General features: G+C 43.8%; 1 protein-coding gene across 1 annotated transcript; it reads right to left on the bottom strand.

Annotated features, from left to right (window-relative positions):
- Positions 1-3,760: 3,760 nt before the first annotated feature.
- Mep1a (meprin A subunit alpha) lies at positions 3,761-45,449 on the bottom strand. The gene is made up of 13 exons (XM_045157737.1): positions 45,377-45,449; positions 45,143-45,220; positions 38,409-38,449; positions 37,621-37,696; positions 30,512-30,629; positions 25,653-25,828; positions 20,172-20,393; positions 19,184-19,327; positions 15,501-15,716; positions 10,057-10,530; positions 8,533-8,706; positions 6,641-6,929; positions 3,761-3,917 (listed from the first exon to the last, which is right to left on the bottom strand). The coding sequence occupies exons 1-13, from the start codon at positions 45,447-45,449 to the stop codon at positions 3,761-3,763; spliced, it is 2,238 nt and encodes a 745-aa protein (XP_045013672.1).
- Positions 45,450-72,089: the final 26,640 nt, after the last annotated feature.

Here is a 72,089-nt window from a genome sequence, read left to right on the forward strand (position 1 = left end):
GGCTATATGGAAAGATCATGTCTCAAAAGAAAGAAAGAGAGAAAAGAATGAAGGAAAGAAAGAGAATCAGAGGAAGAAGAAGAAAGGAAGAAAGAGAAAGAAAAAGAAAGATAAATAACTCAATGACTTTTTAACTGTGTGTATTTGTATGTATGTACATGTGTGCATGATGTGTGTATGATGTGTGTATGAGCACACATGTGACACAGCATGTTTGTGGAGGTCAGAGGCCCTCAAAGGGTTGGTACTCTCCTCTCCTCTTGTTTTGAGGCAGGGTTTTTCTTACTGTTTGTTTTAATGCCACTGGGAAAGGCCACACTGGCTGGCCAATGGGCTTTGGGACTCTCCTGGCTCCGCTTCCCCAGCTGTAGGTGGATTAGAACCATAGACAAGTGTGCTACTTTGCACCTAGCTTTTGTGTGTGTGTGTGTGTTAATTTTATTTATTTTAATTGACAGCTTCCGTGATTGTGAACAATATCCTATGGTAATTCCCTCTCTCCTCCCACTTTCCCCTTCGAAACTCCACTCTCCATCATACCCCCTCCCCGTCTCAATCAGTCTCTCTTTTATTTTGATGTCATTACCTTTCCTCCTATTATGATGGTCTTGTGTAGGTAGTGTCAGGCACTGTGAGATCATGGACATCTAGACCATTTTATGTCTGGAAGAGCACGTTGTAAGGAGTCCTACCCTTGCTTTGGCTCTTACATTCTTTCTGCCACCTCTTCCGCAATGGACCCTGAGCCTTGGAAGGCATGATAGAGATGTTTCAGTGCTGAGCACTCCTTTGTCACTTCTTCTCAGCACCATGGTGCCTTCTGAGACATCCCAAGGTCACTGCCATCTGAAAAGAGAAGCTTCTCTAACAAAAAGTGAGAGTAGCATTAATATAAGGGTATGAACATTAAGAGAAGTGCTTACTGGGCAGTTTGGTGAACACAGTATATACATTTAGCCAGACAGCAGCAGATGTTACACCCCTAGGGCTCATGACTACCCCTGTTGTAGGTTTTCATTATCAGGGATGTATTCCCTCCCATGGAGCAGGCCTTATGTGGGTGTGGGGGATGGAAGCTCAGGTCAGCTGGCTTGTGTAGAAAATGCTGTTAACCACTGAACCATCTCTCTAACCCTAAGAAATAACTTTTAAATGTTTGATCTGAATCACATGCAAGAGGGTTTGTTACTAATTTTAAGGATACTAGAAATAAACTTTGCATTGATTAAATAGAATTGTCAAAATAGTTGAGTAGAAAACTCGAAAAAGCTGCCAGGCGTGGTGGCGCACGCCTTTCATCCCAGCACTGGAGAGGCTGAGGTAGGAAGATCCTTGTGAGTTCGAGGCCAGTCTGAGCCTACATAGTGAACTCCAGGTCAGCAAGACCCTATCTCGAAACCACCACCTGCCCCCCCCCCCCCAAAAAAATCCCCAAGCCCTCTAGAAAGCCTGTGTAGATTAGAGCACTATTTGGTCCTGGGTTTCCTTCATTCACTTATAAGAGGATTCCATTGGCTGATCTAACTAGATCCGTGGCCCCCAGCCTAGGATGGCTTTATTTGATTACTCTGCAACCCCTTGAGTGGTGAAGTTGAGTCACAATGACTATGTCCCCTGGGTAGATTAAGTACACCAAGACCAGGAACAATTGATGCAATTTCTCACTAAAATTCTACAGCTAGTTGATGGTTGGTCCAAGCCAACCTGAATTCCAGACTCGCTTCCTCTCTGCTAGAACAGGGCTCTTAAGGTGTGGCAAGGGGCCAGAAATCCCTGGGAACTTGTAAAAATGCAAATTCCAGACTTACCGAACTAGCGGCCCTGGGGTGGGCCCTCCAGCCAGGTAACTATTCCTGCAGGGGGCGCTCCTCCTGCTGCTCCAGTAGAGAGCCACTGTCCCCTGCTTACGCCGTTCTCAGGCCTTTTCATGGAAAGGACTCCTCTTGAGCTTCCGTGTTTGTTTCCAGTGCATTCTAACTCTATGAAAATGCTATAAACCCTGTCTGTAAGAAGTCTGGTCACATGAAGCCTGGGCCACTCAGGCTCCCGGGAATCTTTTCTGTTGTTTAATATAAAGTCCCAGCTCCTTGCTGATTGGGGGAGAAGGAGTTTTCCTTTGTACTAAGTTTATTCTGGAACTTTCTTTTTTTAAATTTAAAAATATTTCACTTATTTATGAGAGAGAGAGAACGGGTCCACTACGGCCTCTAGCCACTGCACACAAACTCCAGAAGTATGCGCCACCTTGTGCATCTGGCTTACGTGGGTCCTGGGGGATTGAACCTCGTTCCTTTGGCTTTGCAGGCAAGTGCCTTAACCACTGAGCAATCTCTCCAAGCCCTATTCTGGAACTTTCTTACTCCAAGTCTATTTTCTCTTCTGACCATCCATAGCTAAAAGATCTAATAAATCTAAAAAGTCTTGGATGGGGGGAGGAGGGAGGGAATTACCATGGGATATTTTTTTATAATCATGGAAAATGCTAATAAAAATTTAAAAAATAAAAAAAATAAAATAAAAAGTCCACAGCTACTTTAAAGCCTTTTTTTCATGATTTTGCTCTATCAATACATAACATTTTATACATAAATAGTCTGCAAAATAAACTATGAAAAAGGGGACTTACACATCTCCAACTCTCATATATATGCAATGCTGAGCACATAGAAAATATTATATATAAGTCTGGGCATGGTGGCACATGCCTTTAATCCCAACACTCAGATGGCAGAGGTAAAAGGATTGCTGTGAGTTTGAGATCAGCCTGAGATTACATAGTGAAATCCAGGTCAGCCCGGGCTAGAGTGAGACCCTACCTCAAAAAAACAAAACAAAACAAAAACAACAAAGAAAGAGAAAACATCATATATATGTATACAAACACACACACACATATACACATATGTGTGTGTGTATATGTGTGTGTGTGTATATATATATATATACATATATATATATATAATGTATGTATGTATATACATATATATATATGGTATTTTGAGGTAGGGTCTCACTCTAGCTCAGGCTGATCTGGAATTCACTATGTAGCCTCAGGGTGGCCTTGAACTCATGGCGATCCTACTACCTCTGCCTCCTGAGAGCTGGGATTAAAGGCGTGCGCCACCACGCCTGGCTTCATCATATATATTTTAGGATCTAAAATAGAAGCAAGAGGGCTGGGCAGATGGCTCAGAGGCTGAAGGCTTTTGCTTGCAAAATCTACTGGCCTGAGTTCACTTGCCCAGTACCCACATAAAGCCAGATGCACAAAGTGGCACATATGCCTCTCACTCTCTTCTCTTCTCACTCTCTCCTCTTGAATAAATAAGTAATATTAAAAAATAGAAACAAGAGAGTCTCTGAACAGTAGTTATTCATTCGTTTATTGGTTCATTCATCCCACATGTATTTAGTGCTCACCACACGCCAGCCAGGCACACTTGTAGGCACTGGGGCGCACGGGTTGGCAGAGGGTAACATGCCCTGCCTTATTGGAGCTTGCAACCCACGGGAGCAATGATCAGTTCAGCCAGTGATTTAAAATTAAGAGTGACGGTGTCGTCGCGGTCCACACTGAGTGCATCGGGAGCACGGGGAAGGGACCACGCAGGGGCAGGGAGCTGCTAAGGGCCACTCCCGAAGCCTTGTTCTCGGAGACACTTAGAGTCAAGGTGATAAAAATCCACCTGCTCTGTGCTGACCGTGGGAGGAACATCTGCGGGGCGGCGCTTGGGCAGTGTAACCAACTTCAGCGGGTGGCTCACTGCGCCCGCCTCTGGAACACCACGGAGTAGATGGCGAAGGTCAGGAAGATGGCACCCGCAGTGCCGCCGATCACCAGGCCCAGCACAGTGCCATGCACCTGCATGGCCTGGCAGCGCTCCCCGGTGTAGAAGAAGGCACGGCCAGAGACGCACCTGTGAGACAGGATACAGTGAGTGTGGAAACTTCCCGGGCTCTAAGTGTCTCCTAGCAACAAGGCCCGCCAACAACGGCACGGAACAATGACAGAGTACTTTCCCACGCCTGGCATCATCCCGCAGGCTTCACAGGAATCCATCCATATAACTGCATCCCCTGGCCGTCACATGCCTACTCTTTTTTTTTTAAATTATTTATTTATTTGAGAGTGACAGACACAGGGAGAAAGACAGATAGAGGGAGAGAGAGAGAGAATGGGCGCGCCAGGGCTTCCAGCCTCTGCAAACGAACTCCAGACACGTGCGCCCCCTTGTGCATCTGGCTAACGTGGGACCTGGGGAACCGAGCCTCGAACCGGGGTCCTTGGTCTTCACAGGCAAGCGCTTAACCGCTAAGCCACCTCTCCAGCCCACATGCCTACTCTTAAAACACACGGAGGAGCGTTATGGAAACCTTTTGTGCAAGCATAACAGCTGTTACCCTATACAGAGCAGTTCTAAGTACCCGCAAAGAATTCTCACACCCAGCCTGCTGACATTCGTGCCTAGGGTGGGCTGGAGGGGGTCCTCAAACTGTCCCTTGAGATTCCAGCTGAGCTTTCCCTCCTGTGTCACCTCCTAGCTATATGTCACTGGATCCCGGCTGCATGTGGTCTCAGAAGGTGCTAGAATACAGAGAGGTTGGAAGGCTAACAACCACAGGGAGGGTGCTATCTCTGTAGACATGGGGCAGTTGTTAACCAGGCTGGGTTGGGACTTTTCAGTGATGTAGTTGGTTGAGGTCACCCATGCTCCTGTAAGTAAGCCATCACCCATGCTCCTGGAAGTATGTTCAAGAAACTCATTGGGGGCTGGAGAGATGGCTTAGCGGTTAAGCGCTTGCCTGTGAAGCCTAAGGATCCCGGTTCGAGGCTCGGTTCCCCAGGACCCACGTTAGCCAGATGCACAAGGGGGCGCACGCATCTGGAGTTCGTTTGCAGAGGCTGGAGGCCCTGGCGCGCCCATTCTCTCTCTTTCTGCCTCTTTCTCTCTCTGTCTGTCGCTCTCAAATAAATAAATAAAAAAAAAAATTAAAAAAAAACTTCTTTGTAAAAAAAAAGAAATTCATTGGTTCACCAAGCTACATCTTTTTCTTCTTCTTCTTTTTTTTGGGGGGGGGCATGGGAGTTTGAGGTAGGGTCTCACTCACTAGCCCAAGCTGACCTGTATATAGTCAATATGTTGTCTCAGGGTGGCCTTGAACTCACAGTGATCCTCCTACCTCTGCTTCGTGAGTGCTTGGATTAAAGACATGGGCCACCACATCTGGCTTGGATTTTAATTTTTTATCTTTATTTATTTACTTGGCTTTTGAGGTAGGATCTCACTCTGGCCCAGGCTGACCTGGAATTAACTATGTAGTCTCAGGATGGCCTTGAACTCACTGCAATCCTCCTATCTCTGCCTCCTGAGTGCTGGGATTAAAGGCGTGCACCACCATGCCTGGCTATATTTTTATTTTTATTGATTTATTTGAGAGAGACAGAGAAGCAGAGAGAGAGAGAGAGAGAGAGAGAGAGAGAATGTGCATGCCAGGGCCTCCAGCCCCTGCAAGTGAACTCCAGATACTCATTCTCTTTATATATACATCTGCCTCTTTCTTTCCCTCTCTCTCAAATAAATAAAATAAATGTTCCCAAAAGAAAAGTGAAGATCTAGAAGAATTCAGAGGAAATCTAGATGTTTCCTGAGCCCAGCAGGATGGTTCTTACTTCTGTTACCCTTGAGTCCAAAGCAATTGATGCTCCTGTCCTTGTACACGGGACTTTATGAAGATTTTTTTTTTATTGTGTTTAAACTAACAATACAAATCACTGTCAGATTTGCTAAGTGTATGGACAGACATCCTTGTTTGCAAGTCCTGGCTCTAGCATTTCTTGTCTGGGAATTTGGGACAAGCTCACCTTGTAGGTTTAACTTTCTGACGTACAAAATGAAGATGAGAAGGACCCCACGTCTTAAGGAGAGGTGAGGGTACCTGTGACCACGTGTCTACAATGCTCATAACAGCATGTGCTTCACAGCCAGTAGGGTAAAAATCAGATCCTCCTATCACTATTACTGAGAACATGCTAGAACAGAGATGATGAAATGGAGAACTACGGTTACCAGGCTACGGGGCTGGCTCAGTGGTCGAAGGGGCTTGCTTGCAAAGCTTGCCAGCCTGGGTTGATTCCCCAAGTGCCCATGTAAAGCCAGATGCACGAAGTGGTGCGTGTACCAGGTATTTGCTTGCAGTGGCAAGAGGCTCTAGCATGCCCATTCTCTCTCTCTTTCTTTGCTTGCAAATAAAAATTAAAAAAAATCAAGAACTAGCATTCCTATACCAATAACCAGCTATACATCCCCATCAGTGAAGATTTATGTTTGATCTTGAGCCCACTACAGCCAGCCATGGAGAAGAAGGTTCCTAGGATGAAGCCCTTGGGTCATATGTGATCACTGTGGTTCAGTTAGTTAAAAAAAAAAAAAGATAGCCAGGCTCGTATTAAGAATGCCCCAGAGGTGGGAAAGAAAGTGCCACTCATGTTGGCAGCCTGTGTACACAGGCCCCGGGCACACGTTTCTAGAGTTAAGGTAAAGCACACCCTCTTTTTCATAGTCTCTGCCTTCTGAACAGCTCCTTCCCCAGGGCTGAGAAAACTTGGCTTGCACCTCCCTTGGCCACTGGACCAACCTACCTGCAGCTGGCCATGCCCTTCACATTCACACAGATGCCTTCGTTTTGACAAGGGTTGGGGTCACATGGGTCTCTGAAGTATGGTGGCCACTTATGGTCCTCTACTGGACCTGTGTTCTCCACTGACCGCTTCTGACGGCCGGGCTGCGCCTGGCCCGAGGTTTCCTCTGATACAGCCTTACTGGAGCCTTCTGCTGAGGCCTGCGGCTCCCGACCGTGGAGGACGAGGCCTTGAGGGCTCAGCCTGTTAGCTGGAGTGGGAACTTCAGTCTTGTTCAGGTGGGTGATATCTTCAGGAAGAAGAGAAGGGTGCCGTGTAAGCTCCGGGATCAGTAAGTGACTGTGATCAATACTCACTTCTGGACAAAGTTCCCAGAACCGCCTCTATCCCATGCCAATGTCATCCCAGTTATATGGGAAAGTGGCCTTGAACCCAGCTGATTCTCATAATGGTATTTTTAAAATACCATTTATTTATTTATTTATTTATTTATTTATTTTCAAGCAGAGAGTTTGATAGAGAGAGAATGGGCACACCAGGGTCTCTTATTGCTGCAAACATCTGACTTTATGTAGGTGCTTGGGATTTGAACCATGGCCCTCAAGCTTTATAAGCAAGTGCCTTTAACTGCTGAGCCACCTCTCCAGCCCCAGATGCCAGCTGTTTTGAAAGCTGTCCTGTCACGTTCCTACTTACAAAACTTGCAAATGGATGCTATCACCACAGATACGCAGATGGACACTAAGCTGCCATGAACACACTGCCATAGCTCATCAGTTAAAAAGATGCCACTTCAAAAAGATGAAACTTTTCTTTCTCCTGGGGGCAGATAAAGATGATATCTTTCACCACAAAGAAACATTACATGCTTGAAGAGATAGATGTGTTTGCCTTGGTGTCAATCATCATATAATAAGCGGATGCATCAAAAAGGCACATGGTGGGCTGGAGAGACGGCTTAGCAGTTAAGCACTTGCCTGTGAAGCCTAAGGACCCCGGTTCGAGGCTCGGTTCCCCAGGTCCCACGTTAGCCAGATGCACAAGGGGGCGCACGCGTCTGGAGTTCGTTTGCAGTGGCTGGAAGCCCTGGCGCGCCCATTCTCTCTTTTTCCCTCTATGTGTCTTTTTCTCTATGTCTGTCGCTCTCAAATAAATAAATAAAAAATGAACCAAAAAAAAATTTAAATAAAAAGGCACATGGTACACTCATGACCATTTATAAATACTATATGTTTATTAAATAACATTTTTAAAAATAAAATGAACATGTGAGTCCTTGACCAGACAAATAAAGTGTGGTTTTTATGACATATCCTTTTTTAAAAAAACCTTATTCTTAAAAAGCACCACCAGCTTTCATGACTTGCTTTAAAACTAATGTAAATCAGGGCTGAAGAGGTGGCTCAGTGGTTAAGGCACTTGCCTGCAAAGCCTAATGACCCTGGGTCAAAATCAGGTTCAATTCCCCAGTACCTGGCATAAAGCCAGTACACAAGGTGGCACATGCGTCTAGAGTTCGTTTGCAGTGGCTAGAGGCCCTGGCATGTTCCTTGTCATCTCTCTCTCTCACTCCTGGCAAATAAATAAATTAAAAATTAAAAAAAAATCTACTGTGCAGCTGGGCGTGGTGGTGCACGCCTTTAATCCCAGCACTCGGGAGGCAGAGGTAGGAGGATCGCTGTGAGTTCGAGGCCACCCTGAGACTCCATAATGAATTCCAGGTCAGCCTGGACTGGAGTGAAAGCCTCCTTTGAAAAGCCACCACCACCAATAATAATAATAATAATAATAATGATGATAATAATAATAATAATAATAAACTAAAAACTACTGTAAACCTATAAAGCCCAGAGACCCTAGGATGACTGACTCGGGTAGCTGAGCAAAGATACCTTCGAAGTCCACAAAAATGATGAGGTCGTCATTTTTCAGGTAACTCCTCCTTCTCAGCATGTGGTGGGAGATGGCCTGGCTCCAGCCCCAGTCGATGCTTCTGAAACAGTCACAGTCTGTATCATAGGTCCCCACCATGGATGGCCTGTCCCAGATGACAGAGTCGTTTATGGCTGCAATGCGACAGGTGAGATGCAGTCATATTAGATTTTACACCTCACTTTCTGATACGTCTTTCACAGACACATGGGGCTTTGTTTATGAGGAGTGTGTGTTTGTGTGTGTGTGTGTGTGTGTGTGTGTGTGTGTGTGTGTGTGTGTGTGTAGGCATGCACACAGTTGCTGTGTATAAATCCAAATCTCTACTGTTTCTGAGAAAACTCCAATTCAGAATTGGGAGATGTCAAAGGCTTCAGAGAACCACAGCTCTGGTCAACGGTTTTCTACTGAGTGACACCCTTAATGACGGAGGTAGGGTGGGCCTCACCTCCTTCAATTTTTTTTTTTAAGGTTTAATGCTCTTCTTTGGAAAAAAAATAGTTTGCCCATGTTTGATTGATGTAATATGCTGATAACCATCCTATTCAAGGAGTGAACACATCAGCTCTGCAGAAAGCTAAGTAAATTCTGAGTTTCTGGTATACAACATCTGTCTTCTCTTTGGGGCTGAGCTATGCGAGGCACGGGCCAGCTGCATTCCTGTGTTCCAAGTCCATAGCGCCCTGCCCGCCTTGCCACGGGACCTCCACCGACACCTGCGGAATGAACTGAGGAAAATGAAGGAGGGAAAGATGGAATTGGAAAAATAACCGGGTGGGGTGGCTCATGCCTTTAATCCCAGCACTCGGGAGGCAGAGGTAGGAAGACTGCTGTGAGTTCAAGGCCAGCCTGAGACTATATAGTGAATTCCAGGTCAGACTGGGCTAGAGTGAAACCCTACCTCAATTTAAAAATAAAATAAAAAAAAAAAAAACGGGCTGGAGAGATGGCTTGGCAGTTAAGCGCTTGCCTATGAAGCCTAAGGACCCCGGTTCGAGGCTTGGAATCCCCAGGACCCATGTTAGCCAGATGCACAAGGGGGCGCATGCATCTGGAGTTCCTTTGCAGTGGCTGGAGGCCCTGGCACGCACATTCTCTCTCTCTCTCTCTCTGCCTCTTTCTCTCTCTGTCACTTTCAAATAAATAAATAAAAATAAACAAAAAAAAATTTAAAAATAAAAAAAAGGAATCGGGAAAATATACCATAATAGTCTACTGTTACTAGGTTGTTGCTGTGTTCACAGCAGGAGAGGCATCATTCTTTTCTTTTGTTGTTTGTTTTTGCCAAGCAGGGTCTCCCTTTAGCCCAGACTGACCAGGAAATCACTCTGCAGACCCAGAACTCCCAGTGGTCCTCCTGCCTCTGCCTCCTGAGTGCTGGGATTAGAGGCGTGCTCCACCATGCTCGGATCATATCGTCCTTTTTTGCATAGACAAGAACCGCAGCTGCCTGCCCAGTTCCTAGGAGCATTCAAACCACCCACCTGCAGACGTGTGGTGCTCGGAGGTGGTGAACAACATGGTTAACGACATCCTGTCCCTGGCGTCGGGCTCCTGGTCAAGGACTGTCATTATCGCCTGCCTGTTTTCCACTGGCCATTCCAGGATGGCATCATTCTCCCCACTGCACAAGTGGAAGGCAAGCCCCATATAGCCAGAGTCCACGGACGTTATTCTGCCATGGGGGTACAAGGTCACCCCAAACCCATAGCCCTCTGAGTTGTAGAAACGAGGGCTGAGGAGTTTTTCTCCTTTCACCGTGTTCTGAAGGACCTGAGAGATGCCCCGTACTGTCCACACCCCTGTGGGGCACGGGGTCTCCGTCAGAGTAATGTCATCCAGGTAGATGCCCCCAGTGGAGTTCCGAGGGTCACCTTTTGTGCCCTGGAAAAGATAGCGAAATTTCTTTTCTTCTCTCAGCGTCACATGGGCAATTTTCCAATTATGGTCTGAATCTCCTGAGGACAGAGAATAAATCTGATAATGGTTGATGTCGACCAACGATTATCGAGCATTTCTAGTGAGTCTGGGATAATTAGATTATCCCATCAGTTTTGTAGCCACCCTTTAAAGTAAATGCTACTACAGAAAAATAACTTTGCCAAGTCACTTATCTAATTAGGGAAGTTTTATTTTTTAAAAAGGCATACTGTAGTTTTTTAAAGTCGGCCAGTTTTTTTTTTAAGTTATCATACAAAGTGATGGGTTTCATTTTGGTATTTAAAAATATGTTATTTATCTATTTGAAAGAGAAAGATGGAGAGAGAGAGAAAGAGAGGTAGAGAAAGAGAAAAAGAGAATGAGTGAACCAGGGCCTCCAGCCACTGCAAATGAATTCCAGACACATGTGCCACTTTGTGCATGTGGCTTATGTGGGTCCTGGGGAATCAAACCTCGGTCCTTAGGCTTAGCAGCAAGTGCCTTAACTGCTAAGCCATCTCTCTAGCCCTTATTGCAGCATTTTTCATACATATGTCATGATGCTTTGTTCTTTTTTTTTTAAAATATTTTTTGTTCATTTTTTATTTATTTATTTGAGAGTGACAGACACAGGGAGAAAGACAGATAGAGGGAGAGAGAGAGAATGGGCGCGCCAGGGCTTCCAGCCTCTGCAAACGAACTCCAGACACATGCGCCCCCTTGTGCATCTGGCTAACGTGGGACCTGGGGAACCGAGCCTCGGACCGGGGTCCTTAGGCTTCACAGGCAAGCGCTTAACCGCTAAGCCATCTCTCCAGCCCGATGCTTTGTTCTTATTCAGCCTCCTCCTTCACTCAACTGCCTAGCACTATGGTTTATTTTACTATTCAAAAAGCACTTTATTTATTTATTTTGAAGTAGAGAGATAAAGATAAGAAAGACAGAGAGTACAGGCATGCCAGAGCTTCCAGCTGTTGCAAACGAATGCATGCACCGCTTTGTGCATCTGGCTTTACATGGGTACTGGGTCATTAGGGTTTGCAGGCAAGTGCCTTAACTGCTGAGCCATCATTCCAGACCCTATTTTACAACTTGCATTCAAATCTTAATCATAAATTATTTTCTGCTCTTATTTACTTTCATAGGTTTTCTCCTGAGTTTTCCGATATCACTGCATCCCACCCCATAGGCATAACATGAAAAGATCCAAGTAGTCAGCTGAATCTGTAAAATAAATACCTTTTTTTTTGTTTTGTTTTTTTGAGGCAGGGTCTCACTCTAGCCCAGGCTAACCTGGAATTCACTATGTAGTCCCAGGGTGGCCTCAAATGCACGGTGGTCCTCCTACCTCTGCCTTCCAAGTGCTGGGATTAAAGGTATGAGCCACCACACCTGACTAAAATAAATATCTTGTAAGTCAAAAATCAAATAATGGTAAATCCGTTTGTTCCCACCTATGACTTATTGCCAATATCTATCCATATTTTGCTTTACTACATATTACCAAAAATTCCAGTACAGGGCTGGAGAGATAGCTTAGTAGTTCAGGTGTATACCTGCAAAGCCCAAGAACCTAGGTTCAATTCCCCAGTACCCATGTAAACCCAGATGCACACATCTAGAGTTTGTTCCTTGCAGTGACCAAAAGCCCTGGCACACCAGTTCTCTCTCTATCTGCCTTCTCCTCCTCCTCTCTCTCTCAAATAAATAAATAAACAAATACATTTTTTAATCCAGTACAGAGGACTTCTGGTTAGCCCTGAGTTACTGTTGTGCAGGGAGCCACACTACAGTGTCAGCTAGGCCTCCTTGCTGTTTTCCTGAGATGAAACTAGAAGTGGGAATTTATATAAGGTGCTGTGGTAGAAGGGTGAGGAAACAGAATACAAGCTCTTGAGCTGGGCAGCATAACAAACCAGACAAAAGCCTGGGGTCAGCAGGAGAGGAGGCAGCCGGGCTAGAGCCACTCAGAATTCCTCAGAGGTGCGAATAGAAATTCAATCTGAAAACAAAGTGGAGATAAGAGCCTTGCGTTGTCTTTTCCCTTCCTGTGTCTTCTGAGAAATCCACTTGCGGAGCTCTGGTGTCCTCACAAGTGAAGAGCCTGCTTGTTTCTACGTAGATAGGGTGGAACTGGCCATGACCTATGTGGTCACGACGCATGGACATGTGAGAGAAGGCGTATGGCTCACACGAGTTACGTGCAGATCTATGTAACTGTCCTCCCCTAGGGACAGCCCTGAAGGTGAAGACATGGGGACTGGAAATGCAATGGGTGACATAAAGCCTAGAACAGGGATGGGGACAGATGAGATCTGTGTACCCAGGAGGTTGTAGATCGTGGGAATTATGACAAGACGCTAAAAGTTCCTTTCTTGCTGATGAGCAACTGGCTTGACTCTTCTTACTATAGACTGTAATGGTGAAGTTGAGATGTGGGGATGGGCTAATAGATAATAGGGAGCCTAGAGGCTGTACCACATGGGCAGGACTAACTATGACAGTTCTGAGGCTTCAAAGTCAGAGACTTCCCTGAATCAGTCAGTGATCATCCCAAGGTTGTTTGACACACATGTCACCCTTTCCAGTTCAGAACTGTTATCTGTGAGGGGGGTCATGGGCACAGCGAAATCAGTTGTTTGTGTTTATGCATATTCATATTTGTAAGTGAATATTTATGTATAAGTCCATGCACAAGTCTTATAGATGTTATGTTATATCTACATATATTATACTTCGATATACAGACACAGTTTAAATGTAAGCATGAGGTTCAAGAAAGCATTTTTGCTAAAAGTAAAAGGTACTAGAAGGCAATTGTAACTTTCTTATGTTGAATACTCCTGAAACCCCACACAATATTCAATTGACCTTTTAGAAAAGTTTCATGGACAAGCTGATATTGACATGGACTACTTTAAACATATACTTGAGTTGTTTCCAGGAAATTTTTACAGATGAATTCATTGGAGCTCAAAGCAGTGTAAGGAACAAAACTCCACATTGGTAGCTGATTTTGTGCTTCCTAGGATAAATTCCAAGTTGAATACAAATGATTAACCATTCTGTCAATATCATTCAGATTATAAGAGATTTTGTTATTAAATAGTTTGGTATTATAACAAAGTCAACTTTTAAGGGGTATCTTACTGCCATCCTTCCATCATATCAGCTTTGATGAACAGTGAACCCCTGATTCCGTGACCACCATGCACTTTAAGAGTTCTCAGGCAGCTGATTGGGTAGCTATTCTTATGAAGAGTCTTGAAGGAAATTTCCTCCCCTCAAGAATAGCAGCCTCTTCTAGTAGAATGAATATAGTATTTTCTTTCTCTGGCTTATGTTTAACTATTTTTAATATTCATTTATGAAAGAGAAAGACAGAGACACATACATACAAAGGGAGAGGGAGAGAGAGAAAGAGAGAGAGGAAGGGAGAGAGGGATCCCACCAGGACCTCTTGCCACTGCAAATGAATGCCAGACACATGTATGTGCATCTGGCTTTATATGGGTACTGGCAAATTAATCTCAGGAAGTCAGGCTTTGCAAGCAAGTGTGCTTAACCCGCTGAGCCACCTCCTCAGCCCTGTCTGGCTTATTTGAATTAAGGAGTTCTTTGCTGGATGGGAAAAATAGGACAGCGTATCTCCCTTCCAAGTTCTGAATACATCACTGCCACCAGAGCATAACGTAAATGTAAATATTTAGCTTGATAACATTGGGTCTTGATTTGCAGTCTGATGGTCTTTGCATCCTACTGCCTAATAGTTCAAGGTTCTCATCCTGACACTCATAGAAACACGCAGAGTAAAACCCAGCAGTATGTAATGACCATAGTGAGGTTGATATATACGAGGCTTATTTCTCATCAGCTTCATAAACAGACACCAGGGTGCTTCTTCAGTATATGAAATCATGTCATTCAGTTTCCTGTAGCAGGCACCAAAGCAGTTATGGTCAGTCATTCACCTCTCGGCCTCTCTGACAGTGCCGCTCCTGCAGCTCCTGCTTTCCCATCTTCACTTCCCCATCTCCTAGTTTTTCTCTCTCCCTCCTCTGACTTTCTCTAACATGTTAGTGCAAATTGGATTCAGGGTTGGAGAGGTGGTTTAGCGGTTAAGGAGCTTGCTGCAAAGTCTAAGGACCCGTGCTTTGACTCTCCAGATCCCACCTTAGCCAGACACACAAAGGTGAGATGGTTGCACATGTCCACTAGGTGGTGCAAATGCCTGGCATTCGATTGCAGTGGCTGAGGCCCTGGCACACCGTTTTTCTCTCTCTCTCTTAAAAGAAAGAAAGAAGGAAAGGAAAGGAAAGGAAAGGAAAGGAAAGGAAAGGAAAGGAAAGGAAAGGAAAGGAAAGGAAAGGAAAGGAAAGGAAAGGAAAGGAAAGGAAAGGAAAGGAAAGGAAAGGAAAGGAAAGGAGGAAGGAAGGAAGGAAAGAAGAAAGAAAGAAAGAAAGAAAGAAAGAAAGAAAGAAAGAAAGAAAGAAAGAAAGAAAGAAAGAAAATTGGATTCATATGTTCATTCTGATCTCTTACTAACTGTATTTAAGTCTTACCCAAACCTTCCACACTGCTTTGAATTTTGAGTGCTTAAAACATTCCCAGGTTGGAGAGATGGCTTAGCGGTTAAGCGCTTGCCTGTGAAGCCTAAGGACCCTGGTTCGAGGCTCGATTCCCCAGGTCCCACGTTAGCCAGATGCACAAGGGGGCGCACGCATCTGGAGTTCGTTTGCAGTGGCTGGAGACCCTGGCGCGCCCATTCTCTCCCTCCCCCCTTTCTCTCTCCCCCCCCTCTTTCTCTTTGTCACTCTCAAATAAATAAGTAAATAAATGAATGAATGAATAAATAAATAAAAACTCCAGTAAAAAAAATAAATTATCAGACATTCTGGTAGATTCTTACAAAAAGGTTGAGGTTAGGGTGGAAGAAAGGGTTAGGAGGTAAGAGAAGAGGGAGAAAGAAGAACGAGGTGCCAGGTTCTATCTAAGCCAATCTAGGTACCTCGGAACGTCTCCACTTTGACCAGCTTGCGCACGTTGCCCGTGCCGTCATCGCGCCTGACCCAGACCACCAGCCTGTCGGTGGGACTTCCCGTCATCCTGTAGAAGAACTGCAGGCACTGCTGCTTCCTCCGTGGGTAAAGGACCCGGGACTCCAGGAGGGCCGCCTCTTCTGCTGCCCCCGAACTGGTGTTGAAGTGCATGAAGTAGCCCGCGCCTGTGAAGAGAGCAAGCCAGCACCCCGTCGTGCCTTCCCACTCCACCCAGGCGAAGTGAACCCCGGAACCACTCCCATCATCCAGGCACCAAAAGCAAGCACGCTGCCGAGGCACAGTGAAAGAAATCGGTTCCCCCATCTTCTGCCTCCATGGATATAGCCACTCCATGGACATAGCCACCACTCTGCACATCTTTTCGGTTTTTTAGAAATTGGTTATTTGTTATTTATTTGTGGGGTGGGGGGGGGGGGAGAATGGGCGCACCAGGGTCTTTGGCTGCTGCAAATGAACTCCAGATGCATGTGTCACCTTGTGCATCTGGCTTAAGTGGGTCCTGGGGAATGCAATCTAGGTACTTTGGCTTTGCAGGCAAGCACCTTAACCACTAAGCCATCTCTCTGGGCCTTGTTTTCAGGGTTTTTGAGAGGGAGGTCTCACCGTGTAGCCCAGGATGGTTTTGAACTCGTGACCCTCCTGCCTCCGTCTCAGGAGTGCTAGGGATTCAGGCCAGTTTGTACATCTCCTGACTACCTCTGGCCAATGTCTCTCTCTCTCTCTCTCTCTCTCTGTGTGTGTGTGTGTGGGGGGGGGGTGGGGATGTATCCCTGCCTTACAGAACAGCTTCAACCAGAGTTTGATGGAATTTGGCATTTGTGCAGTAAATCCTATTCCCCACATTAACTTTACTGTTTAGAGATTCATTCCAAGGAAAAGAGTTGGTGCTGGGTGTGGCGGTGCACGCCTTTAATCCTAGCTCTCAGGAGGCAGAGGTGGGAGGATTGCTGTGAGTTTGAGGCCAGCCTGGATCTATGGAGTGATTTGCAGAAGAGCCTGGGCTAGAGTGATACCTCCCCTGAAGAAAAAAGAGTTGGTCTTCTTATCTAGGAAGCTATTGAGGGTCAGAACTTGGATTTGAAATATTCACAATGATAAGAGCTTAAGTTGCCGTTTCCAACCAAACTGGGTATATTATCAATGGTAAAGAACTGTCTTGACTGGACCACAAAGTGGCAGATTCAAAACATGCAAGGGGCTGATTAAAGACTCCTCCTGAGTGCTCCGGAAAGCTGTGAAATAGCACTCCATAGGGGAGAAAAAGGCAAAAAATTTTATTAGTTCTAAATCTGGGATTTGTCTAATTCATATATCTCAAAAATCATTCTTTTATAAATAAACAGATGAACAACATAAAAACCCCCAAACAAATAAACAAACAAACAAAAACCCTGGCAGGTAAGTGAAGATGTGTTTCAAAGTCAAGCACAATGAAAATTTCTTGTATATACAGAGTGCTTTAAGGTGTCCCCAGCACTCAGCATACTATCAAAGTGCTCCGATGAAAACATCTCACACGCTAACCATGAATGACAGTTCAGTACGTCACTGGGTCCCACGGTGACCGTCCCTGACACCTCCTGCCTCGTCGTGAATCAAACGCGGAGACTGAGCCTGATTCAGTGCACATCTGAGGCCCTGGTGAGGGTCCCTGGCGCCCCCTGATTTGGTCATCCCGCCTCACCCATGATACGCATGTCTTCTGTATCTCAAGTTTCTACCATCCCCTAATGACGTTAATGTCAGAGAAAGTTATGCTCCTGCTGTTAATGTTCTTCCCAGTGCTTGAATGTGCTGACCTTTGACCTCTGCATCAAGCGCCACGGAGTGCTTCAGTTAAAAGTGGAGTCCCCATGACTAAGGGCTCCAAGTGACCCTTGCTCAGCAATGACGGCTCGGGCCGACTAAGTATAGACAGAAAGTCAAATAACTCAGGCCTATGGCCCAAGAGATGTGAATTCATGTCCTAGCTGGCCACGTGCCTAGCTGGCTTGTCCTTTCTTTGGGTGTCCCATGGGAGATGGACCCAATGTCCAGGGAATCTTTCAAGCCCTTCATGTACTTGCTTGTATCTGAGCAGAGAAAGTGTCTCTAGCAGTGACCCCTGCAATGTGTCCCTCGAGGAAGATATATGGATGGCCAAGTCAGACTGGTTCAAACTGGTAAAGCCTTTTCATAACTCCTCCTGAGGCGTGGTCCTTTTCTTTCCTACTCCAAGATCAAGAACGCCCTTCCAGCAGGTTCTTATCATGTAATCATCGAGCTGTCCTTCTAGAAGTTGATTATTAGCCTAGCAGTGAGACCTCAGGGAAGGGTGTGAGCAGAGGTCCCTAGGGCGAGTCTTCACTTCAGCCTGCATCCGCCTTGGAGCACAGGCTTTCTGTCTGACCATGTGCTCAGGGACTTTCACCCTCTGCCAAGGTTGGAGAAGGAGAGCGCTGGCTCCTGACCTCTCCGATAGTCTTAGTGTCTTGGCATTTGGGGGACCTAACCTAATAAGGGAATCTCATGAGCTCTCGGGCTGCCACGGAGTAAGAGACTTCACAATACTTCAGTCTTTAAAGAGCAATTACAACCCATGAGCCCCCACCCCAACTTTTGGAGATGCTTGAGATGACACCCAGGGAAGGCACTTAATAAAAGCATACTAAAAATGTAAATTAAAAAAAAAATAAGCCAGGTACGGTGGCGCACGCCTTTAATCCCAGTACATGGGAGGCAGAGGTAGGAGGATCACCATGGGTTTAAGGCCAACCTAAGACTACATAGTGAATTCCAGGTCAGCCTGGGTTAGAGCGAGACCCTCCCTTGAAAAACCAAAACAAATAAATAACTAGGCCAAGCGTGGTGTTGCACATCTTTAATCCCAGCACTTGGGAGGCCAAGGTGGGAGAGTAGTTGTGAGTTCAAGGCCATCCTGATACTACATAGTGAATTCCAGGTCAGCCTGGGCCAGAGCTAGACCCTACTTCAGAAAACTAAATTTTTTTCACTTGTTTTATTTTAACCTTTATGTAGATGTCATAAATTTTACTTCTGGTTGTTGTCATTTTGCTTTGTTTTCTTTTGAGGTAGGGTGTCACTGTAGCTCAGGCTGACCTGGAACACACTCTGTAGTCCCCAGGCTGGCCTTGAACTCACAGTTCCTACCTCTGCCTCCCTAATGCTGGGATTGAAGGTGTGCGCCCTCATGCCTGGCTTAAACTTTACATTTTATATATGGATAGTTAGCATTGCTTGTCTATAGGCTGGTAGTGCTCTGATGATATTACTCTATTTTACAAAGCCATGGTATCAATCATATGTTCTTATCAGTTTTGTCATTACAAAAGTACATCTTTTGGGCTGAAGAAAGATGGCTTAGCAATTAAGGCACTTGCTGTCCGTTCACAGCTGCTGAAAGGCCCTGGCACACCCATTCTCTCTCTCTCTCTCTCTCTCTCTCTCTCTCTCTCTCTCTCTCTCTCTCTGTCTCTATCTCAAGATAATATAAAAAAGAGAGAAAAAAAATGAGGAAATGTTCTTTCCCCTTGTTCAGATTTCCAGGTCTGATAACTGACACCCTAATAGTCAAAACCATGCTGGCTGCCATTCCGTAACCTCAGTGAACTGACTTCCCGTTACCACCTACCTGTGCACTGTCCTACCAAGGTGTGGTCCATCTGGTGACTACTGTCCTCATGGGTCCAGTCGGCATCATCTCTGGTACCCTGGATCATCCCACAGATGTTTGTCTTCTCGAAAGTACAGTCATCCAACAGGGTGTGAGTTGTGGCTGTAAGTGACATTTTTTGTAGCGTGGTTAAAAAAAAAAAAGCAACTGTGCCAGGTGTGGTGGTGCAAGTCTTTAATCCCAGCACTTGGGAGGATTGCTGTGAGTTCTAGACTACTCTGAGAATACACACTGAATTTGTGGTCAGCCTGAGCTATAAATGAGACCCTATCTTCTCCCCCAAAAGTAAGGTATCTTATCCCAAATAGTGAATGTCTTTTTAAGCTACTAAAATCTCACTGCCAAGTATAACAGAATTGTAAGAAAAGTCATTTTCTTGACTTTTTATCAAGTGCAAACCAGGTGTTAATTGTATCTCAGGACACAGTCACAGAGCTACCTAGCTCGCACAGCCAGCATAAGATGATCTATAATCATTTCTTGCTCTCTCGAGGAGAGCCAGGAATCCTTCAGGTCACAAACAAGGTAGCTATCGTACTGCACGTCCTCCGTGGGCTCCTGTGTAAATTCTGATGGTGTGCCGCTAAAGACAGTGTGTCTGAAAATTAGCACGCCAGTTTAGAAAATACCCCATCCCGAGGGATTAGGGGACTCGCAGAATAAGCCAGGTAAGAAGGCCACCGAATCCGACATACTTCCACATTCACTGCCTTCCTTGAGCTTCAGCCTGTCAGAGGAAGCTAATGAAATTGGACAAGAGCAGCTCCTTCCAGGGGTCATAATTAACTTTCCTAACTGTCCCATGAGGGAGGTGCTGTGCTTTTTCTAAAGAACAAGTCTTTTATCCACAACCCCTTAGCCAGAACATTCGAGAAGAGTCAAGCCAGGTGTCAGGGCAGCTGAGGGCGAGCTCCTGTGCCCAGCCTCCAGGCTCAGAGTCACTCACTGCAGTTGTACATTCGGTTCAGTCTCTCTAGGTCGATGGCGCTGAAATCCAGGCGCTGTCCGATGATGCTGTCAAACTCGGGGATCCTGGCTGTGATGGTAGGGACGCTTGCGTTCATGTTAAAGGAGAACGGTGCGTAATGCATCACGGACTCATAGTCGTAGGGTGTGTTGAGATCTGTGATGAAGCTGTCATCGTAGGTGTTGAAGTTGTGCTCGTAGCCTGTTAGAGAGAAAGCCCACAGGCCCGATTCAGCCATATAGTTTACCCCAATCTGTCCTCTCTGCCTGATACCTAGAAATCCCCCCTGTTGCGGTCCGGTTCGCATTGCTGGTAGAAATCGCCCAACCAAGAGCAGCTTGTGGGAAAAAGAGGTTGATTTTGGCTTACAGGCTCGAGGGGAAGCTCCACGATGGCAGGGGAAAACGATGGCATGAGCAGAGGATGGACATCACCCCCTGGCCAACATAATGTGGACAATAGCAACAGGAGAGTGTGCCAAACACTGGCAAGGGGAAACTGGCTATAACACCTATAAGCCCGCCCCCAACAATACACTGCTTCCAGGAGGCATTAATTCCCAAATCTACATCAGCTGGTAACCTAGTACTCAGAACACCTAAGTTTATGGGGGACACCTAAATCAAACACCCCAAAGGAAATAATTCCTCTTTGATTCAAACATATAATATATATAGGCTGGAGAGATGGCTTAGCAGTTAAGGCACTTGCCTGCAAAGCCAAAGAACCAAGATTTGATTCCCCAGTATCCACATAAGGCCAGATGCACAAAGTAGCCCATGCGTTTGGAATTTGTTTGTAGCAGCTAGAGGCCCTGGCATGCCCATTCTCTGTGTCTCTTTATCTCTCTCTCTCTCTCTCTCTGTCTCTGTCTGCTGCAAATAAATAAAAATATTTTTTTTCAAAAAGACATATAAAGTACATATATCTTACTATTATTAAACTTAATCCATCAATATTATAATATAATATTTATTATATAATGATATGTATACAATTATCAGAAGGATGATAAAATGCCTGTGTTGTATAAGGGGGCATGCTTCTATATTATAAATTATTAAATCTATGCATTACAGATATACATGTGTATTTATGCTTGTGTGTGTGTGTGTGTGTGTGAGAGAGAGAGAGAGAGAGAGTAAGGCTTTCAGAAACACAAAGTAAAAACAGCAAATCTGAGACAGATATTATGAATAGCAGGAGAAGGCAATTTTGAATTTAGGAAAACGTTCAGGATTATGTTCAAGATATGCCTTCAAGGGCTGGCAAGATGACTCAGTGGTAAAGGCGCTTGCCTGCAAAGCCTAATGACCTGGATTTGATTCCCTGGTACCCATGTAAAGCCAGATGCACAAAGTGGCACATGCTTCTGGAGTTTATTTGCAGTGGCTGGAGGCTCTGGCAGGCCTATTCTCTCTGTTTCTCTCGCTCTCTGCTTGCAGATGAATGAGAAATAAGTAAATAAAAGCGTTCTTTTAAAAGAAGATATGCCTTGGGCTGGAGAGATGGCTTAGTGGTTAAGCACTTGCCTGTGAAGCCTAAGGACCCCAGTTCAAGGCTGGATTCCCCAGGACCCACGTTAGCCAGATGCACAAGGGAGCGCACGCATCTGGAATTCGTCTGCAGTGGCTGGAAGCCCTGGTGCACCCATTCGCTCTCTCTCTCTCTCTCTCTCTCTCTCTCTCTGCCTCTTTCTCTGTCGCTCTCAAATAAATAAATAAAAATTTAAAAAGATAAATAAAAGAAGATATGCCTTCAAGTACAACAGCCACCATGTCCACCCGTCACTATCCGGGTCAGCTCTCTCTACTGTAGGAAAAGGTACTCTGAAGGGCAGAGGGACAGAGGAGGGGCTAGCAATAAAAAGGCAACCTGTAAATCAAGGTCCACACCCTTTGGACCAGAACTAGTTTATATGGGGAAGAACAAAACATCAGGAAGAAAAATAATTTTCCTGTCAAAGGTAATTTTTGTGTTCTGAGATTAGTATGAGGGAGATAAGATGTGCTCCAACATGAAGAGTTGACTATGAAGGTAACTCAGTGTCCTTTAAAGTGCCAGTCATTAGGAGTGCATGGCTGTGGCCTTCTCAATGGGAAAGGCTCACAGATGCTTAATTTCCTTCTTGGAAATGAGAATGTGCTTAACTCCTCCAGCTATAACTTCTCATCCTCACCTCCTTCTCCTTCTCCAACTCACCATCACGTTGTTTTTAACTGAGAGAAGAAAACATATCTGGTTCTAATATATATAATTTATTTATTTGAGAAAGAGGCAGATAGATAGATAGATAGAGGCCTCTAGCCACTGCATATGAACTCTAGATACATGTGCCACCTTGTGCATCTCGCTGTATGTAAGAATTGGGGAATCGAACCTAGGTTGCTAGGTCTCGCGGGCAAGCACCTTAATCACTGAGCTATCTCCCCAGCCCAAATTTGGCTCGTCAAAGACATTACACACAGGTACGTGCAGGCCTGAGAGCCTATGGTGAAGTCTGGGAGTACTGGAAGGAGCCTTTCAGTGTTGTTGGAGAAGTTCGTCAACCCCCATGAGCAAGACCCAGTTTTGACTTATCCTCTCGGCTCTTGGGGAGTTCATAGGGAATTATTTGAGAGGGACAAAACAATTCCAAAGTCCTCACCTGACTGGAATAGGCAAATAGGGAAGGGCCCGGAGCCCTTAATCCTAAAATGTCATTTGAACCATAAGGAGCTCCAGGTAGTGGTGAGGACTCGTGGTCACTGTGGGTGACACTCAAACAAGGCACGTTGGACTCAGTGAATCCTCTCTTCAATGTCTCATGAAAGCACCTCCCCCATGGAATGATTATTTTATTTTTTGTTATTTAAGAATTCTTATCCAAAGACATTACAAATAAATGGTCTGAATATTTTTTAACTTATTCAATACATTCTTTTTTTTTTTGTTTTTGTGGAGACTATAACTTTCTAGGACCTGTGTTTGAAAGGTAGTGTTCTCTAACAGGGCACAGTTCTGCCTCTAGAGAATTCTCAGCTAAGAGCCTTGAAGACAGACAGATCTTCTAAACCAGGGATTAACTGGAAAACTTTAAAAAAAAATTTATTTTTGTTTATTTTTATTTATTTATTTGAGAGTGACAGACAGAGAGAGAGAGAAAGAGGCAGAGAGAAAGAGAGAGGGAATGGGCGCGCCAGGGCTTCCAGCCTCTGCAAACGAACTCCAGACGCGTGCGCCCCCTTGTGCATCTGGCTAACGTGGGTCCTGGGGAACCGAGCCTCGAACCGGGGTCCTTAGGCTTCACAGGCAAGCACTTAACCGCTAAGCCATCTCTCCAGCCCCAATTTTTTTTTTAAATAAAGAGCTAGAAAATACTTGAGGAAGGGGCTGGACAGATGGCTCAGTTGACAATGAGCTTGCTATGCAAGCAGGTGAACCTAAGTGGGGAAACCCAGCTTCCACATAAAAGCCATCTGTGGTAGCAAGTGTGCCTCTAATTTCAGTACTGGGGAGCAGAAATAGGGGACCCCTAGGAGTTTTTTTTCTGGATAGTCGAACTAAATCAGTGAGGTCAAGGTTCAGTAGGAGACCCCACTGTTAATCTCTGGACTCCACATACACACGCGCCCGTGCCCACACCTATGGGAACACACATACACATACACACACCACACATGCATACTCATGCAAACGTATTTTGGGCTTTGTAAACTCTATTTTCTCTGTCTCTACTATTTGGCTTGGCCATTGTGGCACAGAAGCAGCCATAACAATGCCTAAACCAACAAATGTGGTTGTTTGCATAAAGCTTTATTTATAAAAGCAGCCAGCCAGGCATGGTGGCACGTGCCTTTAATCCCAGCCCTGAGGAGGCATAGGTAGGAGGTTTACTATGAGTTTGAGGCCAGCCTGAGGCTACATAGTGAATTCCAGGTCAGCCTGGGCTAGAGCAAGACCCTACCTTGAAACACACACACACACACACACACACACACACACACACACACACACACACACATATATATATCTCACGGGGCTAGAATTGGCCAACCTCTGTTAGGCATTAGAAGTCGAGTCTTTCCCATAGATAGTGTAAGGGAGCCCATATGCTCCTGACTTGGAAAACTGGACCCAACTTGGGAATAGAGGCTTTGTCACCTGTACAATGTCCTCCAGTGAAACTCAAGATTACACCTGCTGGAACTGAGATGTAGTAAAAGTCACAAATGACTCTGAGAAACAATCCTGTCCTTGTTCATCTTACTGGGTTTGCTGTGTCGTGGAGAGCAGTACTCCAGTGGTTGCAGGCAATTTAGATATATATAGCATTGTACGTGATGAAAAGATAGATGGGACGTAAAGAAGTATGTGCTGAGCAGCCCTTGATCAACCAGCTCTGAATGAATCTGCACATTGCCCCAGCCAGCCTGTGATCTCACTCTGATCAAGAGAACCTTATTTGGGGCTGGAGAGATGGCTTAGTGGTTAAGCACTTGCCTGTGAAGCCTAAGGACCCCGGTTCGAGGCTCGGTTCCCCAGGTCCCATGTTAGCCAGATGCACAAGGGGGTGCACGCGTCTGGAGTTCGTTTGCAGAGGCTGGAAGCCCTGGCGCGCCCATTCTCTCTCTCTCCCTCTATCTGTCTCTCTGTGTCTGTCGCTCTCAAATAAATAAATAAAAAATTAAAAAAAAAAAAAGAGAGAGAACCTTATTTGGTCCCAAACTCCTTTTTATGTATTTCACATCAATTTTTAATAATTATTTTTATTACTATGAACTTTACAGTATGAACATATTGCCTATGGGTCACATTCCCATTGGGTTATGCTGTTATAGCCACTGAGGGGCTCTCCTCTGTGGGGTTGTTGGTATTATGAACACACCAGTCAGTCCCGGCGGGGCAGACAGTGCCTCAGGATACTCTTAAAATCCTTCCACCTCTTCTTCCACGATATTTTTTGAGCCTTGGCCAGCATGTTATGTCTCCTTTAGTGTTGAGCTCTCTGCATCCTCTGAATTTCTGCTAAAGCTTTTATTTATTTATTTGCAAGCAGAGAGAGAGAGAGGGAGAGAGACAGAGAGAAGAGAGAGAGAATGAGAACGGGCATGCCAGAGCCTCTACTGCTGGCAAATGAATTCCAGATGCATGTGCCACCCTGTGCATCTGGCTTTATGTGAGTGCTGCAGAACCTGAGTTGTTAGGCTTTGCAGGTAAGCACCTTAATCACTGAGCAATCTCTCTAGCCCTGCTGAAGCTATCTTAAAAACATGGAGCATTGTTTTTTCCTCCAGATTTAAAAATGAGAACTGTTTTGATTTTTAATGGAATTTCCAGCAGAGTGAAATGTATGCACAGAAAGATATGGAATTCAGGACTGCAGGAAAAGTCTGAGAGGACCTTGGGCCTGACAGAGGTGCAGTGCTTTGGCCCACGCCTCCATCCCTTCCCCCTCTCCAGACCTAGTCACATACATACCTGGGATAATTTCATCCCACCAGATGTTCACATAGTCATCCCGGTCAGTCCTCGACTGCTCATGGTAAAAGCCCAGAGCATGCAGGATTTCATGCTCAATAATGGCTTTGTAGTCACACCCCAAGCCAATGGAAAGGTTCTGCCCCACATGTTGGTCACCAACTGAAGACCAGCACCTTCAAAGATGAGGAAAGAAAGAGGTTTTTTAGAGAATTCCCAACTGGCTATAATTTAAGAACATGAATTAGAACTAAGTTAGATTTGGTTTTAAAATATTTGTGTTTTGTTTTGTTTTTCGAGGTAGGGTCTCGTTGTAGCCCAGGCTGACCTGGAATTCACTCTGTAGTCTCAGGGTGGCCTCGAACTCACAGCGATCTTCCTACCTCTGCCTCCTAAGTGCTGGGATTAAAGGTGTGCGCCACCACGCCTGGCTTTTAAAAAATATTTTTAGTGAGGACATTTAAAATGCTGTTTTCTACCTACTTGGAAATAAATAGATAAACAATTGTCAGGTATAGTCACCGTATTGTGGAATAAAAACCTGACCATATTCCTGCTAATTGTACCTTTGTGACTAAGGGCCAATTAGTTATACAAAACACACACACACACACACACACACACATACACACACACACATATATGGCAAATATGACCCTCTACCCATAAATATGTAAATGACTCCATCAATTAACAACAAACATTTAAAAGATGGACTTAAAGGAACTAGCATTTTCATGTACTGGTGATTCAAAGATAGCACAAGAGCTAAGTCAGGCACATTGTGGGCACTCCCTGCATTCTCGTATGCCAACTTTAAAAGTGACGATCCCTCTGGCAGTGGTACGTATCCACAGACACATTCACCCTGCTGGCGCTCCGAGGGGAGGGAAGTGAACATTGTTAGCCTTCACCTCTGAAACCCCACAGCGCACTCCAAACAGCACACTACTGCCTTTAGACCAAAATATTAAATTGTCTTTGAGTGATGGCTGTGGCTGATTCAAACTTTAAAGAATTTCCAAATAGGGCTGGAGAGATGGCTTAGCGGTTAAGCGCTTGCCTGTGAAGCCTAAGGACCCCGGTTCGAGGCTCGGCTCCCCAGGTCCCACGTTAGCCAGATGCACAAGGGGGCGCACGCGTCTGGAGTTCGTTTGCAGAGGCTGGAAGCCCTGGCGCGCCCATTCTCTCTCTCTCCCTCTATCTGTCTTTCTCTCTGTGTCTGTCACTTTCAAATAAAAATAAATTTAAAAAAAATCTATAAAAAAAGAATTTCCAAATAGTCCTTAATAAATAGGAATCACTGTTATGATTATGACAATTATCTGAATTCAAAGAAGGACGTTAACAAAGTCCGGGTTTTTGAATGTAGGCACATTTATCATGCCATCCGTCACCAGAGAAGGCCGCCTAATTTGTTTCTGAAGGGCTCCAGGCAAGGATTGCCCAGGAATTCCCTCGGAGACCAGCGGACCAGAGCTCTCTGAGAAGGCTTCCTGAATTCCTCACGGAATGCCAATTGCCCTCTGTTATGGTTTGAATATGAAATGTCACCTCTCAGGCTCATATATTTGTCTTTGGCCAGTGGTGCTACTTTGGAAGGCTGTAGACACTTTAGAGGCAGAGCTTTACCAGTGGGTGGGGGGCCTTTCGGAGTGGACCTAGACATGAAGAGCCCCAAACTTCCTCCAGAGACTATTGGACGTGGGATCTGCTAGAAGATTCCCTAAATTCCTCAGGAGATGCCTCTTGATTTCTTTTTTTTTTTTCAAAGTATTTTTTATCTTGTCTCATCAATCCAGTTTGCCTCCCCTTTTAAATCATCTCCTATTGGCTTCCTATTGTGAAACGAGAGTCTGCATTTTATCCACCATTGAATGCCTAAGGGGCTTGCACTGTCAGGGATTGCAAGCTCTTGAGGAATAACAGTGACATTGTCTTACCAGTCCCTGTATTCCAATGTCATGTGGCCTTCACATGCTGATAGATTTGACTTCTAATCATAAGTGGATATTGTTTATTTTCTAAGGACTTTACTCAAATACCATTTATACATGGTAAAATTCAATAATTTTATGTGTGTAATTCAATGATTTTCAATAAATTTAACAAGCTCTTTAAGCATTAACCATAATCAATTTTCTTTTCTAACTGCAGCATTTCATTATCAAGCAGTTCACTCTACAAATTATCCAACAGTCCAACAGAATTTATTTAATCTATTTGTAATTCCCCTATAAATCTCATTCCAATATCCCATCCCAAGTGACAGAAAAACGTAAGTTAGAGCAACAGCATTTTAATTCTGTCATGCTGTGGACCATTGAACTGATCCTTCTGAAAAAGACCAGCTGACTTTCGGTCTCAGAAAGGTCTGGGGGTCCCAAGGACCAGTCCCTTCCCCCACATGTTCTTCCCTTTACCTCACTCCTAACTTCACTGTCACAGAGTTATCTCTTGGTTCTAGGCAGTAAGAGGACATCAGATTCAGGTTTTATAGAGAAGGCCTCTCAAAGCTGGTCCACCTTTTAATCAGACCCTAATAACTGAGTTAGCAGTTGAAGGATTAGCCAAGAGAATTTCACTGAAGGAAAGGAGCGTTCAGGCCAGGTGTGGTAGTGCATGCCTCTTGTGGTAGTTTGAATGCATGTCCCTTATAGGTTCGGGTGTTTTATTAAAGCTTGTAACTGGGGGTCTCCAGCTGCCTGGGCAGAGGAGGCATCACTGGGCCTGGATCCTGGTGTCCAGCCCAAAGGCGTGTTTGGGGGCAGATTTGAATTTCAGCCCAGAGGTGGTCTGAGCTCTGCCTGCGTCTGGTTTGGGGGTCTCTACTACATCTGTTATCTCAGCACCACAGAGGTAGAGGCAGGGGCATATGAGGTTTAATGTCACTTCAGCTCCCCAGCACATTCGATGCCAGCCAGGGGTACACAAGGCTGTTTCAAAACAGAAAGTAAATAAATAGAGGACTGGAGGCATTGCTCAGTGGTCAAAAGTATACTCAGTACATGTGACATTTTGGGTTTAATCCCTGGAACTAAAGAAAAATTAAATTCAACTACTTTCTCCACTTATGTGACCTTCAAAATCCTCACATATCAAAGTGATTCATTATTTTATCCCCAAAGTGGTTCTTTCAAACAGCAGTGTTCTACTTTTTGTTGGTTCGTTTTGTTTTTCCAAGGTAGGGTCTCGCTCTAGCCCAGGCTGACCTGGAATTCACTGTGTAGTCTCAGGCTGGCCTCAAATTCACAGCCATCCTCCTACCTCTGCCTCCCGAGTGCTGGGATTAAAAGTGTGTGCCACCACACCTGGCCAACAGAAGTATTCAAAACCTTAATGAATAAAGTTGATACTTATCAACCACCTAAGCCAGAAATATCAAAGACATCTGTGACTCCACTCCTAATTGTATCAACTGCTCTGCCTCACCACCATGCACAAAAACTACTTTCTCCACCACCTTCACGGGCCAACTGTGAACCTGTGAGCCCTATCTGGGCCTCACGACTTTGCACCTACAGATTAGAACACTTATTGGCACATAGTAGGTGTACATTTTTTTTCAACAGAAGGATCAGCTAAGAAAATAATCACTCATGTAAGCTGGATATTTAGCTTGTGTCTAAGTAGCTGTTAGTAGTTTGTTCTTTTGCTTACGCCACATGTTTTGTGTGTTCATTATGTTTTTTCTCAAGAAGAAAAACTATAAGCTAGTAACTTCTCTTTTTACATCTATTAGCCAATCATAACTAATACAAACCCCGGGGTCAGAATGACACAATCTATAAAAGGTGGAGAAAGTGATGGGACCCATGAGCAAAAATGTGTAAATCAAGTCAGGTGGAGCTTGAAGACATAAACCACCAGTGCCTCTGTGGATGGTGGTTTTCCCTGTCTACCAGTTACCTGGGTGAGCTGATGCACACAGCACCGGAGAGAGAGAGAGGGAGAGGGAGAGAGAGAAAACGCTCCTTTCTGCTTTACCATAGCTTTTAGTCTTAGAAATAAACACACGGGAACAACAAATTTACATCTCAAAGTTCTTAGGCCTTCAGACAACAGAGTCTAAAATTTAAACCAGTGCCAGCAAAAAGGGCATAATTTATACTTCAATAAACCTGACTGTAAGTAAACATTAATGTATGTATAGAGGTTGCCAGTAAAAAATAATTTAAAAAAATTAAGGGCTGGAGAGATGGTGCAATAGTTTAGGAACTGGCCTGTAAAGCCTAAGGAACCCCTGTTTGATTCCTCAGTACCCACATAAAGCCAGATGCACAAGGTGGTGCATGCGTCTGGAGTTCACTTACAGTGGCTGGAGGCCCTGGTACATCCATTCTCTCTCTCTCTCCCTGACTCTTTCTCTCCCATTCTCAAATAAATAAAGAAATATTTTGAAAAAAAATTAAAACATGACCTAAGCCCAGGAAAAGAATGAATATAAAGTTTTCTGGGCTCAGATGTATTAAAACCATCTGATTTCTTAGCATATGAAAAATGTTATATAATTTAAAATTATTATTTAAATCATTATAATTATTTTAAACAGTAAAAGCTTTGATTTTGCTTATGTTTTCTTATGATTTGTTGAAGCAAGTTTTCTTTTTTTTTTTTTTTTTTTTGGTTTTGGTTTTTTGAGATAGGGTCTCACTCTAGCCTAGACTGACCTGGAATTCACTATGTAGTCTCAGGGTGGACTTGAACTCACAGTGATCCTCCTACCTCTGCCTCCTGAGTGCTGGGATTAAAGGCGTGTGCCACCATGCCCAGCGTGAAGCAAGCTTTCTAAGTAGATGCCACATTTTATGAACTGAAGGATGTGAATGATGTTTACATTTTCCCTATTTCATACTAACCCAGAAAATTGCTGAAATATGATATAGGAGCTCTCTCCTTCGTAGGGCTTGAAATCCACACAGGACTTGAGGCGGAACATTTCAAAGGCATAGAGGATGGCGGCTTTGGCGTTCAGCTCTGCAGAAATCAATAAAACCATAAAAGTTCCGGAGGTTCCTTATAGACTTTTTTCCCCCTAGTAATAGATTCCTTAGATGCTGACTTGCAAAGCTTGTTGTGAATCCAGTATTACTTGTATACTTTAAATGCATCTGGCTGCAAAGTAGGAATTCACACTTGTGTATGTATTTGAATGAGACAAGATAAACTAAAATAACTTCTTGGCTTGCTGGTTTCCTATGTCTGCTTCAAGCAGAGATTCCGAGAGCAACAGAACAGGAGTGGTTTGCAGCTCAGTCTGACTTGGGAAGAAACCATGGAAACAGTGGCCCTTACCTTAGACTGAAAAGACACTCGCAAGGGCTGGGGACTGATGAAGCTGTAGAATGCTGCCAAAGTGCTTGTCGCACGTGCAGGAAGCCTTGGGTTTGAGCCTTGGCACCTCATAAAAGTGGGTGTGGTAGCCTATGCTTGTGACCCCAGCACTCAGGAGGAGGAGGCTGGTGTATCAGAAGCTCAAGGTCAACTATAAAGTAAGTTTGAGGCCAGCCTGGGCTATATGAAACCCCATCAAGAGAGAGCAGAGGGCAGTGGAGATGGCTCAGCAGTTAAAAAAAAAAGAGAGAGAGTGCTTCCTTGCAAATCCTTATGGCCCAAGTTTGATTCCCCAGAATCCATGTAAAGCCAGATGCACAAAGTGGCACATGCATCTGGAGTGCGTTTGCCATGGCAAAAAGCCGCGGTGCACCCATTTGCCCCTTTCTTTCTCTCTCACTTTCTGCTTGCAAATAAATATATCTGCTTGCAAGTAAATATATTTCAGAAAAAGAGACAGAGAGAAAAAGATGGAGGGAAGGATGGAAGGAAGAAAAGAAGGAAAAAGAGGGAAGGAGAGAGGAAGGAAAGAATAAGAAGGAAAGATACCCCCCTTGATGAAAGAGAGAAGAGCTTAGAGAAGTATACCCATTCAAGAAGCAAAAGAAACACATGTGGGACGTTACCCAGCTTCTCTGTGAGATCACTTAGGGGTTAGCAAGGCCAGTCAGCCAGCATTTAGGCAAAGAAAGCCTAGAAAAATATTTTCTACCCCCAAGCTTGGTACCAGGAGATGTGGAAGGTAGGAGGGACAGATGTGGATAAATGACCTGTGAAGTTCAATGACCATTTCATTTCACCTAACGGGCGCACACTTTGGCACTGTGTGTCAGGGATGGGGCGAGAAGGGAAACGTTCTTCAGGTGATCTGAGATTACGTTTTCCTGTGTATGCATTTTCTGTCACTGAATGTGGAGAGCTCTATTAAAATTTAAACCAAGCTGTATGGAATGGAATCATATACTCTGCACATTTGATCTGTGCGCTTACTCCAAGAGTTTATAATCCTTGACAGTTTGACAAATTGACTGCTGAGTCATGACTTTCTGGTCTTTATGTCATTTGGTTAGTTGCCATGTTATAATTTCCATGTTGTACATATCATAAGATTATATCAAGATTATTTTTAAAAAAAAACAACAGTGCATAACAGGGTGTGGTGGCTCACACTTTGGAACCTCGGTACTTCATGATCTGAGGCAAGAGAATTGCCGTGAGATTGAGACTATCCTGGGTTATAGAGTGAGATTCCATTTCAAAAACAAAACAAAATAAGGGGTCCTGGGGATATGCCTCAGTGGGAAAAGTTTTCCACACATGCATGAGAACATTAGTTTGGTAACACAAGCCTGGAATCCAAGAACTGGGAAAGTGGAAACAGGAGGGTCCTTGGGACTTGCTGGCTAGCTAGTCTAGATGAATCAAGTGAGCTCTGGGCTCAGTGAGAGACCTTGTCTCAAAGAATAAGACGGGGAGTGATTGAGGAAGACGCTGGCATTGATCTCTAGCCTCTACATGCACACACATCCTGCACACATAGGAACATACATACATGTGTGCATACACGCCACACCACATGCACATGTACAAGAAAGGACAGACAGAAGAAGGAAAAGGGAAGAAGGAAGGAAGGAAGGAGGGAGAAAAGGAGGAAAGGGGAAAAAAGAAGAGAGGGAGAGAGGGAATGAGGGAAGAAAGGAGGGAGAAAGGAAGGAAGGAGGGAGGAAGGAAAGAAAGAAAGAAAAGGGAGGAGTAAAGGAGGGGGGAGGAAGGAAGGAAGAAAGGAGAGAGGAAGGAGGGGAGAAAGGAGTAAGTTAGAAAGGAAGGAAGAAAGAAAGAAAGGAAGGAGGGAGGGAGGAAGGAAGGAAGAAAGAAAGGAGATGAAGGAAGGGAAGGAGGGAATCTTTGCATTTGCTGTAAAAATATATGGGTTACTTTTTGGCTGTATTATGTTATGTTACATTACACCAAAACCACCCATTAGAGAAATGAGAGCGTCTTCACTACTTGGTGCTGGGGAAACTGGATATCCACACTGATACTAGAGACAGTACTGGGGACGCAACACATCAGAGCAGATGGTGATGTGTTTTTGTATAAGACCCTAAATGAAAGGCATCAAAAACAACAATAGGGCTGGAGAGAGATGGCATAGTGGTTAAGGCACTTGCCTGCAAACACGAAGGTCCCCTGTTCGCTTCCCCAGTACCCTCCTTAAACCAGATGCACAAGGTGGAGCATGCGTCTGGAGTTTGCAGTAGGAGGCTCTAGTGTGTCCATTCCTTCCCTCTCTTTCTATCTGCCTATTTCTCTCTCTCTCAAATCAGTAAAAAATAAATATTTTAAAAAGGAGAAATACATATATATCAACCCAAGAAGGATTTCTTTTTTTTTGTAAGTCCAGCTCAGTAGGTGATGGTGCTGAATTGGAAGTATTTATTTATTTATGAGAGAAAGAGGAAAAGAGAGAGTGGAGAGAGAGAATGGGTGCACCAGGGCCTTCAGCCACTGCAAGTGAACTCCGGATGCATGCACCACCTCATGCATCTGGCTTATGTGGGTCCTGGGGAATCAAACCCAGGTCCTTGGGCTTCGTAGGCAAGTGCCTTTACTGCTAAGCCATCTCTCCAGCCCTCAAGCAGGATTTCTATCAAAGGGATAAATCAGCTGCGTGAAAAGAAAACCTGTCAAAAACACTGAAAGTATCTGACACAACATTAATATGCACACTATATAAGGAATTAAAACAACTCAATAACAAAAGTATCCTGTTTAAAAATGGGCAGATGACATGAAGAGATACTTTCCAAAAGAAGAAATTTCAAGTGGTCAACAAATTAATGAAAAATAATTCACAAATATTCGTTATCAGGCAAAAGCAGATCAAACCAACAATGGGATATCATTTCGCCCCAGGTAAAGTGGCTGGTTAGCAAAGAAAAGAGAAAACAAAACTGTACTGGTGCTAATGGGGAGGGGCTGGACCCTCCCCTCTGCCTGTGAGATCTCTCCCGAGCCATCACTGAGTCCTGACCAGCCTGTGCTCCCCACTTCCTCAGCGTCTCTTACGCCCTTAATGCCTGTGCTTAAATCCATGCTAAAACTGCTTCTTTTTTCTTTTATTTTAAAATTATTTTTGTTTGTTCTTATGTATTTATTTGAGAGCGACAGGCAGAGAGATGGAGGCAGAGAGAGAGAGAGAAAGAATGGGTGCATCAGGACCTCCAGCCACTGCAGACGAACTCCAAACACATGTGCTCCCTTGTGCATCTTGCTAACGTGGGTCCTGGGTAATCAAGCCTTGAACCTGGGTCCTTAGGCTTCTCAGGCAAGTGCTTAACCGCTAAGCCATTTCTCTGGTCCCCCAAAACTGCTTCTTCTATTTTTTTTTAAAGAAAAGATATATATATAGAGATAGAGAAAGAAGGGGGTGGGTAATGGGTGTGCCAGGGTCTTCAGGCACTGCAAATGAATCCCAAATGCATGTGCCACCTTGAGCATCTGGCTTACGTGGGTCCTGGGGAATTGAACCTGAGTTATTAGGCTTTGCTGGCAAGTGCCTTAACTGCTAAGCCATCTCTCCAGCCTTAAAATTGTTTCTTTATGAACCCCAACTTTGCTTCATAAAATACCATCAATGAATAAAGGCCTTGGTAAATGGACAGGTTAGCTGTGCTATGGATTAGAAGGCTCAATATGTTTAAGATAATAATTTTCTAAAAAAATATGTATAGATGCACAAAAATCTCAGTGAGCTTTTGGGAGATACCAACACATTGATTCTAATATATATCATATCATGTACTATAAATACGATCTTGAGTATATTATCTTTAAAAAGGAAAAAAAAAAAAAGATGGAGAACTATCTTCAAGACTGATTGATCCAAAGTAATGAACATAGTGTAATATTGACCTGATAGTCAGCCAGTAGAATAACAAACTAGAAATCCTAGGGACTGATCAATTAATTAGTTGATTGATTAGTCAATTAGTTCTGACAATGTTGTCATGCCCACAGTGAAAAAAGTAAAAATGTTTATAGCAAATAGTGATGGAAAAACTAGATTAACAAAAATGAACCAATTTCACTGTACCACACATGAACCATTTGATACAACGTAAACAAGCTCCAGCTATAAAAATATTGGAGAATATGTCCATGACTCTGGGAAAGATTTCTTAGAATAGAATATATAAAAGAACAGAAGCACTGAGTTAAAAGTTGATAATTTTTTTGCCCGTCAGAAGACTGCTTAAACAGAAGGACATGTCACAGCCTGGGATCAAGCACTTACAGAACATAAGGGTGACAAAGAACATTTTTACCCATAGTATATGAAATTGCTTTACAAATAATGAGAAGAAAATGCAATACAAAAATAAAAACGAGTCAGACAGACATTTCATAAAAGCATATGCTCACCAGAGGCTGAGGCAGGAGAATAACTGTAAGCTTGAGCCTAGGTTACACAGAGATTTCCAGGACAGCCTCAGTTACAGAGTAAGACTGTCTCAAAAAAAATTTAAAAAAAATGAAAATAAAAAAAAATAGATAAATAAAAACACTAAGCTGAATGTGATGGCACACACCTTTAATTCTAGCACCTAGAAGGCAGAAGTAGGTGGATTGCCATGAGTTCGAGGCCACCCTGAGACTACACAGTAAATTCCAGGTCAACCTGAGTTACAGTGAAACCCTATCTCAAAAAATAAATAAATACACATGAAAATGTGCTAAATATCACTAGTCATTAGGGAAGTGCAAATTAATAACACAATAAAATATTTCAAAATTAAAATGGCTCTGATTAAAAAAAAACAGCACTATCTTTTAAAAAATATTTTATTTTTCTTTATTTGAGAGAGAGAGAGAGAGACAGAGGGGGAGGAGGGGAGAGAACGGGCATGCCAGTGCATTTAGCCACTGCAAATGAACTCCAGACACTTGCACCACTTTGTATATGTGGGTTTACGTGGGTCCTGGGGAATCAAACCTGCATGTTTTGACTTCACAGGCAAGCGCCTTAATCACTAAGCCATCTCTCCAGCCCAGCACTATCCATTTTAAGAACAAACTAAACATTTATAAAGTAGTGTGTAGCCACTCTGGAAAGCTGGCATTTTCTTATAGAATTAAATACAATCTTGCCACATGGCCAAGCATTTCTATTCCTAGGCATTTAAGTATATGGTCTGGAGAGATGGCTTAGTGGTTAAGCGCTTGCCTGTGAAGCCTAAGGATCCTAAGGTTTGAGGCTCAGTTCCCCAGGACCCATGTCAGCAAGATGCACAAGGGGGCACATGCATCTGGAGTTCATTTGCTGTGGCTGGAGGCTCTGGCGCGCCCATTCTCTCTTTCCCTCTCTGCCTCTTGCTTTCTCTGTCTGTCACTCTCAAATAAATAAATAAAAATAAACAAAAAGTTTGGAAGCAGCAGATAACAGTGATGGAGGCTACTGAAACATAGTCTACATGCCCCGGTGGGGGAACAGCTGAGCCCACTGTGAGGTCATGGCCTCATCCTGCTTTCCCTCCCTCTCTCATTGTCTCCAGCTTCCCATTTATGAGGAACAAGCTTTGCAAGCAGAAAGTCACTGCAACTGCTCAGTCAGTTACCAGTGAGTCAGCGCTGTGTCTGGTCTTTAACATTTGTTCATCTATACCAATTAATATTTTTTAAAGTATTTTACTTATTTATTTTTCAAGCAGAGACAGAGAGGGTTGAAATGAGATGGAGAAGGGGAGGGAAAAAAGGGAGAGAGGTAGAAAGACAGAGAGAGAGAGAGAGAGAATGAGTATGCCAGGGCCTTCAACCACTGCAAACAAATTCCAGATACATGCGCCACTTTGTGCATCTGGCTTTCTGTGGGTCTTGGGGAATCGAACCTGAATCCTTTGGTATTGCTGGCAAGCTCCTTAACAGCTGACCCATCTCTCTAGGCCCTAAGTAATATTTCTATGCATGAGTAAAGTACAACTTTATCGATTGTTATCTTAAGAGAGAGAATAAAGTAGAAATCATTCACGTAAAGAAAGCAGGCCATGAACATGTGAAATAAACACCTTTCTGTTTCTTGAAGGGAGCCGTGTTCCTCTTCTAACAAAAGGGAAAAGAGCACTATACTGAAAACAGTGTCCTTCTGTAGCTAGCTCCACCTAAGCAAAAAGTTGTGACGTCCACATGTTCACAGTTATGATGTCACAAGGGGGCTTCATGGTGCTCCCGGCTTCATGAATAATTTCACGTGTGCTATCATTTTTGTTTTTTTTTTTACCTATTCTTTGTTATTGTCTTGGACTAGATAGGCAATCCCGGTTTTGATGCAACGAGATTAAGAGACTTAACAGGGCTGGAAACTGGCTTTATATGCTGGTGCCCGCTCTCCATTTGAAGCCGATGAACGGAAGAAAATATTGCGATATTTAGCCAGATCTAATTCAGAGTGATTGGGGCTGGGCAAACATCTCAGTGCTTAGAGCGATCCAAGGCAACCATGAGGCCCTGAGTTTGATCACCAGTCCCAAACTAAAGATGCTGGAGGTGGTTGGAATGTCACCACCAAAATATGCAGGAACACACACACACACACACACACACACACACACACACATTAAAAAAAGATAGCTAGTACCCAGGTTGTCAGCCAGAATGTAGGGAATGGGGAACTTCCATCTTCTTGTTGGGTCTCTCAGGCCGTTTCTGGAATTCTGTGAAACAAAGACAAAGAAGGCTGCAGCTCAAGACCACCTTCCCCCCTTCCTCTCCTCTTTCATGAAGGTCTCATGCTGCAGAGAGTCTATGAAGCAATTCAAATAACATAATGACTTTTGTGGTCTCATTCAGGAAACAATAGAAATTCCTTAGATATAATTTTTTTTTTTTGGCAATTCAAATGAAGATGACCTGCAATTCCCCCAGTCTGACATAGTTCCTGCAAACATATTGGTATACCCTTCTTCCTTCCCATCTTTTGCTTGTTAGGAAAAAAATGGATAGGTAAACCACCTGCCAGGCTGGAGAGATGGCTTAGCAGTGAAGGCGCTTGCCCGCAAAACCCGGGGAACCCAAGTTTGAGTCCCCAGTACTCATGTAGAGCCAGATGCACAAAGCGACACATGTATCTGCAGTTCATTTGTAGTGGCTTGAGACCCCGGTGTGCCCATTCTCTCTCTCCTTGCGCATCCATAAATAAAAAAATTTAAAAATTAAAGCATTTGATGATTGAGCTTTTGCTTGTCTTTATCATGAGCAAGTACAGTGGAAGTTCAGAGGGGTGCAGGGTCCTGACCAGAATCCTCTCTTCTCCTCTGTGGGGCCCAGGACTGGCCACAGAGAAGAGGCTCTTCCTTCCCCTCCTGTACCCCCCCCCCCCCGCCCACACACACACTCTGCGGCAGCCAGCCCCAAGACAGCACTCACCGGTAGAAGGATGTCTCCTTCAAACAGATCCAAGCCCGCAGCTAGAGGTGAATGTCAAAAGAGAAAGGTATCAGAAATGAACATTATTAAAACACATCTGACAATGAGCTTTCAATCTCTGCCATTATGCCGTTGCTCTCTGTGTGGTACAGCTCTGTTTACAATGGCACAAGTTCCTTCTAATTGAACATGTGTGAAGGGTCAGTGAGTGTCACATCTTATGTTCTCTTTACAATTATAGAATTTTTTTTTTTTTTAGGTAGGGTCTCACTGTAGCCCATGCTGACCCGGAATTCACCATGAAGTCTCAAGGTGACTTTGAATACACTGCGATCCTCCTGCCTCTGCCTCCCGAGTGTTGGGATTAAAGGTGTGAGATACCATGTCTGGATAATTATAGAATTTTTTGAAAAAAAATCTCTAAAAATCTTAGAAGTAAGAGATGACTCAGAAGGACTCGTATCCATCATTGACGCCAAAGCTGTCCTGAGTCAGAGGAAGAAATGGTGTCCTGAGAGAAGGCATGTCATAGCTGGTCACTGTGAGAATCCCAACCCCACTCCATGCTATCTCATCAAGAGCCTGTTGGGATATCCACCCTTCAGTCCATAGGTAAATGGCTTTGGTTTGCTTCTTCCCATGGAGCAAAAACATGGTGGCACCTGCCAAAGCCAAGCCTTACTGGCTGCCCTTGCGCCCAAGAAGAATGGGGATATTCGTAGAAACATAGAACAGGGGATGGCCGTTCAAAAGTGCATCTCTGAACGTACACTGCCCATGCTCAGCAAAACAGATGCTATTGCTTAATCCTGATCTCATTGTCTGAAGTTAAGACTTTTAAAAAATATTTTGGGGGCTGGAGAGATGGCGTAGCGGTTAAGCACTTGCCTGTGAAGCCTAAGGACCCCGGTTCGAGGCTCGGTTCCCCAGGTCCCACGTTAGCCAGATGCACAAGGGGGCGCACGCGTCTGGAGTTCGTTTGCAGAGGCTGGAAGCCCTGGCGCGCCCATTCTCTCTCTCTCCCTCTATCTGTCTTTCTCTCTGTGTCTGTCGCGCTCAAATAAATAAATAAATAAATAAAAATATTTTGGTTTTATTATTTGAGAGGCACAGACAGAGAAACAGAGGGAGACACAGAGAGAGAATGAGTATGGGTGCTGGAGAGATGGCTCAGTGGTTAAGGCACTTGCATTCAGAGCCCAAGGGCCTGAGTTCAATTCCCCAGTACCCACATGGAGCTGGATGCACAAAGTGGCACATGCACCCAGAGTCCATTTGCAGGGGCTGGAGGCCCTAGCATGCACATTCTTTCTCTCTCTCTTTGCAAATAAATAAATAAAAATAAAAATAAATTAAAAGAAAAGAGAGTGAGTACGGGTACACCAGGGCCTCCAGCTACTGCAAATGAACTCCAGACACATGTGCCACCTTGAACATCCGGTGTTACCCAGGTATTTGGGAATGGAAGTTGGGTCCTTAGGTTTTGCAGACAAATGCCTTAACCAATAAGCAATCTCTCCAGACCAACAAAATATTGTTGAAAAACAAAATGCTTCTAGGCCATTCGTAGAGGCCATCTGTGCATGTCTGAAGATAGCATTTCTAGAGAGGATTAGATGAGGTCTTGAACCTAATCAATGGATTAATTCCTCAAGAAATGTCATCAATAACCCTACCCAGCAGAAGACCTGTGAGTTATACCACTGACCAGCCAGGCAGGACAAGTCTACTGGTTCAGTAGTGGCGTGATTGTTATGGGGTAACCAACCACTCCTTGATTGGATTTCAGGCCTAACTAGTGGGAAGTAATTCATGCCCAGTACTGAAAATCTAGTCAGATGACTATGGGTGGGGAGATCATAGGTCCTCAAAAGGAAGTTACCTGCTGTCATTTGGCTAAATGGATATGGTATGTGCCCTCTAAATACGTGTGTCTGTGCCAGTGAATTGTTGCTATTCTTCCCTTTGTCTGGGAAGCTTCTCTTTGCAGTTGGTAGTGACTATGCTCAAAACTTGTAAAGAAGGCTGGAGAGATGGCTTAGCGGTTAAGCGCTTGCCTGTGAAGCCTAAGGACCCCGGTTCGAGGCTCGGTTCCCCAGGTCCCACGTTAGCCAGATGCACAAGGGGGCGCACGCGTCTGGAGTTCGTTTGCAGAGGCTGGAAGCCCTGGCGCGCCCATTCTCTCTCTCTCCCTCTATCTGTCTTTCTCTCTGTGTCTGTCGCTCTCAAATAAATAATAATAATAATAATAATAAAATAAAAATAAAATAAAATAAAAACTTGTAAAGGTTCTGAGAATAAGTGACTCTGGAATGTCAAAACTAGATGAGGGCTGGAGAGATGGCTTAGTAGCTAACGCTCTTAACTGTGAAGACTAAGGACCCAGGTTCGATTCCCCAGTACCCACATAAGGCACATGCACAAGGTGGCACATGTATCTGGAGTTCCTTTGCAGTGGCCAGAGGCCCTGGTATGTCAATTCTCTCTCTCTCTCAAATAAATAAATAAAAACAAAATATTAAAAAAATAAATACTAGATGAGACAACCATGTCACCCCCCCTCCAAGGCTTGGAGAACAACATGTAAGATGGCAAAAAAAGAAAAGAAAAAAAAAGTATGAGCCAGAAGAGGATTCTTGTGACATTTTGTCATCCAGGCATGACATAGTCATTGCATTCATGTCCCCACAGTGACTATCCTAACCTGCATAAGTCCCATATGACACTGGGCCCATCAACATTCTGTCCTGGGTGATGAAGGAGGCCATGAGGCCCCCACTCCTGTCTGAGGGTTATAGGTAGTTAATGGTGGCCAGGGGACTGGGCAACATTTTCTGCAGTTGTACAGCCATTGTTAGACCCACCTGTGCCCATGCTGGCAACCCTAATTAAACTCAGTAGGTCACACCCATGCACAACAGAAAGAAATGAGACGTCAAGGTAGAAAAGGGGTTTATCAGAAGAGGGATGGGGGACAAGAGGGAAGAGATTATGATCAAAATACATTATATACATGTATCAAAATTGTTAAGAGGGACCAGAGACATGGCTCAGCAGTTATGGTGATTGCCTGTAAAGCCTAACAACCTGGATTTGATTCCCCAGGACCCAGGTAAAGTCATATGCACAAAGTGACACATGCATCTGGGGTGCATTTGCAATAGCTAGAGGCCATGGCACGCCCATGCTCTCTCCTTGCAAATAAATAAAATATTTTTTTTAAATTGTTAATAAATAAAAAGAGAATAAATAGTAAAACAAGAGAAAGGCAGGGCCAGAACAACTCAAACTGAGATGTAGGGCTGGAGAGATGGCTTAGTGGTTAAGCGCTTGCCTGTGAAGCCTAAGGACCCCGGTTCAAGGCTTAATTCTCCAGGACCCACGTTAGCCAGATGCACAAGGGGGCGCACGCGTCTGGAGTTCGTTTGCAGTGGCTGGAGGCCCTGGCGTGCCCATTCTCTCCCTCTCTCTCTCCTCTCTCTCTCTCTCTCTCTCTCTCTCTTTCTCTCTCTCTCTCTCTGCCTCTTCCTCTGACTGTCGCTGTCAAATAAATAATAATAATTAAAAAACTGAGATGTGCATAGGATCCTCTGGAGCCTGGCATCAATGAAGCTTTGATTTGGTAGGTCTGGGGATGAGGCTAGAGTGGGGCACCACTGAACCAGGTGTAAAGTGATGCAGACCATGTTGGCCCCTAACCATACTTTGTGAGTCCAGGCTATAAGGCGGCAGGGCCCTTATTGCATGTTGGAGGAGAAGTCATCACAGGTCGGAGTCGAGAAGTAGCAGGGTCTGAAGGCTGGAAACAGGGGCGGTCTGTTCCTATTTTATGGAGCAGTGTATAGCCAAGAGGAGCAGGGGAGGAGCAAAAACTGGGCATGGTGGCACATGCTTGTCATCCCAGCACGCTGGAGGCCAAGGCAGTAGATTCAAGGCTAGCCTGGGCTACATGGTAAGGCCCTAGGTATCTGACAACAGGTGACTGAATAAAAAAATGTATACAGGGTTGGAGAGATGGCTTAGCGGTTAAGTGCTTGCCTATGAAGCCTAAGGACCCCAGTTCAAGGCTTGATTCCCCAGTACCCTTGTAAGCCAGATGTACAAGGTGGCACATGCATTTGGAGTTCCTTTGTAGTGGCTGGAGTCCCTGATGTACCCATTCTCTCTTTTTCTGCATCTTTCTCTCTGTCTGTCTCTTTTCTTAAATAAAAAAATTTAAAAACAAAATGTGTATATACACAATGGAGTTTGATACAGTCATAAAAATGAAATCATATCATTTGTAGAAGAGTGAATGTAACTAGAGGCCATTACATTAAGCAAAATAAGTCAGAATCAGGAAAATACCACATTTTCTCTCATGTGGGAGATTTAATATGCACGTACGCATACGCACACCACGAAAATCGAAGGGGGACTATTTGTGAAGAGGACGGACCTGGTGGGAGGGAGGAGGGGAGAAGGAGAGGGTAGTGATGCACTTGAACCACATGTTATTATAGTGCCCATTGCTTTGTATAATGATCATATACGTAAAAATTAATTAAATTAAGGGAAAAAGAAAAAAATAGAATAAAAAAAAACCAAAAATGGTGTTCACTTTCCCAGTATGATTTTCTCAACCCGTGTGTGGTGTGAGGGTCTGGCCACATGGCTAATCCAATCAATCTGGTGGGTTCGTTAAGATGGGCTAAATGTCCACATGAAGTGACCTGTAGTCACAGGTGAAAGCGGATGGCAAGGAGGAAGCCTAAGAAATAGCTCAGAGGTTAAAAAAATGAACTGTTCCTTGATAAATAAGGATGAGATTAAGGAAACATTGATTTTAAATTTCAACCATGTTTTAAAGTGCAGTGGATGCGGTCATTACACACACTCTGACTCTCGGAATCTAGGAGTCTAAAAAGACATTTTAAGGCCTGGTGGCTCTGAAGTCTTGGGGCCCATTCACAAAGTCACCCATCTATGTTACTCAACTCTTCTTTTGGTGTGGGGATCAACACGTGTTTCCGCAGCATGCATGAAGCCCTGGGTTCAATTCCTAGCACCACGTAAATGGGGTGTGGATGCACACGTGTGAAATTCCAGCAATTGACATGGAGGCTGGAGCGCAGTTTGGGCTGCATTATGAGTTCAAGGCCAGTATGGGGTACATGAGGTTATGTTTGAAATAAAAAAAAACAAAAAAACTCCAACAAATAAAAAGCAAGGAGGCAAGCAAGCCAATAAGCCTCTTCCTTCTTTTCCTTCCCTAGCCAAGCAGTCAATCTCAAGCTATTCCAATTAAATAGCAACTAGGTATGGGAATTCACAGAGCCCCTTACTTGACCCTTAGGCTAGCGCTTTGGGGTTCTGTCATCTTCACGTGGCACTGAGCTTTTGAGATATGGGTCAGACAACCCGGAAGTGAACCACATTACTGTAACCTGTGATCTCGAATGAGTCACCTTAACCATGAGGAAGCTGCTGTCTGTTCCTGTGAAAGGTATATGGGATAGTAAAGATGCGATTGGATATGAAAGCATTTCTAAACTCTCAGGTGGTGCGCACCTTTAATCCCAGGCTGAGTAGGAGGATCACTTGAGTTCGAGGCCATCCTGGGCTGACAGAGTAAGCTCCAGGTCCGCCTGGGCTACAGTGAGACCCTACCTCAAAAAAAAAAAAATCCTCAAAAAGACTATATTTACACACTTCTCTGCATCTCAAACAGTCCTTAAAGGATATGATAGACTAATTAGTATAGGCATGTGATCTTTTCCTCATTGAATATAATTTTTGGCTTATGCTTTATAATTTTCTTTAACAAGCAGAAAAGTAACACAGTCTTCTATTCCTTTGTTCAAAATAGAAACTAGAAAAAAAATAATGAAATTTTCATCAGTAGAAATCTTTGTGGTTTTCAAGACCCAGTGGGGACAGGGTGAGAAGGTGGTCATGGAGGTATTGTCCCCCCCCCCCCCCCGAGGCTGACGGGTGTACTCATGACCCCACCGTGATTACAGACAACCCCCCTCAGGAGGGTCCTCAGTGGAGTGCGGGCAGGGGAGAGGGGACATTAAGAGTATAACCCAATGGGAATGTGGTCAATTTGCAATATGTTCAAATATTAAAGTTCTCAATAATTTTTGGGTGGAGTGGGTTTGAAGTAGGGTTTTGCTCTAGCCTATGCTGACCTGTAATTCACTAAGTAGTCTCAGGGTGGTCTTGAACTCATAGTGACCCTCCTACCTCTGCCCCCCAAGTGCTGGAATTAAAGGCATGCACCACCGCCCCCAGCTAAGTTCTCAAAAATTTGTTTTAAAAAAATAACCAGGGCTGGAGAGATAGCTTAGTCATTAAGGTGCCTACCTACGAAACCTAAGGACTCTGGTTCAATTCCCCAGGTCCCACGAAAGCCAGATGCGCGTGGGGGCGTGTGTGTCTGGAGCTCTTTTGCAGTGGCTACAGCGCCTGGCACGCCCATCCTAACTCACTCTCTCTCTCCCTCTCTGTCTCAAATAAATAAATAAATAAATAAATAAAAATAAAATCTTTAAAAAAGTAACCAGTGAGAATTCAAAAACACTTCTAGGAAATCAGTCTCACCATTTTTATCTCTTCTCAATAGGCTCTGATAAATGTCTCTCTCCAAAAGGTACACAACACAGCATAATAAAGATTAACATTTTCCATAAGTTCTGTCACTGGGGTTTTAAATTATTTCAAGAAGTTACTTATGCGGAATTTGGACTCACCCAGATTTATTTCTGAAATATCTTTCTGCTCTCCAAAGTCTGTATCATGCACTGTGGAAAGTGGGAGAAAAATCATTACTCGTTTTGCTCAAAAGAGGGAAAGCTCAGAAATGAAAACATTCTTACCATTTCCGTTAGAGAGACGTGGGATCTGAAAGGAAAGAAAAACACACAAAATGGGCAGCTCATGCTAGAAAGGATATTTTTAAGTGATCTCCTGAGGTAGAGCCCTACTTACCGATACAGCTGATATATGAATGAGACACAAGGTCCAGGAGAGAATGCAGGTGGACCCAATCCAAGCCATTGTTGCAAAGGAACTGATTTTAGTAAAGACACCTTCTCATAAAAGACCTACTGGACCTTGCCCTGGCTGTCACATTAGACACTTTGACCCTTCCATATGTACTGTGGCATATACAAAGGTAGCCAAAGGTAATGTCATCACCCTTTCGGAGGCAGGTAGAGAGAAGTCTACCTTAAAAGCTCATGTAGCAGAGACTGAAAAAATATTTTGAAAGTTAATATTTAAGTAAACACATGGCAACATGTTCTCTACCTTCACAATAGAAATGAAAATAATCACTAAAATGATTATAATGTACTTATGTCAAGGAAAGATTAAAGTTTTGTGGAGGGCTGGAGACATGGCTTAGTGGTTAAGGCACTTGCCTATGAAGCCTGAGGACCCAGGTTCAATTCCCCAGGACCCAGGTAAGCCAGATGTACAAGGTGGCACATGTGTCTGGAGTTCATTTGCAGTGACTGAAGGCTCTGGCATGCCCATTCTCTCTCTATCTGCCTCTTTCTCTCTCTCTTTCAAAGGAATAAATAAATAAAATATTGTTTAAAATTTAGTTAAGCTTTATGGAAATGTTATACAAGCATTTATGGCACGGCATGAAAACATGACTTCCTTTCTCTCTGCCCAGCTTCTCAGTTTCTTTATTTTCTCATATTCTCACTCATATATAATATTCACAATTATTCTTGGTGTTATTCTATAAATTCAATGTCATTTCAGTAAAGACAAACATTTTCTGAGATTTAAGTGGAAGAATAAGCTTCCAAACATTCATGGTCAGATGTTGAAAATAAAGAATGAAAGGGAAGGAATTGTCATAACATAAACACATTGAATGTTTTGTAGGGCTTGGGAGATGGTTCAATTAATACGGCCAGCATGAGGACCAGAGGTCAGGTTCCCGGCACCCATGTAAATGCTGGCTGGGTGTCACAGCTGCTTATAGCACCAGCACCCAGGCGTTGAGACACAGGAGACCCCAGGGCACACTGGCTAGCTAGACTAGCTGGGTCTGTGACCTTGGGACTCAGGTGACAGGCTCTGACTCCATACACAAAGAGGACAGCCATCAAGAATGACACCCAGTGGGACCAAGGTGGATATGCAATGTCAATCTCTGCTCTCCACATGGACACATCTGTGCTCCTGCATGCATGTGAACACATGCGCACGCGCACACACACACACACACACACACACACACACACACGAGATAAAATAAATTTTTATAAAGCTAGGATAATTAGAGAGTGTGATATGCTCAAAAGCAAACGGCAGGGCCTGCAGAAGACAGTGTCAGATAGATGGGGCTCACGTGTATGACGGGGGCAAAATCTCAACAGAGAAACGTTGACCAGTTCAATAGGACTATTGATAAAATAATATTTCCGTATGTGTTAGCCAAAAAAATAAAGCTAGTTCTACATAAAGATGTAGATATAAAAATATAAAAGTCTAAAGACAAAATATAAGAAAATACCTTAAACCTAGAGGGCAGCAAAGACTTTAAGAAAACAGCTAAGGGGCTGGAGAGATGGCTTAGCGATTAAGCACTTGCCTGTGAAGCCTAAGGACCCTGGTTCGAGGCTCCATTCCCCAGGACCCACGTTAGCCAGATGCACAAGGGGGCGCATGCGTCTGGAGTTCATTTGCAGTGACTGGTGGCCCTGGCGTGCCCACTCTCTCTCTCTCTCTCTCTCTTTCTCTCTCTGTCTGTCGCATTCAAATAAATAAATAAAAACGAACAAAAGAAAACAGCTAAGGACTGAAGAGATGGCTTAGCAGTTAAGGCACTTGCCTGCAAAACCTAAGAACCTGGGTTTGATTCCCCGGTATCCACATAAAGCCAGATGCATAAGGTGGTGCATACACCTGGAGTTCATTTGCAATGGCAGTGGCTAGAGGCCCTGGCATGCCATTCTCTCTATCTGCCTCCTCCTCTTCCTCTCTCTCTCTCAGAAATCAGTAAATAAAATAAAGCTCAGAAATTATGCAGGACAAATAAATTCAACCATATCAAAATTTAACAATTTTCTTTGAGAGACAGGGACTCATGTAGTCCAGGCTGGTCTCAAACTCCTGATTCTCCTGCTTTAACTTCCACACTCCTTGGAGGACAGGCGAGTGTCACCATGCCCAGCATAATGACAATGTGAGGGCAGCAGGTTAAGAAGGCTCTTAGGTCAGGGTGTTCTTGATTATTTATAACACTGGTGGTAAAGTAATATAACTCACAGGTCCTGTTAAAAATCTTTTAAATCAGGGATGGAGAGATGGCTTAGAGCCTTTGAAGTCTAAGAATCCAGGTTTGATTCCCCAGTACTCACATAAGCCAGATGCACAAGGTGGTGCATGAGTCTGATGTTTGCAGTGGCTAGAGGCCCTGGCATGCCCATTCTCTCTCTCTCTTTCTCTCTCTTAAGTAAAATAAATAAATAAATAAAAATTTTAGGGCTGGAGAAATGACTTAGTGTTTAAGGCACTTGCCTGTGAAGCCAAAAGACCCAGGTTCAATTCCCCAGGACCCACATAAGCCAGATGCACAAGAGAGCATATGCACCTGGAGTTTGTTTGCAGCACCTGGAGGCCCTGGTGTGCCCATTCATTCCCTCTGTCTCTCTCTCTCTTTCTCCCCCTGCCTATTTCTCTCTCTCAAATAAAGAAAAATAAAATATTAAAAAAAGAATAATAAATAGTTCATTCTTTAAAAAATAAAAATTTAATTCTCTTTTTGAAAAATACACAACATAATTAAAGACAATGTGGGCTGGAAAGATGATTTAGTGGGTAAAGGCACTTGCTTGCAGAGCTTACCATCCTGGGTTCGATTCTCCAGGACCCATATTAAAGCCAAATGCACAAAATGGTGCATGTATCTAAAGTTAATCTGCAGTGGTAAGAGGCCCTGCCACACCCATGTATGCCCATGTTCTTTCTCGCTTTCTTCTCTCTATGTCCTTTCAAATAAGTGCTAAAAATATATATTTGAAAACTAGACAACTGAAAAAAATGCGTCTATGCTAGAAAAAAAAAAATCATGGGATATACTCAGCAGGCACAGGAGAATGTTGAAGCACCATCTCTGGCCTTCGTTTGTAGTTTTCACTGATTTCCATGGTTTAAAAAAAAGTCTTTTTCATCTTTCTCTCAATTGTTTAGCAGCCTACCGTATATACTGTTGCAATGTTGAGAGATGAGGTGCACACAGGGCTTATCTGTCCCAGGATGTCAGTTACTTCCTGGTTGCTGGGACAAACTAGAGACCAGAAGCAGCTTGAAAAAAGGAAAGCGTTTATGTTTGGCTTACAGCATCCATGGGAAGCCAGATTATGTATTGCAAGCAGAGAGGAAGAGAAACAGGGTGGGAGAGGAAAAGGGTGCATCAGGGCTTCCTGCCACTGCAAATGAACTCCAGACACACTCACCACTTTGTGCATCTGGCTTTACATGGGTACTGGGGAATTGTACCCATGGAAAAGCACGACAGGTCAGGAAGCTGGGATCACATCTTCTTATCAGCAGGAAGGAGATAAAAGAGCATCGAGAGGAAGAAAGTGGGGTGCCTATTAACACCTCAAGGCCTGCCCCCAAGTGACATACTTCCCTCAGCAAGGCTCCACCTTCAAAAGGTTCCACAGCCTCCCCAAAGGTGCCACCACCAACTGGGGACAGTGTGTTCACATTCCCGAGTCTATGGAAAACATTTGACATTCAAACCATCACCCTCGGCCCGGTGGTAGATGGATGTGCGCACCTTTCCCTTTGTGCGGCACGAGCTGGAAGACGCTGGTGTGAAAGTAATTCTCAGAGCTATTCTAGAGCATGCATCCCTCTTCTCAGAGCAGCTGTTAAGCAAGGGAATGGGTCCCACGGGCTGGGGACAGTTCCTGCTGGGCAGTAGAAGCCAGTGGTGGACTTTGGTTTTACCAAAGCTGTTTGATAAGGTGGTAAAGGGGAATAAATTTGTGTGAGATACAACATAATCAAATCCAATTATTTAGATGTGCACAGAATAAATATTTTATTTTATTTTTTGTTTTTGTTTTTGTTTTATGAGATAGGGTCTTGCTCTGGCCCAGGCTGACCTGAAGTTCAGTATGTAGTCTCCGGATGGCTTGAACTCCCAGCGATCCTCCTGCCTCTGCCTCCCAAGTGCTGGGATTAAAGGTGTGCGCCACCTTTAAATAAATACTTTATATATGAATATTTTATTTTTATTTATGAGCAACAGACAGAGAAAGAGACAGAGAGAGAGAGAGAGAGAGAGAATGGGCACGCCAGTGCCTCCAGGCACTGCAAATGATCTTCAGATGCGTGTGCCCCCTTGTGCATCTAGCTTATGTGGGTCCTGGGGAATTGAGCCTTGAACCAGGGTCCTTAGGCTTCACAGGCAAGCACTTAACCACTAAGCCATCTCTCCAGCCCCTAAATAAATACTTTAAATAAAATAAATACATTAAAAAGAAAGTAAAGAGCCAATGTCCACTGTGTCCAACTGTTGGAAGCTACTGGTGTTTTCTGAAAGATGCTAACTTATTCAACAGCTTAAATGGCTTCAGTCAGGATGGACAGATGGCTCAGTGGCTAAAGGTGCTTGCTTGCAAAGCCTGTTGACCTGGGTACAACTCCCCAGTACCCATGTAAAGCCAGATGCACAAAGTGGTGAGTGTGTCTGGAGTCCATTTGCAGTGGCAGGAAGCCCTGATGCACCCTTTTCCTCTCCCACCCTGTTTCTCTTCCTCTCTGCTTGCAATACATAATCAATAAAAAGTATTTTAGAAAATGGTTTAAGTCGGCAAATACAATTCACAGAATTTTTAAATGCATAAGGAGGGACTTGATAAACATCAGCTTGACAAGAATAATTAGCACTGACTATCAGAAAGGAAAATATAACTGGGCTTTGATCCCTGCACTGGGGAGGCTGAGGTAGGGTTGCTATGAGTTTTAGGCCAGCCTGAAACTACATGGTGAGTTCTGGGGCCAGCCTGAGACTACATAGTGAATTCTAGGTTAGTCTGGGCTTCAGTGAGACCCTACCTTGAAGAACCAAAAAAAAAAAAAAAAGAAAAAAAAACCAAAAAACCAACCAATCAAACAAAAAAGAGGTGAATTTATTTCTTGTTCATTATTTATTTATTTATTTGAGAGAGAGTGACAGACACAGAGAGAAAGGCTGAGAGAGAGAGAGAGAGAATGGGTGCGCCAGGGACTCTAGCCACTACAAATGAACTCCAGATGCTTGCACCCCCTTGTGCATCTGAGTCCTGGGGAACCAAGTCTCAAACCAGGGTCCTTAGGCTTCTCAGGCAGGTGCTTAACTGCTAAGCCATCTCTCCAGCCCTAGAATTTATTTCTTAAAGGTAACAATTTTCCTCAAATTCCAAAGCCATTGTATGAGAATGAATATTTGCTGACTTTGGAGGGATTGAGATCCCCTCTCTGTCATGGACAGTGTGAATATCTTCTTTCTGCACATGCAATGATCAACTGGTACCTACTTAGTGGGGTTAATGTAAAGATTCAAAAAAAGATAGCTCATAATCACAGGTTCTAGGGTCACAGGCAGCCACCGGTAAGCTATAGCTTCCTTCCTTCCTTCCTTCCTTCCTTCCTTCCTTCCTTCCTTCCTTCCTTTCTTTCTTTCTTTCTTTCTTTTTTTTTCTTCTTTTTTTTTCTCACAAATACTGCCTCCTGGTCAAGACAAGCGAGGACACAGAGGAGGGGCTGGAGATGGAGCTCAGAGGGTCGATTACTTGCCTAGCGGGCACAAAGCCCTCGGTCGATCTTCAGCACTGCATGAACCGGTGTGGTGGTGGATGCCTGTAATCCCAGCATTTACAAGGTAGGGCAGTATGATCAGAAGTTCAAGGTCATCGTCAGCTACAAACCAAGTTTGAGGCTTGCCTGGGATACACATGAGCCTGTATCAAAACAAAAACAAAATCCCTGAGAGCCCAGCACACCTCTTGCTCAGTGCAAGGACGTCTCTAGAGGAACCAGTCAGCCCTGCGGATGTTCGTTTTATAGTCTTGACTGTGGGTGTTAATTAGTGACCAACGCTTTGCAATCGGAGGCATTCGTTTTTCATCGTCTTAGTGTCTAGCGAGTGAGGTAGGAATCATAATTCCTTGGTTTGAAAGGTTTATCGTTTTGCAGTGAAAACTGCGCACTCTGAGGACAAGGTTCACGCTTTACAATTCCTCCGTCTGCCCTGAGTCTGGCACCTCGTGGGCAGCAATGAGCTACCACCCTGATTGAAAACTGTGGCAGGTATAAGTCAGGACGACTCGGCTTTGATTCCAGTGAAGACATTTGGCAAACTATGTTAGCAACTGAGAAAGCAGAGGGACGCATGGAAGCAAATTCACTGGAAAATGAAAGCCAGCAAGACCCAATGGTTTCCCAAACTCCCAGCACCCAGAAGCACCCAGGCTAGGTCCCCACTGGGGCAGGCAAGTCCTCTCCCACCTCCTGTGCCTTGATGATGTGTTTCTCCCTCTGCTTCCTCCTCTCTCCATGCTCCTGTTGCCACTTTGCCATCAATCCCAAGGCCCTAGCCTCAAATGGCTGTCAGTTAAGCTCTGACACAGCAGACCTTGCAGCGCCTCCCAGAGAGTCTCACACCTTAACAGGAGCCCAGAAATATATACAGCATGAACCAGCGACTTTTTCTATGAAGAGACAGAGAGAAAAATATTTCAAGCTGCAAAGAACTATTTAACTCTCCTGTGGTCACACAAAGCAGCCATCAACAACAATGTGAAAGTGTGAGCCAGTCTGTGTTCCAATAAAACTTTATTTACAAAAGTGGACAAAGGGTCATAGTATGCTGGCTCATGAGTTTTAGACGGTTGACTCCCTTGATGGTGGAGACTGAGATGGTGACAATTTTTATTGGGCCTACAGTATGATGACTCATTTAATTCTTAAACAGCCCTATCAAGCAGTTGCCTATATCTTATCCATTTTACAGGTTAGGAAACCAAAACAAGGATAGAATAGGACCTTTGCCTAAGGGGCACAGAGATTTAGGCCAAACTTAAGTATCACCACAAGACAGCTTGATTTCCCAGACCCCTGGCCAGTCCGGGGATGTGGTTTCTGCCATCACGCTATAGGCAGGCAGGGTCCCGTCACTCTGCCGTCCCATGTACTTAGTGTTTTCTCTCAGTGGCCATGGCCCAACTGGGTCTTTGGGGGTAGGGATCACCCAGATCTTTTCTGAAACCAGAGGCACACATGGCTTTACCTCCAACCGATTTCTAAGATTCAGCTGCCAAGATAGAGTCCTTTTAAATCCCCTGGAAAGCTTGATAAAGTACAGATTCCAGAGCCTGGAGTTGGGATGTTCTGATTCAAGTCAAGGGATGAGACCTGGGAACCTGCCCCTTTAGTCAACATCCCCCAACTCTGTGAAACAGACAGTAATGAACAGGACTGAACTTGCACCACCCATTTTCTAATCTGCCTGCTGTTACTGGTTAGCTTCTCTCGGGTTTCCTTCTGTGTGTCTGTCTGTGTGTATGTATGTGTATGCATGTATGTGGGCATGTACATGTTTATGTGTGTATATATGTGTGTATGTATCTGTATATACATATGTGTATGTATGTTTTTGTGTGCATGTGTATGTGTGTATGTTTATGCATGTTTTTGTGTCTATATGTATTTGAATGTATGTATGTGTATATGTATGTGTTTTTGTGTACATGTGTATATATATGTGTGTGTGTGTGTGTGTGTGTGTGTGTGTGCACGTGCCAGAGGACAGCCTCCAGTGCCATGCCTCAGATGACACCTTTTTTGTTTCTTTTTTTTTTTTGAGGTAGGGTTTCACTGTAGCCCAGGCTGACCTAGAATTCACTATGTAGTCGCAGGGTGGCCTCGAACTCACGGCGATCCTCCTACCTCTGCCTCCCGAGTGCTGGGATTAAAGGCATGCGCCACTCACCTCTCTTTTTGAAACAGGGTCTCTCGGGGATCTGGAACTCACCAACTAGACTAGACTGGTCAGGCCAGGGATGCTTTGGTCTCCACCTCCATAGCGCTGGGGTGAATGAGAATGCTATTACCACACGTGGCTTTACTTCATGGGCCTGCGTTGGGCAGACTCAGGTTAGAAAGAGGGGCTCCCCCAGGGTCGGATGTGCAGCACCGTGGCTGCTGATCCAGGGAAGTGACAGTTGTTTAGAGCGCTAGAAATATGAGGGCCAGAAACTCCCTGTGTGGGCACCCCAGGACCTCCAGATGAACTCCAGATGGGTGCGCCGCCTTGTGCATCTGGCTTATATGGGTCCTGGGGAATCGAACCTGGGTCCTTAGGCTTCGCAGGTAAGAGCCTTAACTGCTAAGCCATCTCCCCAGCCCTAAACATTGTAAAATATTTAAATCGAAGCCACTCAGCAAAGAGTTGTGTGGCTGTCCTCGGATTTGGGAAGGGTCTCGTTTTTAGTGACAGGAGTGATCCCCACCAGGAATGGTACCGGAAGAACTGTCTAAACACAAGGGGATGATTGACCCAGCTGGGCTGGGCTCTTCTCCGAAATGTAATTCACGGAAGAAGAGGTCTGTTTTTCTTCTTCTATTGCCTCAGAATTTAGGGTACAAGGAAACAAGCTCAAATTGCAAGAGGGACATTTAATTATTCCATCTAAAGTCCTTTCCTGGTCATTTAAGGATTCTCAGACACTGAAATATTTTAAGGAGGGGGTCAGTGTTAGTCACAGAGAAATGGTTCCATGGCCAACAGGCTGGGAACAAGGCCAAAAAACTGATCAAATATGTCTCAGAGAGAAAGCAAGACAGTCAAAGGGGAGATGGTGTTGGACAAAGGATGGGTGGGGCTTAGTTTAGAGAATTTATATTTATTTGTTTATTTTGTCCTAAGAAAAGTTATTCAGCTTTGAAGTCTTTTAAATGGAAGCAAGATGATGGCAAAGTCACACATGTAACTTGATCCAGAGAGCAGGAGGCTGTCCCAAGACCCAAATGGGAGTTGTAATCCCATTTCCGTTGGAAAACCACAAGATTGGTTTTGTGATTCTTTTGTCTAAGTGGCCAAGGGCTCTCTCTGTTCAGAGCAAATCACATCATGTGCAACTTCAACAGGAGTCCACTTGAGGGAGAAAGCAGAGAGAAACCTGGGGGGGGGCATGGGCAGGGGGATGTTATTCAAGGCATGCAAAGGAGACGTCATTTTCTGAATCCGCAGCAGGGCCATTTATATTCACATGTTGAATTAAGTTTTTAACATACATTCTCCTACTAATGACCTAGGCAAGCAAGGTCATCACAGTTGCTAGACAAGCCTTTACCAATCGAGGTATCTCCTCATTGCCATCACAGCTGCTATTATTTCAAAGAGAGAAAAAAAAAAAATGTCATTCAAGGCAACAAGGGAGTCAGCAAAAAGCTATTCCCAGAAATTCAACTGAAAATCTGGGCTCTGGTTATTTTCTCTCTCCCTCAGTTTATAAAGTCATTTATCCCATCCATGCGTGGGTCATTAGGAACTGGCACTCTTGATTGCACGTTTGATTTTCAGCACAGACAGAAAAGCTGCACATGGTGGTGTACACTGAGGTGCTCCACAGCCAGCCAATCGAGCAGAATTGTTGAGTTGCATGCCAGTGAGAGACCCTGTTTGAAAAAGAGATGGATGGATGGGCTGGTGAGATGGCTTACCAGTTAAGTGCTTGCCTGTGAAGCCTAAGGACCCTGGTTCGAGGCTCGATTCCCTAGGACCCATGTTAGCCAGATGCACAAGGGGGCGCATGCATCTGGAGTTCATTTGCAGTGGCTGGAGTCCTGGTGCGCCCATTGTCTCTCTCTCTGTCTCTCTGTCTCTTTCTGTGTGTCTGTGACTCTCAAATAAATAAATAAAAATAAACCAAAAAAATTTAAAAAAAAAAAAAGAAAAAGAGATGGATGGAATTCCTAAGGATGACATCCACAGACCTTCACACACACTCTCACACATGTGTGTGTGTGTGCATCTTAAAGACACACGTGGCCCCCATGTGAACACACATATACACCACTCACACACACTTGCACAAAAAGAACAGCAGTTATTATAACAAACATGATGCACTCATAGGACAGAATTCTGTGGATTGATTTGCACAGACTGCCTTACTTATTCCATGTAAGAGTCATATAAGGTAAGAATTGTCTCCCTCATTTTACAAAAGCCTGACCTTGAACAAATAGAGTGCTCGGCACCTGAAGATATCTAAATAAAGTATTTTGTGTGTTTTCAAGTGAAGTATTTTGTACCTTTTCTTAAAGCCAAGGTCTCAGGGCTGGAGAGATGGCTCAGCAGTTAAGGCACTTGCGTGCCTTAAGACCCAAGTTTGATTCCCCAGTCCCCATGTAAAGCCAGATGCACAAAGTGACACATGCCTATGGAGTTAGTTTGCAGTGGTTGGAGGCACTGGTGTGCCCATTTTCTCTCTCTCTCTTTCTCTTTGTTTTTCTTCTCTCTGTCTCTCTCTGCTTGCAAAATGATAAATAAATAAATAAATAAACAAATAGGATGGGGTATCATGTTTCCCAGGCTGGCCTCAAATTCACTATGTAGCTGAGGATGACCTTGGCCTCTGCCTTCCAAGTAGCACTTGGTTAGTAGGCATGATGCCACCATGGGCCTTATGTGATGCTGGGGACAGAGTTTAGGGCTTCATTCGTGCTAAGTAAGTCCTCCACCAGCTGAGCTACAACCCCGGCACAAATCAAGTCATTATTTGATGGCATGTTTCTCTTCCCAGTTCATGCTCCATTATAAGCTGAGCCAGGAGGCCAGATGTTGCTTACTATTCATTCATGTGCATTCATTCATCTGTTCATTCATGCATTCTTCAGTGAAAATTTTATCACATGCCTTCTGTGCACCAGCCATGGCATCAGGCATGATGTAACAGCTGTTGACCAGTGAGAGCCGTGTGACATAGATACACATGGTGGCCACCAAACCATCCATTAGCGTGTTAGTTCATCCCAACACAAAGATGGATCAACAGATAGGAGAGGAATAAATTGAGATCTATTCATAGACTGCAACAGACTCCTATAAGAAGGGCTGGAAAGATAGCTCAGTGGTGAAGGCATTTGCAAAACCTAACAACCCGACTTCGATTTCCCAAAACCCATGTAATGCCAGATGCACAAAAGCGGTACATGCATATGGAGTTAGTTTTCAGTGGCTAAAGGCCCTGACACACCCATTCTCTCTCTCTCTATCTTCTTGTAAATAAATAAATAAATAAAAATAATCTTTAAAATGGAATCCTATAAGAACTGATGTGCAGTAGAACCCTGTCCCTGTGGAAACTACTCTGCAGTAAAAAGCACTGAACTACTGACGTGTGAAAGAGCGCGAACCAGTCTCGAAAGCATCATGCTAAGAGGCCAGACAGAAGCCCATATGCTGGGTCATCCCATCTCTCAAATTTTAAAGGAAAGCAAAACTATACTAGCAAAACTCAGCTTGGGGCTGGAGAGATGGTTCAGTGGTTAAGATGTTTGCCTGCAATGCCTAAAAAACCAGCTTCAATTCCCCAGTACCACATAAAGCCAGATGCACAAAGTAGCACGTGTATCTGGGGTTTGTTTCTCTCTCCCTCCCCCTCTCTTGCTCTCTTTCACTCTCTCTCTCTCTCTCTCTCTCTCTCTTTCCTTGGAACTAAATAAATAAACATAAAATTCAGCTCAGTGGCTGTCTAGCCACAGCATTGCAATTGAAAATAGACCAATGGCTAAGGAAAGGGAAATCTTAGGGGTGATGGAAGTCCTATATCTTGATCCTGTTGGTGACTACACAATTGTATGTTTGTCAGAATACATGGAATTGTGTGCTAGGAATCGAATGATTTTAATGCACTCCACTAAAGTTGTCTCAGAGAATAAATTAATCTGGGAGCCTCATTCCACATCTCCTCTAACATACCACGTGGCGTTGTACACATCCAAAAGCCACGTTTAGTCATTCTGTCTTTCTCTCTCCCTTTCTCTCTCACATATAGTCCTCATGAGACCTGCTCTGCAATTTTTTTTAAAGTATCTTTTTATTTATTTGAGAGCAATAGACAGAGAGAAAAGAGGGAGGGAGGGAAGGAAAGAGAGAGAGAGAGAGAGAGAATGGGCGCCAGGGCCTCCATCCACTGCAAATGAACACAAGATGCATGTGCCACCTTGTGCAACTGGCTTACATGGGTCCTTAGGCTTCACAGGCAAGCGCTTAACCACTGATCCATCTCCCCAGCCCTACTCTGCAATTTTTATAAACTGGAGGACTTTGCCAGCTAGGCGTGGTGGTGCATGCCTTTAATCCCAGCACTCAGGAGGCTGAAGTAGGAGGATTGCTGTGAGTTCTAGGCCAGCCTGAGACTACATTGTGCATTCCAGAATTTCAGGTCAGGCTGGACTAGAGTGAGACCTTACCTTGAAAAATGAACAATGTTTTTTAAAATAATAATTTAAAATACTCAGATAAAAATTTTGTTCTGTACTAGATGCTATGAAAATATGTAATTGGTTGTTATGGTTCCTTCCTTAAGGCTATTTTATCCTGATTCTCAGAGACCTCAAATGAAATTAAACTGATAGGTTTCATAACCTTTCAGTTTCTGATTTCCTTCTGAAAGGGCAGCCTGAAAGCCCGAGCCAGGGCTTGAGAGCTCTGGGTCAACATATTTCAGGAAAAACCCATTCCTGCAGATTTAGACCATCAAGCGAGCAGATGGAAATAACATCCTTCAAAGACTTTTGCCAGTGACCACATATCCCTAAGTAGTAAGTCCATGTCCTCCATGTGGCTGGAGGCTGAGGGCCTACCACACAGGGTGTGGTTATGGAACAAAATGAACTAAGAATAGTTGCTAGCCTTGGTTAGAGAAGTTCCTTGGGTCTCACCCCATGATGTATCTCCTTGATGTTGTCTATTACCCTACAGAGGTAAACGTCATTTCTCAATTCTGAGAGCAATACGTACCACAAATGTTTGTTTAGTTGTATTTTGTTTTGGAGTTCAAGTTGCCACTTATTGCAAAACCCTCTACACTGAGAAGGAACAGGAATCACACAGATAATTCATCTTACCACACTAACCATCCCAACAAGATTTGCCCAGCATGGGAGCCCATGTTGACTTAGGAAAGAACTAAGAAGAATATTACACACTCATGTTCTTTTTTTCTAAATTTATTTTTATTTATTTATTTGAGAACAACAGACAGAGAGAGAAAGAGGCAGACAGAGAGAGAATGGACGCCCCAAGGCCTCCAGCCACTGCAAATGAACTCCAGATGCATGTGCCACCTTGTTCATCTGGCTTACGTGGGTCCTAGGGAATCAAGCCTCGAACCGGGGTCCTTAGGCTTCATAAGCAAGTACCTAACCACTAAGCAATCTCAGCCCCATACTCATGTTCTTAAGATGTGTAAATTTACTTTTTTTCTGAAAACTCAGCTTCTTCATTTGCAGAGAAAGGAAAAATGCTTCTATCATTACAACATGTCTACTATAGAATATTTTTAAAATATAATTTATGCAGATTAAAACTTCATTGAGATTCCATCTCACTCCTGTCAGATTGGCCACCATCATGAAAACAAATGATCATAAATGTTGGCGGGGATGTGGAAAAACAGGAACCATTCTACACTGCTGGTGGGAATGCAATCTGGTCTAGTCATTGTGGAAAACAGTGTGGAGGTTCCTAAAACAGCTAAATATTATATGACCCAGCTATAGCACTCCTAGGCATATATCCGAAGGACTCATCTCATTTCCTTAGAAGTACATGCTCAACCATGTTTATTGCTGCTCAAGTTATAATAGCTAGGAAATGGAACCAGCCTAGATGTCCCTCAACTGATGAGTGGATAATGAAGATGTGGCACATTTATACAATGGAGTTCTACTCAGCGGTAAAGAAAAATGAAGTTATGAAATTTGCAGAAAAAATGGATGGACCTGGAAAGGATTATACTAAGTGAGGTAACCCAGGCCCAGAAAGCCAAGCGCCACATGTTCTCTCTCATATGGATCCTAGCTACAGATGACTGGGCTTCTGCGTGAGAATGAAAATACTTAGTAGCAGAGGCCAGTAAGTTAAAAAGGAGACATTAAGGGAAGAGAAAGGAAGGGAGGAGGGTACTTAATAGGTTGATATTGTATATATGTAAGTACAATGATTGAGATGGGGAGGTAATATGATGGAGAATGGAATTTCAAACGAGAAAGTGGGGGGGGTATTAACATGGGATTTTTTTTATAATCTTGGAAAATGCTAATAAAAATTTAAAAAAAATATATATATATATGTATATAAAATTTACTTGTTTGTAAGTAGAGAGGCAGAGACAGAGAGAGAGAGAGAATGAGAACGGGCACGCCATGGCCTAGCGCCATTACAAAGGAACTCCAGACACATGTGCTGCTTTGTGCATCTGACTTTATGTGGGTACTGGGGAATTGAACCCTGGCCATCAGACTTTGCTAGCAAGTGTCTCCAACTGCTAAGCCATCTCTCCAGTCCCAGGAATATTTTTAAGTGTATTTAACATAGGTAAAGGGGATCCTGTTATATGAAATCAACCAGCCAGACAAGATACATACATGTGTATAATAGTGGTACTCAGCCGAGGTGGGTAGGCAATGGCTCTATGATTGGCTAAGAGACCTGCTCAATGGGAAGGGCTCATAGCTGATACTGGAAACAAAGTCAGAACCCTATGGAGATAAGGGTCATGGACGCCAGTGAGAAACTCCCACTAGTCTTTGGCCAAAAAAGTGGCTATACCCATCAAAATCTCTCTTAATTAAAAATTAATATATTTAAAAAATAGAAAATACTTTTTAAATTACAATTTTCTTAATTATTAAAAAAAATAGGGTAGGAGAAATGAATTAGCAGTTAAGGCAGTTGCCTGGGAAGCCTAAGGACCCATGTTTGACTCTCCAGATCCCACATTAGCCAGACACACAAAAGTGAGGCAGGCACAAGGTCACACGCGTCCACTAGGTGGCGCAAGCGTCTGCAGTTTGACTGCAGTGGCTGAGGCCCTGGCTCACCAGTTCTCTCCGTGTCTCTCTCTCGCACACATTCTCTCTAAAAAAATAAAATTAAAAAGCGTAAAGATATAAAGAAAAATCATCCACTGCTTTTTATACACCACTGATATAGCACTGATAACATATCCTGCTTTAAGTGATTTATACATGTATATCTTATGAGAATATAAATATTCTATCCACTTAAACTTGACCAGCAGGGCTTTTGGGAGGTCACCTAAGTACTCCTTCTCACAGGTGCTTGGTAGTGCTCAGGGTTCAGTTCACCAGCAGGCTTTGGTCAAAGCAAAGCTCCACCACAAACATGGTGAATGGCTCAACTTTTCAAAAGCGAATGGTTCACTTTCTCTAGAGTCACAATTCAGAGTCTTGGAATGCAAAGAAATCGGAAAATGCTTCAGGAAATACAACCTTGCGTCTTAGCAGCTCACATCTCCACTGCTGTCCTCCTGGCACTTGCCTTAGATGGTTTTCAATCCATGCTTATCATTTTCTTTTCCCAACGTAGAAGAACCAGGTGGGGACTAAGTGTTCAAACCACAGAAGTCATCGTTTACTCACTCAGACCCGCTCTTCTCCACCTCTCACCCCAGTTACTGGCCACTCAATCGGCCCAAAGCAGACACTTAGGGACCATGCTTGGGCCTCTTCCCCTTCAGCTGCCACTTGCAGGCCTGGCGAACTTGCAGCCTGCCCCACGCAGCTGCGTGCAAGCGAGGGTAATTCTAAATGCAGCTCAACACACAAGGGTAAGTGTACTTAAAACATGATGAGGGGCTGGAGAGATGGCTTAGCGGTTAAGCTCTTGGCTGTGAAGCCTAAGGACCCCAGTTCGAGGATCGGTTCCCCAGGACCCACGTTAGCCAGATGCACAAGGGGGCGCACGCGTCTGGAGTTCGTTTGCGGTGGCTGGAGGCCCTGGCGTGCCCATTCTCTCTCTCTATCTGCCTCTTTCTCTGTCACTTTCAAATAAATAAATAAGCATAAAACAAAAAAAAATTAAAACAAAACATGATGAGATTCACTTTTTTGGTCACTTGTCTTGTCACTTGAGTCTCACATGGGAACTTTGTAGATGGCAATGTTGTGCCGTAGTGGCAAACGGTTGCAGACGCCTGCATGTAACCGTCGACTTCCCCCCATCCTACAGACCCGACCTCACTTCCAAGTGCACCAGCCCAGGCGCTGCTGCCCTGACTCCCGATCCACCTCCCTCCAGTTCACAGATGAGGCTGAGACACCAAGAACGTCTAAGGAATGCACAGCAAGGAGGGATTACTAAAGGTTTTATATTTGCCATACTGCAATTCATGCATTTCTTTTGGTAAATTTCTTGGTTATCACTGGGCATGGTGGTGCATGCCTTTAACCCCAGCATTTGGGAAGCAGAGGTAGGAGGATTACTTTGAGTTCAAGGCCACACGGTGAATTCCAGGTCAGCCTGGTCTACAGCAAGACCCTACCTTAAAAAACAAAACAAAAAATTTTCTTGGTTATCTCCTAAAGATAGTGTTTTAATTCTGGTTTCATGAAAGGTCATAAAGTGTTAGCAGCATTCCTGGTTTTTAATATGTATATTCTTTGAAAGTGAAAGAGAGAAACAGAGAGAGAGAGAGAGAGAGAGAGAGAGAAAATTGGCATACCAGTGCCTCCAGCCACTGAAAACAAACTCCCGAAACATGCACCACCTTGCGCATCTGGCTTATGTGGGTACTAGGGTATTGGACCTGGGTCCTTTGGCTTTGTAGGCAAGCATCTTAACCGCTAAGTTATCTCTCCAGCCCCTCCCGCCCCAACTTTTTTTTCAAAAATTTTTTGTTCATTTTTATTTATTTATTTAAGAGAGACAGAGAGAGAAAGAGGAAGATAGAGAGAGAGAGAATGGGCGCTCCAGGGCCTCCAGACACTGCAAACGAAGTCCAGATGTGTGCACCCTCTTGTGCATCTGGCTAACTTGGGTCCTGGGGAACCGAGCCTCGAACCAGGGTCCTTAGGCTACACAGGCAAGTGCTTAACTGCTAAGCCATCTCTCCAGCCCCAACCCCAACTTTTAAAAGACTATTTTATTTACTTGAGGGAGAGAACAGGGCAGATAGCTGGTTTTTAAATTTAACTTATTTTTTAAAAATATTTTTTGTTCATTTTTTATTTATTTATTTGAGAGCGACAGACACAGAGAAAGACAGATAGAGGAAGAGAGAGAGAATGGGCGCGCCAGGGCTTCCAGCCTCTGCAAACGAACTCCAGACGCATGCGCCCCCTTGTGCATCTGGCTAACGTGGGACCTGGGGAACTGAGCCTCGAACCGGGGTCCTTAGGCTTCACAGGCAAGCGCTTAACCGCTAAGCCATCTCTCCAGCCCAACCCCAGATTTTTGATGTCATATAATTTGAGGGCAGCTGATTTCTTTAAACTTTGGTTTTCTTATCTAAAATAGTGTAACACCTTCATAATGTTGTTGACAAATTCTAAGGTTTTTATGCTGCTTAAATATATGTAGTAAGATTAATTAATATGTATGTTATACGAATACATATATTTCCAGAGACTCGGTGCATATGATAATGAGTATTGCCAAGCTGCTTATTCCCAGACTTCCCGACGAATCTATTGGCTTTGATTTTTGTAGCTTCCACAAGAGGGCAGCAAGTCTCTAGCAAGTTAAATTTTCTCTCGGGGTCTGCATGGAAATTGTTTTCTTTGATTTCTGAGAAGCTACTACTGTGAGCACAGGATCATAAGAAAGCTAAACATCATTTGTAATACATTTAGCTATTTAAAAAGATAATTGTTACTATAAGTTGATTTTAGATTTTGATGAATGTGCTATCTCGGTTCTGCTTACAGCACGTGTTGTGCCCAGCTGAGTTTGAGGCTCTCAGCGTGTAGAGAGGTCCCACCACACTTCATGATTACGTCTGTGTGGCCCACCCCCAAGAGTTCTGTGGGAGAGAATGTTAAAGCTGTAGAATGATCTGAAATGCTATCTAAATCAAACTATGGTTATTCAGTAAGAGTTTATTGCTGGACACTCGGGGCTTAAGCTCTCTGTGAATTCTCCTAATTAGAACTAGCTATTGATAGGGAAAATGGAAAAAAAAAATCATAAAGATCCGGATTGCCCTCTGGAGATGCTTAAAATCATACAAGTCGCTCTGTGTAACATGTCTGCGCTCAGCACCACACTGTATAGGGTACATGGTAGCTTTATCAAAATAAAGCTGTTAAATCAAACCTTTTTTTTTTTTTTTTTTGGTTTTTCAAGGTAGGGTCTCACTCTAGCCCAGGCTGACCTGGAATTCACTATGGAGTCTCAGGGTGGCCTCGAACTCACAGTGATCCTCCTACCTCTGCCTCCCGAGTGCTGGGATTAAAGGTGTGCGCCACCACGCTTGTCTGAATCGAAGTTTTGTTTTGTTTTGTTTTGTTTTTTTGCGGCAGTGTGTCCTTTACTGACCTCTCCACCTCTCACTGCCAGGTGCTGAGATCAAAGGCTTGCCCCACCACACCTGATGAAACATTTGCAATATGATATTATTCTTGCCATCTTTTTTTTTTTTTTTTTTTTACAAAAAGAATGAAATAGTTTGGGGGTGTACATCAGCAGTTTTGAGGAGAGATATTTGAGAAAAGTTGATTCCAGGATCCACATTGATGGACTTCAGATACAAAAAATGGTGGGGAGTTGGTGATGTAGATGGCAATAAAGGGAGAAGCAAGCTGACAAGTATGGGGGAGGGGAGAGAAGGAGTGGGGAGACTCAATGGGGTGGAGGCAAAGTCAGAGTATGCATTAGGTCACTACCTCAGTCACTGGACAGTAGTCACCAGAAGGTCTCAAAAAGTCACACAAAAGCCGGTCATGTCATTAAGAGAAGACATGATAGATGACACACACGCGATCTTTGTTTTTTCAGTGTTTACGTTTTCACTCTATATTGCTATATCCCTATGCTCAGAATGTAGTCCAGGTTGACCATGTTGGCTCAGTCTGGCCACCTCTGCCTTCTGAGTGCTGAGGTGACGGACATGCAGCACCAGTCCTGACCACAACACTTCTTGTCTTACATGAGGCAAGTGTTTACCAGGGAGAGGTGAAACCACACTTAAGTAAGACAGCATGTAACAAACATTCATGGCAGTTTTAATTTTAATGGACTCAGACTGAACGTAGCCTGGCTGTCCATCACATGGTGAGCTGCTAGGTGAACTGTGGCATATTCGCTCAGGGCATAAGCTACTGACATGGCCAAAGACACATGAATCTCATAAACACACCAAGCGAAAGAAATCACATGTAAAATGATTTCATTATAGCAACTTCAAGAGTAGGCCAAGCTAATCTCTGGTGAGAAAATTAGAAAAAAATCCTTTCAGTGGGAGAGAACGGATTGGACAGGTAGGGGCTCATGGGGAAGGGGCGCTAGAAATTCTCTTGGGCCACAGGAACACTCTTAGCCTGTGGATTTTTAAAAGACATTTTAGAATGGTTTATTTATTTATGTGTTTATTTATTTATTTATATGAGAGAGAGAGAAAGAGAGAAGAATGGGCAGGCCAGGGCCTCTAGCCACTGCAGACACATGCACTACCTTGGGCATCTGGCTGTTGTATGGATACTGGGGAGTTGAACCTAGTGTTGCAGTCAGGTTTGGATTGCTGACAGAAATCACTCAACCAAGAGCAGCTTGTGGGAAAAAAAAAAAAAAAAGGTTTATTTTGGCCATAATGGCAGGGGAAAATGATGGCATGAGCAGAAGGTGGACATCACCCCCGGCCAACATCATGTGGACAATAGCAACAGGAACGTGTGCCAAACACTGGCAAGGGGACACTGGCTATAACACCCATAAGCCCGCCCCCAACAATCCACTGTGTCCAGGAGGCGTTAATTCTCAAATCTCCATCAGCTGGGAACCTAGCATTCAGAACACCTAAGTTCATGGGGGACACCTGAATCAAACCACCACATTCCACACCTTCCTCCCAAAACTGCTAACCATACATGATGTAAAATGTAATGCATACACTCCATCTTTAAAAGTCTCCATAGTTTATATCAAGCCCAATGATACTCAAACATCCCATAGTCCATTTTTTTTAGGCATTCTTTTTTTTAATTTTAATTTTTATTTATTTGAGAGCGACAGAGAGAGAGAGAGAGAAAGAGGCACATAGAGAGAGAGAGAATTGGCACGCCAGGGCCTCCAGCCACTGCAAACGAACTCCAGATGCGTGCGCCCCCTTGTGCATCTGGCTAACGTGGGACCTGGGGAACCGAGCCTCGAACTGGGGTCCTTAGGCTTCACAGGCAAGTGCTTAACCGCTAAGCCATCTCTCCAGCCCCATAGTCCATTTTTAACTGAGTTATAATACCAAAAATTTCCCTCCCTCAAACCCATAATGGCACAGAATTAACATTAACACTGCAAAAGATGGCACTGGGAACAGCAAAGAAATATTCAACCAAATTCAAGATTTAAAACAACGAGGGCAAACATCAAACTCTGTAGTTCCAAGTCCAACAACTCTAATCAATGTCAAATCTCCAAGTCCCATGATTCTAACCAACAAGTCTCTGGAATTTCAATTATGCCCCTCCAGCTAAGTTACTCACAGTCCTGGAAAACTTCATCAGGACTGGCAGCTCTCCTCAGCAACCATCTCATGGTCCTGGCATCTCTACTGTGTCTCCACTAAAACCCATGGTTCATCCTCATGGCTCCATCAGGTCTCCATGCAAGCATCCAGCAAACCTGTTTCACACTGCCTCTGGCTATTTCCAAAACACAAGATAGTGCTGCAAATTCAATGACCCTCTCTTTCCTGAATTTCTTATACTCCATAATACCATGTCGAGTGCCAATTTGTTAATCCAGAGGGGAAAAAAAAGTAGACTTTGAAGAACAGGACACCCCTTGAGCACTCAGGCCCCTTCAAAAGAGTCTACATCTTCTGTTGTCGCAATGCAGGTCAGCTGGCCCAATCTCAAAGACTCAATCTCTCAATTGCAGCTGAACAGGGAGCAGTTTCAGCCTAAAGATTTCATTTCTGCGCCATATCCCTCTGTTCACACCAGCCCATTTCTATGCAATGTAACCCTGCACAACGTCTCAGGACATGGGCATAACAGCAAGCCTCCCACACAAACTGCTTCTAGCTCAGTCCAAGCAAAGCTTTTTCTCACCCTCATAAGCCAAACCTCATAGCCCATAGTTCTTATTGCATTCAGGTCTTTCAACTCTGACCAGAATAGTCCATCAAGCTGTACTTACAGCACCACAAGGCATCTCCTAGGCCAAGGTTTCAAATCCTTCCACACTCCTCTTGAAAATCAGCTCCAAAAGGCCAAAGCCAACTTTACTATTACAATCAGGTTCATATTTCTGGAAGAAATCACCCAGCCAAGACCAGCCTGTGGGGGAAGTAAAGAGGTTTATTTTGACTTACAGACTCTAGGGAAAGCTCCATAATGGCAGGGAAAACAATGGCATGAGCAGACCCTTGGATATCAGCCCCTGGCCAACATAAGGTGGACAACAGGAACAGGAGAGTGTGTCAAACACAGGCAAGGGGAAACTGGTTATAATACCCATAAGCCCACCCCCAGCAATACACTGCCTCCAGGAGGCATTATTTCCCAAGTCTCCATCAGCTGGGAACCTAGCATTCAGAACACCTAAGTTTATGGGAGACACCTGAATCAAACCACCACAGAAGGGCACAATGATTGTTTTTCTTCCCCTGGAAGTTTTAAATTCTGTGTTTTATTTTCTGGTCTAAACTTTATTTTGTGGTGATTTTTATATTTGGTGTAAGATATGGATTAAGATTAATTTGGCTTGAATGTAGACATCCAATTATTTTTTTCTAAATTTTACTTATTTATTTGCAAGGGGAGAGAGAGAGAGAGAAGAGAGACAGAGAGAAAATGGGCACACCAAGGCCTCTAGCCACTGCAAACAAACTCCATATGCATGTGGCCCTTGTGCATCTGGCTTACATGGGTCCTGGGGAATCGAACCTTGGTCCTTTGGCTTTGTAGGCAAATGCTATAACTGCTAAACCATCTCTCCAGACCCCAATTATCTTTGTACTATTTGTTAAAACAAAACTTTACTATGTGGCTCTATTTCTTTTTCTTTTCTTTTTTATTATTGAAAATTTCTTAATTGTAGACAATAAACCATGATAATTCCCTCCCCCCACTTTACCCTTCACAACTCCACTTTCCATCAGAGCCCTTCACCCTCTAAGTCAGTCTCTCTTTTATTTTGATTTCACCATCTTTTCCTCCTATTATACTGGTCTTGTGTAGGTAGTGACGGGGATTGTGAGGTCATGGGTATCCAGGCTATTTTGTGTCTGGAAGATTGCGTTGTAATAAGTCCTAGCCTTCCTTTGGCTCCTACATTCTTCCTGCCACCTCTTCTGCAATGTACCCTGAGCCTTGGAAGGTGTGATAGAGATGTTCCAGTGCTGAGCACTCCTCTGTCACTTCTTCTCAGCACTATCGTGCCTTTTGAGTCATCCCAGAGGTCAACACCACCTGAAAAGAGAAGCTTCTCTAACTGAAAGTGAGAGTGGCATAAAAATATGGGTGTGAACAATTAAGAAACAAGTTTACTGGGCAGTTTGGTGAGCATAATATATGTATTCAGCCAGACAGCAGCAGGAGTTACACTCCTAGGGCTCATGACTTCCCCTGTCAAAGGTTTCCACTATCAGGCATGTATTCCCTCCCATGGAGCAGGCCTTCAGCCCAATTAGAGAGAAGTTGATTTCCCCTATAAGAGACATGCCACTATTGCACCTGTTGGCTCATTTGGCCTGGCTGGCTGAACTTAAGGCTTGTAGTGTCCACTGTTGTTTGCCTCCACTGACTTCTCTCTCTCCCATAGAGCTGCATGCAGGATAGCCTTTTTGAGATTTCTGTCAGCTGATCTACAGGAAGGAGGTTTTCAGCTCAGCTCAGCTCAGCTCCAGCAAGATTTCTCAGGGACTATGGGTCTACTTCTTAACTTTCTTTCTAGCTCCTTTGATTTTGCATGTGTTAGGCAAACACTTTCCCACTGAGCTAAGTCCCCAACCCATGCTAATTTGTTCAGGCAGGCCTTAGTCTCATATGTGGCTGTGATTACAGGCCTGTGGCCCAAAGCTCAGATATATATATATATATATATATATATATATATATATATATATATATATATATATATATATATATATATATATATATATATATATATATGGATTGTTGAGGTATGGTCTTCAGCCCGTGCTGACCTGTAATTCCCTATAGTCTTAGGGTGGCCTCTAACTCACAAAAATCTCCTGCCTTGGCCTCCTGAGTGCTAGGATTAAAGGCATGGTGTCACCTTGAAGAGAAAGAGAGAGAGAGAGAGAGAGAGAGAGAGAGGGAGGGAGGGAGGGAGGGAGGGAGAGATGAGGAAAGGAGAGAGGGAGAATGGGAATGTCTCCAGCTGTTGCAAATAAACTCCATATACAACTTTGTGCCTTTGGCTTTACGTGAATACTGGAAAATTGAACTTGGGTACTTAGGTTTTGCAGGCAAGAACCTTAACCACTGAGCCATCTCTCCAGAGTTTTGGAAGAGTTAGCATTTTAACAATATTGAATCTTTTCTTGACAATCAATGAGAATACTCTACATTTATTTAGATCTTGTTTGATGTCTTTTACCAGTATCATAGTTTTTAGCATACAAATCTTATTAATGTTTTTATCAGATCTAAATTGATAATAAGTGGGCTGGGGAGATGGCTCAGTGTTTAAGGATGCTTGCTTGAAAAGCCTACTGGCCTGGGTTCAATTATACTCATGTAAAGCCATATGCAAAGTGGTACATGCATCTGGAGCTTGTTTGCAGTGGCAAGAAACCCTTGTGTACCCATACACACACACACACACACACACACACACACACACACACACACGCACGCACTCCATGCACACATGTACAGATGAATCAATTTCTTTATATACATACATTTATTTATATAAATAATATATACTAGTTATATGCTTATATAATATATATTATCTGTACACTTATATAAATAGCATATATTATTTATACATTTATATCAATATGTAAAGTCTTTATACATAAAATATATACACTTATTTATTTGAGAAAGAGAGCAAGGGAAGCAAATAGAAAGAGAGAGAGAATGGCTGCACCAGGGTCTCCAGCCCCTGCAAACAAACTCCAGACCCACATTCCACCTTGTGCATCTGGCTTACATGGGTCCTTTGGCTTTGCAGGCAAGTAGCTTAACCACTAAGCCATCTCTGCAGCCCCAAATGAATAAATTTCAAAAAAGAATTGGTGATAAAAGGAATAAATGTTAGGTTTCATGTAAGTTCTTCATTTGCAGTAAGAGCTACTTAAAATGGTACTTTCTGCATTTTTTTACTGCCACTATTTCATTGCCAGTATGAATATATGTGATCATTTAAAAAATATTGACCTTATATCCTACAACCCTCCTAAATTCACTTGCTATTCCAGAGGTTTTCTTGACAGATTAGTTGGAATTTTCTACATGATTAATCATACTATTCATGAACACAGCTATGTTTGTTTCTTTTTTTTTCAGTCAGCATTCTTTTCAATTGTCTTTTCTTATTGTATAAGCTAAAACCTCCATGTAACACAAATGAAAAGAAATTCCTTGTTTTGTTCCCAGTCTCAAGGTTAAAAACATTCAGCCTTTTCCATGAATTCTATTGCAGCACTTTTGAGATATAAATATATATATTTATTTATTTCACCTGCTCCTCTTCCCCGCCCCAGCCTGTTGGACAGTGTTACCTAAGGTCATGGGAAGCCTTCCTCACTCATGTTGCTGAGCCATATGTCAACTATCTGTGGAAACACTCACACGCACACACCCAGAAATGGGATCTACCTGTGTTCTAGGCTCAATTCAAATCAGTCAAACCGACAACTAAAATTAAACTCCATAGCTGTGATATATTATCCTTCTGAATAATAACTTAATTTGTTGTGTTTTATTGTGTTCAGGGAGAATATTGGTCTACAGGTTTTTGTTTTTATTTTGAGACAGCATCTTGCTATAGAACCCAGGCCCAGGCTGGTCTGGAATTTGCAATCCTCCTACATTCTTCACCCAGGTACATGATTACAGGCATGCCCTGCCATGCCCAGCGGGTTTTCTTGTAAGGTTTGCATCTTGATTTGTTAGCAGGGTATGCTGACTTCATAAGATATATAGGGAAGTGTTCTCTTCTGCTATATTTCCCAGAAGAATTTATGTAAAACTAGTATTAAGCTTCATTAAGTGGGTGTTAGAATTTGCCAATAAAATCATTTATTCTGGAAATTTTATTCCTGGTTGACATTTTACTATAAATGCAACTTTTTATTTACTTTTTTGTTTTTCTTTTTTTTGTTCATTTATTTATTTATTTGAGGGCAACAGACACAGAGAGAAAGGGAGAGAGAGAGAGAGAGAGAGAGAATGGGCATGCCAGGGCCTCCAGCCACTGCAAATGAACTCTAGAAGTGTGTGCCCCCTTGTTAATCTGGCTGACGGGGGTCCTGGGGAATCGAGCCTCAAACCAGGGTCTTTAGGCTTCACAGGCAAGCGCTTCACCGCTAAGCCATCTCTCCAGCCCTTTGTTTTGTTTTTCGAGGTAAGGTCTCACTCAATCCCAGGCTGACCTGGAATGTACCATGTAGTCTCAGGGTGCTCTTGAAGTCATGGCGATCCTCCTGCCTCTGCCTCATGAGTGCTGGGATTAAAAGAGTGCACTACCACACCCAGCATTGACTTTATTATTTTATTTTTATCTTTTGTTTGTTTATCTTAAAGTGAGGTCTCACTGTAGTCTGGGCTGACCTGGAATTCATTATGTATTCTCAGGGTGGACTCAAACTCACAGCAATCCTTCTACCTCTGTCTCCCAAGTGCTGGGATTAAAAGCGTGCACCACTATGCCCAGCTTTTGCTTTATTTTTAAGATGAGATCTTGCTTTCTTACCCATTTGGCCTCTTGCTCTTGGGCTTATCTGAGCTACTATTCTTGGCCAAACTCAATTTTTCAAAATAAATAAATACGGAACTATTTATTTCATTTTGAGTGAACATTGACAAGTTGTGTCTTTCAATTAATCTTTATATTCCCCATACGTTATGTTGTAGAAAGTTATTTATAATAGTCACTTGGTAATCTTTAATATCTATAGGGACCCCCAAGTTGTGTGTATGTGTGTGTATGGTGTGTGTCTGTATGAGTGCACTCACGTGACTGCACGCATGTGGAGGTCAGAGGACAATCTCGGGGTACTGGTGTTTACCTACTTTGTTTGAAACATGATCATTCTGAGTTTGTCACCGTAAATGCCAAACTTGCTGGCCAACAAGCTTTGGGATTCCCTTGACTTCACGTCTCATCACCATGGGCACATTGGGATTACAGACACACATGTTGGCATGACAGATTCAGGTAATGAGCTACTTGTGTCAAACTTCACTTGGGTTCTGGGGAGCTAAACTCTGGTTGTCTGGCTTGTGTAG

The sequence above is a fragment of the Jaculus jaculus genome, chromosome 8, assembly GCF_020740685.1.
Source record: "Jaculus jaculus isolate mJacJac1 chromosome 8, mJacJac1.mat.Y.cur, whole genome shotgun sequence".
Classification (NCBI taxonomy): Eukaryota; Metazoa; Chordata; class Mammalia; order Rodentia; family Dipodidae; genus Jaculus; species Jaculus jaculus.

What these genes read in the sequence shown, in the direction of transcription:
- Mep1a (XM_045157737.1), bottom strand. Translation starts at nt 45,449, where the DNA reads ATGGCTTGGATTGGGTCCACCTGCATTCTCTCCTGGACCTTGTGTCTC. An exon ending in TATTTCAGAAATAAATCTGG is followed by an intron (nt 38,450 to 45,142) that starts GTGAGTCCAAAT and finishes ATTCACCTCTAG; the next exon opens with CTGCGGGCTTGGATCTGTTT. An exon ending in ATATTTCAGCAATTTTCTGG is followed by an intron (nt 25,829 to 30,511) that starts GTTAGTATGAAA and finishes TCATCTTTGAAG; the next exon opens with GTGCTGGTCTTCAGTTGGTG.